The sequence below is a fragment of the Drosophila montana genome, unplaced genomic scaffold (genome assembly GCF_035044405.1).
Source record: "Drosophila montana isolate Dmon_TW-CO22-7 unplaced genomic scaffold, ASM3504440v1 contig_1_1, whole genome shotgun sequence".
NCBI lineage: Eukaryota > Metazoa > Arthropoda > Insecta > Diptera > Drosophilidae > Drosophila > Drosophila montana.
In genome coordinates this window covers 1,100,447-1,169,673 of record NW_026996920.1, presented here as the reverse complement: position 1 = coordinate 1,169,673, position 69,227 = coordinate 1,100,447, and the positions used below count along the sequence as shown (strand labels likewise).

Below are 69,227 nucleotides of genomic sequence, written 5' to 3'. Positions count from 1 at the left end.
ATAGGCTTTCGAAAGCATTCGAGCCTTGTTCTGACCACGCCCTTAAGCTGCTGCGGCAATTGTGACGCCATTGGGACCCTGCAGCAGTTACTTAAGCAAACATTGGCGACAGCTTTCGCAAAATCAATAAACTTAAATGCTTAGCCCAAAGACAATTTGAGCCTCGGCCCAGCAGTCAAGTGCTCCCAAGCCGGGGCATGACTCCCAAGCAAAAAGCGGTGTCAATTTGACGGCAGTTGGACTAAGTGCGCTCCAATTGGAGATTGAGCTTGAAAGATGAATTTAGACTGAGAATTTTGAGACCTTTTTGTGTGAAGCTGAAAGAAGGGATCATGAAATCTATCAAGCATGCAAATATTTCTTTACGTTTGCTAAAGTAAATATATTTGATAGATGGAAATGAAAAACCAAGACCACGCGGATTGGACTTACAACTTATTTTAAATGGATAAAGCAACAAACGCATCAATGGAAAAGTATATCACAAGTCGGTCTAGCTCACTTCCGTCCGTCTGTATGCCCCCACTATTTCATCGGACAAAGGGCCTAAAATCTAAGATCCCACATTTGCAACTCTGGTTTTCCGTCTTTAGGGAAATTCACTGAATATCCTCAATAATATGTATAACAAATATATAATATAAACAAGGTCTAAGGTAACAGAATATTTAATTTTGTTTTGTAAAACTCTCGCTTACATGTTCTCTTTTTGCACTCTAAGCACTTTCTCGTTCTCATTTGAGCACACATCAAATATTAATGCCACAAAAAAGTCCAAAGCAAGATGATTGCGCCCCTTACAAAAAGCTTGCTAGAAATAAAGAGCCATCTCAGAATTGGCACATTCGGTACGTGATGTTTTATTAATACTGCAAATCACAAGCTGAATAACGTTTTCCATAAAAAAGGCCAAACGGCCACTGAGAAAATATTGTAAGGAAAATGTGGAGAAAATGTGAGAATACTGTCATAAAAGCAGCAACAAAGGAGACAGCACAACGATTTATAGTCGTTGTGTACGCTTCAAGTGGGCAGTGCATCTACGAGATACTTCTTTTTAGTAGCAGCACACGCAGATACACGCACTCACATACGCACACGCATGCATTTTACTGTCGCATACATTTGCGCTCAACTACAACAATATTTGACATTTTGCCAGCGCTGCTTTTGTGCTTTTGGCTGCGTGCTCGCTCTCCTTCTCTTTCTGATTCTCTCGCTCTCTTTCTGGCATTAAGCACACGGGTCAGCTAGGTGTGCATGTGCTTGTGTGTATTTTTTATGATGTGCCTGGTGCCCATTTGTCTGGCATAGTCGAGTAAAAAACGAAAAACTACGCAGTTTTAACTGCGAAACGAGTGCCGTAAACAATAATCTAGGTGTTGCTTTTGTTTATATAAATTGGTTTTTATTATGTGACCAGCTTTTTCTTTAATTGTGTTTTATTTTACGTTTTTATCACACAAACACATTAAAGAGCCCAGTAGAGTTAGCCTGGTAAAACTAGTTGGGAACTACAAAGACATAAACTGCTTGCTCATTTAAGTCAAAGTTTGTTTGTTTGTTATGTTTAAAGTTAGAGCTGAAACTGCATGGGAATTGTAATTATAATATTCTTGATTTTATTTTAGCTTTTTTAAAGGCTTCGACTCCTTTTTCGTACACATTGTGACCTTTCATATTATAAGCTGGGGCACTCGCTGGCCCAGCTGCATTGCACCTGAGATATAGAAGCGCAAAAAAGGCTAAAAATAGCAACAACTGGTTGTCATTTAGATTAGGGGCAAATTAATTTAACGATAAGATAAATTGACTTCATAAAACATGCAGCAGCGAGATACATGAACAAAGCAGCCGAAACTGTTGTTGTTACCCCAGTGACAGGCACTCAAATTGCAGGTCAACGTCAAGAACTGACAATCAGGCTGTCAAAACAAATTAAGCTCTGGCCCAGACGCACGGCACTGCCAAATATTCCACCTGCGAATACAGCAACAAACATGACGCTGGCATGTAATAGAAATAGAATTAAGTGTTTTTTTTCTTTTTGAGTAGGCGAGGAAAACAGGAAGGCGACCCTCAGTGAAGCTCAGCCATTAATTGTTAAGCTTCTTCATTCCCTGATAGTCGTTGAGCAGGAAACGGTTAAACTTTTGGCGAGAGAGCGCGCCAGAGAGAGAGAAAGAGAGAGAGACATGTGTTTTGCCTTGCCTCTCTCCAGGTCTTTCGCTCTCCCTCTCTCTTTCTTTCACTGCGTTTCCTGCGCACATAACCCAGAGAAGGCAACAATATAAGTTAAAAGCCGTGGGTAGAGTAGCGCGAAAAAGAAACCCAGACGAACGGCTAACCAAGTTAAGGTTGCTGAGGCGACAGTCTCCCAGAGGCGATGATGATGATGATGATGACGATGGCAAAAAGAAAACTAATTTTCCACATCATTATGCTTTTCGCTTTCATTGCTATCAATACTCTGTTATTCAGCTGCAATCTTAAAAGCTGCATTCGCACACACACATTTCCCACGTTTATTGTATCAGGGTCCGTTTGGAAAATATATTTGGCATGGGCGTAAGGGGTCAAAAGTACGCACAAACTCTATAAGGCAGGCCAGTGTGTGCGTGTGTATTTATATATAAGTGCCACTCTTTGTTAGTGTGTGTGTGTGTTTGCTTTGGAAGCAGCGTCGACTTGATTATTGGCAATTATGTGCGGTTTGTATATGTTCTACCAAAAGAACCTCACACATAATTCGTGCTAATAAAAAAAAACGCTTATAGCGTTCAACATCTTCTGCTTCTTGCCTTGATTTTCTTAATTTTGTCTTTTATTTTACGTACATATTTTATGTTGATTTTTTGGCTCACAGCTCAGCTAATTAACAAAGAGCCGACAGGCAAAGAGCTGCTTAATTAGGTTCAGCTGGCCCTTATGCACAGTTGAAGGACACAGTCCCCGAGGCAGGTAGATTATCTCGAGCGAAGCTAGAAGCATAGATTAAAAGCAACTCAATTTGTCTGATAGACTTAATGTATTTAAGATGAGATGAATATAATATAATATATTATAAATCTTTTGATATTGAAGATATTCATAACTTTTCTTATCCCAGAAAACTGTCAACTTAGGCAAAAAAGTAAAATGAATATATATATTGTTAGATTGTTACCTTAATAGAATATTTGACTAAATAATAGATATCTTATTAACATCAAATGGGTATTAACTTAAGACTGATACTTAAGACAAAATGAATATGTATCTTATTATTTATGCCTAGTTATTATCTGCGGATTAGACTGTTCCTTAATAAATGCCCCAATAAGTATGCTATAAATTATCAATAGCTTTATTTGTACTTACCTTTTAGTAAGACAATGTTGCCAATGTATATAAAAGGCGCAGACCCAAATAGTTTATTGTTATTAGAAGTTAACGTAGTTTTCTGAGTTTTTTTATTTGTTTTGTTGGTTGTTCCTTGTTGGGCTTTGAGCAACGGTAAGCGAAGCGTAACGTTGGAACTTTGATCCGGCAGGAGGGCGGAAGGCTCAAGACGGTCTCAGGCTCGGGCTGCAGGCAGACGAATCATGTGAATGATGTGAGGGGGCTGAATGTGTGTTGTGCTGCTTGGCTAGTGAGGCCTCTGCTCAGCGCTAGTCTCACATGTAATTTGAACACTGTTGTTATCGATTTTCGATTATCGATTAGCGATTTACGATTGACGATTTGCAGGACGGTTGCGAATTTAATCGGAATGTTTTGTTGTTCAACGCGTGGTAAAATATATTTTTGTGTATATTATGCCAGACGTGGAAGCGCAATGCAAGCAGCAGAGAGAGAGAGAGAGAGAGAGAGAGGGAGAACAGAAAACAGAGCGTATACGTAATATTAAAAATACAATGGTATGCGTAAATATTGATAGAGCGAATCTCACTGCCCGTTATATGTCTGTATGCGTGTGTGAAAGTGTGTTTGCGTTTCTGTGTGTGTTGGTGTGGTTGAGGGGAAGGACAAATTCGCTTTTGCTGCTTCTGCTGCTGCACGAAGACGTTGTTGAAAGCAAACTCAGGATAGAGATTTTCTTACAGCCGTTTTTTTCTCTAGAGCTTTTCTCTTCTCACTAACATGTGTACACACTGTTTAGCTTGTACAATTTTGGGATTTATTTTGTCAAGTTATTAATAACAATTTTCCACTTTTGTCTTGATTTGCGAGCTCTAGCAATTTGATAAATTTTAAAATCAGCAGCTCAATTTTCTTAGTGGGTCACGATGCGTAAAATCATGTGGAAAAATCAATATTTAAGGCAGGCACATCACACGCGTTTTCACTTTCAATTAAATTTTCATTATATAGGCCACCGTTCATAATATTCTGGTTGCGTTTTTTCGAGACTCGAATAATTATTGCAAAAAATTTTCAACAAGCGCAAATAAATTTGCTTAGGCATTGCCAAAAATTCTGATATACAAAAAATGTTCTGCTTTTTAGCACAGCGCGTGCCATCACACGCACACACACAAACACCCACACAAATAGAGAGAAAGAGAGTAAGAGAGACACATACACACATACATGAGCACACGCACAACACTTTTCGGCCCTTCGTTTGGATTTTGCTTTATGTAATAGCTCAATTGGCATTAAATTATGATATTTTAACTATTTGAATTATTTTTTCAACACTTTTGCAAAGGGTTTTCTTGGAATTTTGTTGCTGTTGCTATTTGTCGTTTGGCTCTGCAAACATTTTACTTTTGTTGAATTTTTTCTTTTCATTCACCTTCTGTGCAGCGCTTTTCACTTGCAGTCAACTTCCACGGTCGATGTTCATTCGCGTTTTGGGCCACACAGTCAAGGAGCAGCAAGGAAAAAGCCCTCAGACAATTTTCAGTTGCCAGCGAAAAGAGCGAAACGGGTCAGGCATCGATTTTGCGTTGGTGGCCAGCGGGTGGGCGGGGCTTGGCCGTGTAGACCACAGCAGAGCTTTTGAAGAGATTGTAGACTTTGACATGAATTAGGCGAGCCAAGTTCGCAAAATCGTTAACTGTGATTTAAGTTCACGCTTATTTTAGATTAAGATGTAAGATGACAGATCGAAAGCTCTAAAGCTTTTTTTCATAATAATTTTATGTTTCTTTTAAGACTAACATCATTCAAATATATTTTTCTGATATTAAGAGATAATATAATTATTTAAATTGAATTCTAAAAGTTAATCTATAATTTAAGATTTATAAAAAATGATATCTGTCATATTAATAATACAAGTAGTAGTCATTTAGTTTAACTATAGTATGGTATCTTAGAATCTGTTTTCACTATGGTATCATAAAACAGATTTCAGTAACTATTTACTGTGCGAGTTTTACGCAAACTGCCGCAAAAGCTCATTCCTTCTCTCTCTCTCTCTCTCTCTCTCATTCATTGAAAACATCTGATGCGCAGCCACATGTTTCGGCAGTAAAGGTCCCCATAATGTGAAAAGTTTCGGTGCATGCGTACTGCCAAGAATATTTCTCAATGACAATGGAAATAGCTAAACGTATACGCGCATGTGGATGTCAGAGCTTTTGCAAGCAACCCGGCAAGGACATTGTCTGTGTGGGGGTAGCACAAAAGCTTTAATAGTAAAAAGCTGTGACAAGCTTTAAAGTGTAAGCTTAAGTGTGAATCTGCGTTACGGCTACTGTGCGACAGATGGCGCTTCACATTTTGTAGCTGGCGAAAATCAAACAATAAACTTCCAAAGTGCTGCGAAATGTGAAAATTCAAATGCATAGACAGCATCATTAATGGGGCAGCCGGCACTTCCGATGCGCAATTACGCATGGCAAACACAAATCAAAATCAAAATTCAAATGTGATATGAAAATCATGTCCTGGCAACAGCCCGAGAGCCAGACGCACGTGATCTACTGCAAGGATGAGCTACAATTATAAATTGTACCTAATCAAATAGATTTTCCCAATAATTTCACTTATTTATAAAGTCAAACCGACGGACACATTTGCTGTACACATTTTTGACATCAGGGGGACAAGGCAGCAGGACACATGCATATTTACATTTCGTGCTCAGGACATCAGCGCCCAGCAAACAAATGTTCAAAGCAAATAATCTATAAATGTGCCTGGGTCCTGACCGAGGTACTGACAAGGATCGGGCCTGCGTCCGACTTGAGCTGCGCCAAGAAATGTCCTTCTGCCTGATTGCTGTTTGCAGGAGTTCGTGCTGAAATCATTATCCTGTTACTTGTCATTAATTCAGCATATCAATTGTTGTTGTTGTTGTTATTGTTGTTGTTATTATTGCCACTCAGTGCGCCCAGCCGTTAAATTAGCAGCTTATAAATTATAAATTTGAATTTAATTGGCCAACTAAGAGCTCCAGGGAGTTATTGTTATGCCTCCATTCACAGTTTTAAGTTTAGTTTTCCTTGTTTGTTTTCTTTATGTTATACAAATTTAAAGCTTGTGATCTAGAACGAAAGCCTACGTTACGAATATGCTCTAAGAGATCGTCCTCATTGGTCTTTAATTCGATTATCTCAGTTCTTCTTTTACTTGATCTACAACCAGAAAAATCTGGAAAGGTTTTTGAATAATCATATTTAGATGAAGATTGGGGGCTTGGCAAATCGAAAAATAACTCAGAGAAATAACTCCGAAAATAATTTTAGCTGTTCTTATGTCTTTTCGGAGAAAAATACAAAGAATACATTTACCAGTCGGACAAATTCGACTAGAATACGTTTACGAGTATAATCGTTATTATTTTCTTCGCTATAACGTGCCTTTTTCGTGTTAGTCAATTAATGTTGATGTCCTTCATGGTAACTTTATTTCGAGTCCGACCCTAAACACTAAATACCCAATGCCAAAGGCAAAAAGTTAAGATAGAAAAAAATAAGTTGCATTTGTGGGTGGTTGTCATCAACGAAGAGTTGGGTAGTTCGTCACTCGTTATGTCCGGCAACAAAATGCCGACAGCCAGAAAGCAACAAACAATTTTGTCCGAAATTCTAGAACATTTAATGCTTTATTATGAACAGTAAAATACATAAAAATTGCTAAACGGGAAATGCGAGTTGGCCAACGATAACGATTATGGCCAACTGATTTATGCGGCTTTAGTTGCGGTTTGGTTTACGCTTTTATGGCGGACACTTTAAAGAAATCGCTGCAGCTATCGAAAGCACCCAAAAAATAGGCTTCAGTGTGGTCTGCCCGACTAGCAGATACCCTGAACCCAGCGTCGAGCGACTGTGTAAAGGACATATACTTTGCTTAAAAAATGGTTTATACAACGGCCATTCTTTGATGCTGAATTTTCACGAATTTGTACAAAATGAATATATCCTTTTTACGTGTTCTCAATGGGTTCAGGGTATAAAAATGCCCGTGACATCAGCTGCATTTCAGCATTGGCATCGAAATCATCATCGGAATGCGATGCAAATGACCACAGAAATGCATAAACCGCTTCAATTGTAATTAAACGATTTCATATATTGCCTCAAACGAGAAATTACAAATGCAACCAAAAACAACAACAGCAGGAGCACAACAATCACAATTGCAATAATCATAAAAGCAGGCAGCGCCGATCGGTCAGTGAGGATGCAATAATACCAACAATAACAACAATTAAATTAATGTTGAAAACAAAAAACAATTTATTTTGTAGAAAATGACGCACAGCACAATAAATGAAAGCGCCCGTTTGTTAACAAATATATCAAAGTGCTGGCAGGCAAATAATCAAATCACACAAATTTTAATTGCAGCCGCTAAAAAGGAAAAAAAACAAAACCTAAAGAAATGTAAGGTTTAAATATAAGCTATATTATATACCCTAAGCTCATTGAAAATAGGTATAATGGTTTCGTGCGAACGTACGTAACAGGCAGAAGGAAGCATCTCATCCCATGTTCATATATCGATATTGAAGCATGTAACTTCTTGTAGAGTGTATGCAGATAATGGATATTTTTCTGTATAATAGAACCTTGCGCTTTGGTATATACACATAGTTCGATGCTAAGATATCTCCTTGTCGGGCAAGAAACTATTATCGAAACTTGAATAATTTGCAATAATATTTACCCCCTTTCAAGCTCAGTATCTTTCATTGCAAAATAATATTAATAGAATATAGTTGGTTTAAGATACGCTTTTCCAATGACTTCCAGAGCAGATCTCTTTATATTTATTTTAGAATTCAACAGTTTAATCAATCACTTGCTGTGAACAACTACGATAAGGCACAAATCAGGCGAGCATCAACAATATTGATGCCTACCTAAAGTTCCATTGCGTAAATTGATAAATCCTTTAATGCTTCATACACACACGCACACAACAACTTTACGACAACAAAATGTTTATGTATAGTGAGGGGGGGTGGCAGCACGAAGAAGAAGCCAACTTTCGATTTTGGCAAAATAAATCCACTTTACAGATTGAGGCACAAGGACACGCAGCGGCAGGACCAGCAGCCCATGGGGGAATTTCAATTCCCGCTAAGCACAACGACAATAAACTCATTGAACGGCAGCAAAGACAAACACGTGCCCCGCGCGCGCACACGCCGAGGGAGATGGCGATAGGCTGGCGAACAGAGATGGCGAACATGTCGTGCTCGCATAATTGAATTCATCAAAGTTAACTCGCACAATTGTCGAACGGCTGGATGGTTTGAGGTGCCTACAGCTGGTGTCCCAACATTCGCCGGGTTAGTTTTCTAAAGTTGTTGCCTTTGATGATGGCGTTGGCGGCACTTGCCCAAAAGTATGACGCACAAAAAGATTTACGAATTGACAAAGTGCAAGTAGGGTTTTGGGGCACGGCACGAACCAACAGAGGTTGTGGATGAGCCTAAGCAGCGGAGCACAAGGCAGACGCTACATTGAGAGGACATCCGCAGGCAATGACACATACGACAAACAACTTGAAAATCCATGTCAGTGTCACGTAGCAGAGTGCCTTCCACAACAACAACAACTGTAAGAACAACAACAATATGAAGAAGAAGCTGAAGATGATGTAGGCAGTCTCCAACAACAACAATGGAAAAAATCACATATCCGATATATCGAAGCTCTGATACACTTGCCATGCAATTCAGACGCAAGTGAAATATCAAGTTTCAAGTTAATCGCAGAATGATAAGAAATGAAATGTCTCATCTGTACGGCTCAAGTTTTATTTTGGTTATGGTTTTATAAATAATTATTTGACTTTAATAAATTTGAATAATAATAAAACTTAAATAATAATATAATAGATAAAAGTCCTTAGATTAAAACAATAAGTTATTAGTACCAAAAATTGGCTTTTAATTCTAGAATTTCAAAGGCCTCTTCCCCTTTTCGAAGCTTGGACTTGTTGAGAATTGCAACTAGCTGTGTGGCAAAGTGAGGCGACTTTTCCTAGATTAGGTCATGTCATATCTGCTATATCTATAAAGATTCTACTGTTTTTCGTGTTTGCTTGTTTTTTTACCAGTGCTATTTTTGCTGCTGATTGGTGTCTTTGTTTTTCTTTTAGCTTTATTTGCCGCTGCTGCTATTGCTATTGTTGTTATTGTTGTTTATCATCATTGTCATCATCATCTAGTTCATCCGGATCGCTGTGTGCTTCATTGGCCTCGTCGTTGTGCTTGTCTGTGCGGACTCGTAAATGCGTGCGCTCGCATTGCGTATACGCCACGTGGCACGCACTTGATTAAGTCATTCGTTTTCAATGTTTAATCAATTATGCAATGCTTGCAAATTCGCAAGCTCGCCTTGATATACCCTATATCAGTCGATGGCTAAGTTATTACGCTAATCACTAAAGCTGGCGTCGATCCCTCTGAAAGGGAGTCGGTTCATTCATTCGGCTTACGGCTAACCAAGTGGTTTGGTAGCTGTCCATTTTGGACAACTGCTTCGACACGCTGCAGGTCATTTTTCATTCGGATGAAAATATTGATTTTGGCGCCAGTGGGGGCTATGTTGATGTCTGTTTGTCAGTCTAACGATTTCTTACTGCGGTCGCTCATCCGCCCAGGTAGAGTCCTGGCCAAATAACTTTCGTCTGGCTGGCCAAGCAGAGATTTATGAGTTTATGCGACTCAAATGAAATATCGCCGAGTGGGCGAGCAAATATTTGCTCCGCATTCGATTGAGCGGGCGGAAGGCGCTGGTGGTGGGGAGGAGGGCAGGAGGAGCAGCTCCAGCAAATCAGTGACCAATTCCATGACAAGTTGGAGCTGCAGCTGGTCGCTGTTTAAATATTAAAACCACGGACACCTCACGGCGTTGGAGGCGACAAGTTAAGCGTAATAAGGTCATCAGCAAGCAACGGGCAGTATTCGATGCGGTTAGTTGGCTGATTTATGAAGTAATGCGTGCGGTGTGTGTGTGAAAGAGAGAGGGAGAGAGAGAGAGACAGAGAGAGAGAAAGGATGAGGCAGAGACAGAGACAGAGAGAGGAATAGCAGCTACTAGCCCTGATAACTCAATTGAGGACAACAAGCATACGCCACATTGTGCCCCACCTTTGGGCCAGTCTCAGGCTGCGCTTTGTGCTTTTCATTCGCTTTTCTTTTTCCCTTCTTTTTTTTTTCGTACTTTCGGCCAAGCGATTTATAAACGTTACAAGCATAAATAAACAAGCAGCTGTTGAAAAATTCAGAAAAAGAGAGACCGACAGACAGGGCGAGAAAGAGAGCGCACTTTGTGGCTGACTGGTAACATATGCTGCGTTGGTTGCTTCGGTCGTCGTATATTTATTTACTTTTGCTCTTTTATAAAATATTTTTTAATGCAGCCCACAGAGTGTTGCCAATTTGTGCAGATTTATAGAGCCAACGAGCAGCGAGCGAGCGACCCCATCCCCTTAGAGCAGACAGCGCAAAAACTGCGCTGTTGACAATCGCCACAGGAACTGGCTGGCCAAAAGGGGAAACCTTGTTGCACTGACTTTGTTGTTGCTGCTGCTGCTGTTGCTGTTGCTGGGTCATAACTGATTGCTGCAAGCACTTACGCCTGAGGGGGTTGGGGGTTTTTGTTTGCCAGGATAGACATGGTAGCTCAGTGCGTTGTGGCTGGCCGCGTTGCAGCTATTAGGGATATTCACGATTACTGAGCATCGAAAACTTAGATATGAGTATGGCTAATTTTGACGGCGATTTCTATGAGGAATATTTTAAACTTATTTAATACCATTAATTAATGTTTAATATCAACGAGGATGCATTGGCTTAAAATACTTGTTTGTAATTGGTAGCAGGGTACACATCTGACCCTATAATGTGAAAAGTTTCTTCTTCTTGGACATTATCAAAATTTGATAACAAAACTCAAGTTTTGGAAGCCAAAGATTAAAAAAACTCGTTAACTAATCTGTAAATGAGCTCAGACTTTGTAGATTGGGCTGAACCTTATGAGCTGAGTCAACAAATCTTTGGACTTATAAAGAAACTTTGCTAGGAAGCCAACTATTCCTATAGAAATATTACCTAGTTAAGAAGTGATATGGTTGGCTCCGTAAAATATACTAGCATCATTCATTTCACATTAATCACATCTCGTTCAAATACCCTTGTTGAATTATGACTTACGGCGTTTCAGATATGTGAGGAGAATTAACTGCTGAGTTTGGCAAGAATTTCTTGAAAATAAAAAGGCCTTTTTCCCCTCAAAACCATTGTTTTTTAAATCGATTCCTTTTATTGAGATATATGGTAAACTAGTCCGATATTGATAAGATATATACTACATAAAAGCAGCATACTTTAACTAATAATAATATATGTCGAACGTGGTCAATTTATTTTAAAAACCAAAAAAGTTTTTCATGAAATTAAAGAACGAACAAAAAATTGAGTACCCCTAATTGAAGCCATATGATTATGGGAGAGGGGAAATAAATAATCGAGTTTTGTCAATTTGACAGGATAATAGATTTTGTGTGTTTACAAGTCTGTGGCTGCCTCTGTTTTCAGTTGCAGTTTCACGTCTCCCTCTTTGCTGCTTTTTTATACCCTGTATCCATTGCAAATGGATAAAAATGGGTATATTGGTTGTGCAAGCAGGCAGATTAATTTCCGACATTTCAATAAACTATATATATTCCTCATCAGGACGACACTCTGAGTTGATCTCGGAATTTCCCTTCGTCTATCTGCCTGTCTGTCCAATCGCCAGTGTGAACCCGTGGACTCCATAAACTTTACTCGAGGATTGTACATAAGTTTAGCTAAGTAAAGGTTATCTCCTCATGGGAAACTCCCGACCTGAGTACTCCTAGTTGTTATTGTTGGTGTGCCGTCAAGAATGCAATTGCTGAATTAAATTGCGTTCACTCCCAGACAGGATGTGGTGCAATTGGAACTGTTTGTTGCTCCTGTTGCTGCTCCTATTGCAGCCGCAGCTGCTGCTGTGTAAATGGGCGTGACCGTCTGCCAAATATGAGCACCGGAAATTAGCACACATCGTCAACACCCATTCCCCTAAGAAGGGGCGCAAATTGAATGGACACTAGCCGAGCGCTGCAACCAAGCCGTGTAATTACTTTCGTCCCAGGGCTCAAATTTGTGCGCATTTGCTTTTAGGGCAAAGGTCGAAATGCTGCCGGTCACCAGTCGCCGGTCTAAATTAACAAAAGGCCGCCCAATTAAAGACTAATCAGCCAATTGACCATTTGGTCTGACCGCACCGCTTGAGTGCCCACTGCGAGATTGGAGGCTGGCAAATGGATTTGTGATGCAATCACCAACAACACACGGAGTACTTGAAACTTCTCACATGCTTCTCGCCTCATGACGATCTACAAAACGTGGCCCTAATTGAAACTCAAGCAAATTCTGCTTCAAACATAAAACTGATTCAGTTTTTATGCATGCCGCTTTGCAAGTGAACGGGTATTATAACTATGTGGTATTGCTTGCCAAAAGGAAAACGGAGAATAAAATTTTTACACTAAAAAATTTAAAACAAAAATTTTCCGTCTTTGGGTCGCAGCTTCAGGGTACTTTATATGTTATATACCACAACAATATGTACTTTGATCAAAGGTCAATTATTATTTTATATAACTATACAGCATTTAACAAATAAACTTATTTGTAATAATCAATTTAATAAGTCTCCAGGATATAAAGTCGACCTCTCTTTTCTAAACGTATCGATCATACAACTCACGTTTGAATCAGAATAATATATAAAGAGAAAAACTGAAAGTTAAACATAGTTTCAAATAATTATGTTTGTTTTTTGGGTCCTAAATTAAATTACGTATCTAAAGTAATTTAAATTATTTTAAATATTTCCATTTTATTTTTTTAATTTTCCATGGAAATGAGTTATATTTGATTTCTAAACTACAAGAAATGGATTCATTTTATAGCTATTTTTACATAAATTTACCAACTTAAAATTATGATTCCCACTTATTTTTTTATTGTGGATACAAATTTTTAATACCCAGATGCGGTGCTCAACTAGTTTGTTTTATTTATGTAAGAAAAAAATTATTCGGTACAGCTGCAAAAGGGCTTACGTATTTCGATGTGGCAAAAAGGTTTTGAATCAGTTTTTTCTTGCCTCGGCGTAAAAAAAAACCCCGTTGTGGTTGCATAAAGTTTTGCACAAACGTTGCGCAAATCAAGCGAGTGGAGCACCAGAAGAAAAGGAGAACAACCGGGCAAAAGCTAGGCAACTTTGCTTGCTTTTGTGTTGCATACTTTTGCGCGCAGCAGCTGCAACTTCGTTTGCACCCATTTGAAATTCATAAATGCGGGTGGGCGTGTGTGTGTGTGTGCTGTGTGTGTGGCATATATTAGCCTGGCTTGTGGTGCATACGTTTAGGCGCACAATTGCTTATGAAATTGAGCAAACGAAATGGAAATTCAAATGGCAGCTAATGAGCCGCCACTCCAAAACGGAAAGCCTTGCCAGGCCAAGTTTGTATGTGTTAATTAGAAGTTGGCCAGAACTAAAATATCATGTTAACCAACGCAAACTCATCAAGTGGGCAACAGCCCAGTCAATCAGTCAGCAGCTCGAGCCACAAAACAAGCCATTAAAAAGCTGTTTAAAGTGGCCAAAAGGGAGGCGTCCTGCCAACTGAAAAGTGAGCTCGCAGCTTTACCGATAAACAACGATGCGGCAGAGAACAACAGCAAGCTGCAGCACAACTGCCAAACAAGCTGAGAGTATAAAAAACGGACAGCAAAATTGAAGGCGTTTTGGGCGAGTCGAAAAAAAACAGGAGAAAAGGTGTCCCTGGGGCGCTTTTGGCTGGGTGAAGAGCAGCGGGCGTGCCCTTGCGTCCTTCTTTAAACGCATCCCTCGCACCTGTCAGAAACCACGTGTAAAATGCTGCCAACGGCAATTTGACCCCCGACATGAGTGTGTGTGTGCGAGTATGTGTGTGTGAGTATCTGTGTCGACTTCTTGTTGTATGTGTAAGCGTATGTCCTTTTGTGCTCGCATGTAAATTGAAATGGGTCCAAAATGTCATTAAGAGTGCTGGGCAAGGCAACTGAACGAGCTCCCCAGTTTATGTGCATTAAATTAAAAATTAACTGTCACTGGGGATATATCGAGCCGAGCAACAGGCAATTAAGTAGGTTAAATTAACTTTAACTAGATGTGCTACACTTGAACATGGGGTAGATCAGGAAAAGAACAGAAACAGGCACCATCCAAACACAGTATCCTCTTTTAGTAGCAATTCTGTGTGTTAGAGACAAAATCCGATGCATCTCTGACCATGTCAATAGCATTCGAAACATTAGTGTTTCCATTTTCAACAAAGATATTTTTAGCGTGTTAAACACTTCGTTCTTCTTTTCGATGTTTCGATTTAAAACGGTCACCTTTAGGAGAGCCTCTTAGTTTCTGGACAGGGCTAAGTCCGTTTGCTCAAAAGTAAAGTCTGCTGAGTACAACAGCAGATATAAAAAGATTGCTCCTGTGCATATGTGGAATACTTGTCCCCAATTATTATACAATAGCAGCAAAGTATTTGATAGTTTTTTGGGTCTTCCCCGACAACCAAAAGGGTTATTGCCTAAGTATTACTTAGTAAAATAGTTTTGTTTGCTTTTTATATGCCTTTTTTTGCTGGCGCAGGTAAAAACGGAAAGGCCTTCTTGGTAGATTGGGATAATAAGACAATAATCTGATTTTTTTTGAATACTAAATTTAATTATTATATTATTGCTTACTTTCTTTGGACTAACTTCAAACATGTAATCATAACTTTTGTAAATCTCTACCGATATAAATAGTGTCGATTTTGACCCAAATCGACCAAAAAGCAAGGCGTTACATCAAGTTTTTTGGCAAAATCGGTGTCGGGTCGAAAACTAAAACTTTTTTGATGGTTTTGCTGGAATATCTTGGGTAAATACTGTCTGATTTTGAAATGTTATACCTTTTTGAATTCGTACGGATCCCTTGTATCAATTAGCATTCAGACAAATTGAAAATCGATGGGTTAAAAACATTTGTTGACCAAATACCGATTCGTTTGTAAAGTCAACCTTTTTTGATGATTTTTTGGAATACCTAAATTAATGTTCGATTTTGGAATTTTATCCATTTTGGATACGTAAGGATCAGTACTATCGATAGGCATCAAAAAATTGAAAATCTAAATTTTCACCGAAATTGAGCAAAATGGCAAGGGGTTACATCACGTTATTTTGCAAAATCGAGGTCGGATCGAAAAACCAATTTTTTTTGATGGTTTTTCTTGAATATCTTGGGTAAATACTGTCTGATTTTAAATGTTATACCTTTTATAATAGTACGGATCCGTACTATCAAAAAGCATTCGAAGAAATTGAAAATCGATGGGTTAAAAAATTTTGATGATTTTTTGGAATACCTCGGCCAAATAATGTTCGATTTTGGAATTTTATACCATTTTGGACACGTAAGGATCAGTACTATCGATTGGCATCAAAAAATTGAAATTGTAAATTTTCACCCAAATTGACCAAAATGGCAAGGAGTTGCATCACGTTTTCTTTCAAAATCGGGGTCGGATCGAAAATCAAAACTTTTTGTTTTCTTGAATATCTTGGGTAAATACTGTCTGATTTTGATATATTATACCTTTTTGAATTCGTTCGGATTCCTAGTATCAATGATAATTCAAACACATTGAAAATCGATGGGTTAACAAAATTTTTTGACAAAAAACCGATTCGTTTGTAAAGTCAACCTTTTTTGATGATTTTTTGGAATACCTCGGCCAAATAATGTTCGATTTTGGAATTTTATACCATTTTGGACACGTAAGGATCAGTACTATCGATTGGCATCAAAAAATTGAAATTGTAAATTTTCACCCAAATTGACCAAAATGGCAAGGGGTTACATCACGTTATTTTTCAAAATCGAGTTCGGATCGAAAATCAAAACTTTTTTGATGGTTTTTCTTGAATATCTTGGGTAAATACTGTCTGATTTTGATATATTATACCTTTTTGAATTCGTTCGGATTCCTAGTATCAATGATAATTCAAACACATTGAAAATCGATGGGTTAACAAAATTTTTTGACAAAAATCGATTCGTTGGTAAAGTCAACCTTTTTTGATGATTTTTTGGAATACCTCGGCCAAATAATGTTTGATTTTGGAATTTTATACCATTTTGGACACGTAAGGATCAGTACTATCGATTGGCATCAAAAAATTGAAAATCTACATTTTCACCCAAATTGACCAAAATGGCAAGGAGTTGCATCACGTTTTCTTTCAAAATCGGGGTCGGATCGAAAATCAAAACTTTTTTGATGGTTTTTCTTGAATATCTTGGGTAAATACTGTCTGATTTTGATATATTATACCTTTTTGAATTCGTTCGGATTCCTAGTATCAATTATAATTCAAACAAATTGAAAATCGATGGGTTAAAAAAATTTGTTGACCAAAAACCGATTCGTTTGTAAAGTCAACCTTTTTTGATGATTTTTTGGAATACCTGGCCAAATAATGTTCGATTTGGATTTTATACCATTTTGGACTCGTAAGGATCAGTACTATCGATTGGCATCAAAAAATTGAATCTAAATTTTCACCCAAATTGACCAAAATGGCAATGGCATCACGTTTTTTTTCAAAATCGAGGTCGGTCGAAAATCAAAACTTTTTTGATGGTTTTTCTTGAATATCTTGGGTAAATACTGTCTGATTTTGATATATTATACCTTTTTGAATTCGTATGGATTCCTAGTATCAATTATAATTCAAACAATAAGAAAATCGATGGGTTAAAAAAATTTGTTGACCAAAAACCGATTCGTTTGTAAAGTCAACCTTTTTTGATGATTTTTTGGAATACCTCGGCCAAATAATGTTCGATTTTGGACTTTTATACCATTTTGGACACGTAAGGATCAGTACTATCGATTGGCATCAAAAAATTGAAAATCTAAATTTTCACCCAAATTGACCAAAATGGCAAGGGGTTACATCACGTTTTTTTTCAAAATCGAGTTCGGATCGAAAATCAAAACTTTTTTGATGGTTTTTCTTGAATATCTTGGGTAAATACTGTCTGATTTTGATATGATATACCTTTTTGAATTCGTACGGATCCCTAGTATCAATTATAATTCAAACAAATTGAAAATCGATGGGTTAAAAAAATTTGTTGACCAATAACCGATTCGTTTGTAAAGTCAACCTTTTTTGATGATTTTTTGGAATACCTCGGCCAAATAATGTTCGATTTTGGAATTTTATACCATTTTGGACACGTAAGGATCAGTACTATCGATTGGCATCAAAAAATTGAAAATCTAAATTTTCACCCAAATTGACCAAAATGGCAAGGGGTTACATCACGCTTTTTTTCAAAATCGAGTTCGGATCGAAAATCAAAACTTTTTTGATGGTTTTTCTTGAATATCTTGGGTAAATACAGTCTGATTTTGATATATTATACCTTTTTGAATTCGTATGGATTCCTAGTATCAATTATAATTCAAACAAATTAAAAATCGATGGGTTAAAAAAATTTGTTGACCAATAACCGATTCGTTTGTAAAGTCAACCTTTTTGATGATTTTTTGGAATACCTCGGCCAAATAATGTTCGATTTTGGAATTTTATACCATTTTGGATACGTAAGGATCAGTACTATCGATTGGCATAACAAAATTGAAAATCTAAATTTTCACCCAAATTGACCAAAATGGCAAGGAGTTACATCACGCTTTTTTTCAAAATCGCGGTCGGATCGAAAATCAAAACTTTTTTGATGGTTTTTCCTGAATATCTTGGGTAAATACTGTCTGATTTTGAAATGTTATACCTTTTTGAATTTGTACGGATCCCTAGTATCAATTATAATTCAAACAAATTGAAAATCGATGGGTTAAAAAAATTTGTTGACCAAAAACCGATTCGTTTGAAGAGTCAACCTTTTTTGATGATTTTTTGGAATACCTCGGCCAAATAATGTTCGATTTTGGAATTTTATACCCTTTTGGATATGTAAGGATCAGTACTATCGATTGGCATAACAAAATTGAAAATCTAAATTTTCACCCAAATTGACCAAAATGGCAAGGAGTTACATCACGCTTTTTTTCAAAATCGCGGTCGGATCGAAAATCAAAACTTTTTTGATGGTTTTTCCTGAATATCTTGGGTAAATACTGTCTGATTTTGAAATGTTATACCTTTTTGAATTCGTACGGATCCCTAGTATCAATTATAATTCAAACAAATTGAAAATCGATGGGTTAAAAAAATTTGTTGACCAAAAACCGATTCGTTTGAAGAGTCAACCTTTTTTGATGATTTTTTGGAATACCTCGGCCAAATAATGTTCGATTTTGGAATTTTATACCATTTTGGACACGTAAGGATCAGTACTATCGATTGGCATCGAAAAATTGAAAATCTAAATTTTCACCCAAATTGACCAAAATGGCATGTGGTTACATCACGTTTTTTTTCAAAATCGGGGTCGGAACGAAAATCAAAACTTTTTTGATGGTTTTTTTTGAATATCTTGGGTAAATACTGCCTGTTTTTGAAATGTTATACCTTTTTGAATTCGTACGGATACCTAGTATCAATTAGCATTCAAACAAATTGAAAATCGATGGGTTAAAAAAATTTGTTGACAAAAAACCGATTCGTTTGAAGAGTCAACCTTTTTTGATAATTTTTTGGAATACCTCGGCCAAATAATGTTCGATTTTGGAATTTTATACCATTTTGGATACGTAAGGATCAGTACTATCGATTGGCATAACAAAATTGAAAATCTAAATTTTCACCCAAATTGACCAAAATGGCAAGGAGTTACATCACGCTTTTTTTCAAAATCGCGGTCGGATCGAAAATCAAAACTTTTTTGATGGTTTTTCCTGAATATCTTGGGTAAATACTGTCTGATTTTGAAATGTTATACCTTTTTGAATTCGTACGGATCCCTAGTATCAATTATAATTCAAACAAATTGAAAATCGATGGGTTAAAAAAATTTGTTGACCAAAAACCGATTCGTTTGTAAAGTCAACCCCTTTTGATGATTTTTTGGAATACCTCGGCCAAATAATGTTCGATTTTGGAATTTTATACCATTTTGGACACGTAAGGATCAGTACTATCGATTGGCATCAAAAAATTGAAAATCTAAATTTCCCCCCAAATTGACCAAAACTCACGTTTTTTTTTTCAAAATCGAGGTCGAATTGAAAATCAAAACTTTGTTGATATTTTTTCTTGAATATCTTGGGTAAATACTGTCTGATTTTGAAATGTTATACCTTTTTGAATTCGTACGGATCCCTAGTATCAATTACCGATTCGTTTGTAAAGTCAACCTTTTTTGATGATTTTTTGGAATACCTCTTTTTTGATAATTTTTTTATTGAATTTCTTGGGTAAATAATGTCTGATTTCGAAATGTTATAGCTTTTTGAATTCGTACGGATCCCTACTATCAATTAGCATTCATTGATCATCGATTGATCTAGAGGCCAAACCATGAACAAAGACTCAATTGAGTTTTACCATGTTATCGGAAGTGGAAACTTCGACTTATGGCTATATAGGATAATAGCGGGTATACCCAGGCATTCCCCGTGGCACTTTTAAAATAAATTCTCTTAAAGATCTTGGAGAATTAGATTTAAATCGATTGGATGATTAACAAAAAACTTTCATACTGACGTTTTCCGCCAAACAAACAAAACTTATTATATAATTTTGCATTAACGTATTTATTGATTTTTTTTAAAATTGTGTTATTGCCATTGGTGGATTAGTTTTCTTCAATTTCTTCAATAGCCTTTTCAGATACATTGGACATTTCTGTACGATTATTGCACTTGTACATGTTATTGAGGCGCAATATGTCGGCGTCGCTCATACGATTTCTTTGTCCCATTCGTCTACCATTTAATGGTTGTAAAGGCAAAATCGTGTCCAAGCCAGCATTCTTTTTGAAGGCAGATACGGAGTAGTGCATAATGCTGCCATAGTCATACGCAGCACCAAAGTTACCCACCCTGGACGAATTGTGCTTTAGAAAATTTGATACATTATCCGGTTGGATGTTATCCCAAGCGATTTGCACGTAATCATCGCGGTCCGGCGAGCTTTGTTGGTGAAGAAATCCCAGAGTATGGAGAAATTCGTGCTGTATGGTGCCCAGCCTAAAACAACCCTCCTCCACGCCTGCGTCTGGCAACGACAACAACTGTTTGCCCCCGGTGAAACCAACATTAGACCAACAGCCAGATAAGGAAACTTTCACCTCTACGAAATTTTTGGTATTTTCATCTGCAGGCAGAAATCGTACGCAGGACACGTTTTGAATAATTTGCATGGCCAGTTTTATGTGGTCAACTTGTACAGGTTCTATAAGATCGTCGTTATTTCGGGTAAGGATTGCATGCCATATGTTTGAAACTTACTGAACTGCTCATCTATCTTATAAAAGACTTCGCCATTGGGCCAGTGCTCATCTGGTGATAGTAATCCATTTCGTTTGAAGCCCACAGCCATGTCACCTTGGTAGAGCCCAAGAGAAATATCCGGATTAATCGGCACCGCAAAAGCGGTCCAGCTCAGGCAACCCAGCAACAAATATCCGATCGTTGTCCTCATAGCGAACATTTCCATCTGATAAGTTTCAGATTCACATGGTATTTTTTGCGCTCATTTTAGTGTGACAGATCTTTTTATACGGTCACGGCTACGTTATGGTGCTTGACTTATTTTTTAGAAACATGTTTCGTTTCGGTGCAGAGTTTATTCGAGTAAAAATACCATCTGTAACCTTTCACTTTCAGCTCAAATTTCGCGTAGATGACCTTTGAGTTTGGTTTAAAATAAACTCGTATTGCTCAGGCATTACGTGGATCAATGATCGACGCGTCTATACGTACGGACAGACACATCAAGAACAAGATTAGATATTCCATATCTGGTTGGAGATGCTTTCTTCTTTCAATGAGTTCAGAATCAGGTCTTTTAAAAGATTGCCCGTTCTAGCCAAAGCTTCTCAAGACGTTGTCCACGCCCATGTCAAGTTTTTACTTTTGACATATTTACAATAAATTATTGCAGATGTAGTGCCGGGGGGCAAAAATACCGAAAAAAATGATGATCTCTGTAATTAATATAAATATTTTAATCAGATAGACGAAGAGAGAGTTATAATAGCACTTGCTGTAAATAGACTTTAACAGAATTTGACACGAAAGAAAAGTTTACAATAACAAACTTAAAGTGCATTTAGTGAAAAATTAAAATTGTATTCCCCTAGGGCTTAGCTCCTTTCGTCGAATCGTTTTCAGGTGCTTGCTTGCAAACGCTTGTGCCCCTTGGTTGCAGGTTTCACTTACATTTGATTTGTTGTTAAGAGTTAAATGCCACATGGCCATATGCCAACACTTTTGCCCAAGCAGCAGAGTAAATAAATTTAATTCTTACTTCCGATTGGGGTATGGGATACCGGGGGGTTGCTTACTGTAAAACCCAAAAGTTTCAGCATGTCCTAGCTGCTCCCGACTTGGGCAGTCGGCTGTTGCCGCTGCCGTGTTGCAATAACAAACTCATGCTAATTGCTTTGCTAACAACTGGCAACGACAACTTGGGCTTCCACTAAGACCAATGCCAAAGCGCAGCAACAACTATAAATATTGCTAAAATGTAGCAACAACAAGCAGCTGCAGCAGGAGCACGCGCCCAAGTCCTGGCCTGGCCCAGGGCAATCTTTAATTACGGCAGCAGGACACCGCAATGCTCAACTAGTTGCACACACACACACACATATGGCAAAGCTGGTCAGTGGATACACAACGATTGACCTTTACAGCTTTGGATGTTGCCACAGGTGCGACTCTTGCGAAGGCGACTCCGTCGACAGGTGCGAGGTGCTGCCGACCAGCTGGAGCTTATAAATTCGAACACGAACCAGCGGTAATTGCTGGGAAATGAAATAAAAATGCAATTAAAGTCGACAGCGACGACGTTGGCAACTCTGGCAGAGTCCTCTTTGAAATGAGCATTCAATTAAGAACGAAGCAGCGCCGAGAGCTGAGTATTCTAGAATATCCTGGCCCAGGACCCGCCTGTCAGGGGCATACACTTGATGGCAACGTCGCCAATGCCATCGTCGGCATTTATAAAATGATTTTTATCTTTATCAAATTAGAAAACGACAACAGCAACAGCAACATCAGAAGCAGCAGGAAATCTGCCCCCACCTGCCTAGTCTGACCAATTTCCAGCTCCAGTCAGCCGTATCTGCAGTGTCACAGCAATTAAAACTGTGCTGTGGCATTGTGTAGATTACATCGCAGGGGGAGCATGGGCGGGTCGATAGGGCACACTGCGTGGGTCACTGCTGGTCAGTGAACAACTGTTAAATGCTTTGAAGTTTATTTCCCGATTTGCAAGACTGCTCTCTGAATATATGAATGAGAAATGAACGTTAGTTGTGAGGGCTGTCCGAAGGCTGAGGTTGTGTTCCAGCAGCCATTCGAAGTGCTTATGGCTCAATGTGGCAGTAAAAGTTAATTTTAGTCTGTATTAAAAGATTTGTTAAATTCAAATCGTTTAGCCCCGAGTATTGCAACAAGCAAAATCTTTGAATGCTTCAAGCTTGAAGACTTTAAGCTGAACAAGAATTTGATCAGCCTAATAGAATTATTTTAGCTTAAAGCATTCAATATAGTGCTTTGATCCCTACTCCCTCATTACTTTGCCGGAAGCTTTAAATTAGCTTCAATGATACTTTGAGTATCTTATGATTTTTTGTTGAAAGATCTCTTTTCCCAATTTTAGGAAATAAATTTTTGTGTAGACTTCGACCTTTTATAAGCTCGCCAAACTGGTCAGAGAATAAAACATACATATAGTTTACAGCTTTGGTCGGGCTCTAGTTTATAGCTCCAAACACTATTTCATCTATTTTTCACCTGTGAGTAATATAATTTGATTTGCAAAGATATTTCAAAACGATACCTGGATTTTTTGCCTATGATTTTTTTTTAGAACTCAATTTGTTTTACTAAACGCTGGGATCGATCAGTATCTTCTGTTCTCTACCAAGCGAAAGACTTCGATGTAAAGTATACTAAAAATGTTTGTTAGCTTAAATGGAATTAAAATTGTTTGTGTTTAGATGTGTGTTTAGATAATTCACCTCGTAGCTAGGTCGCAGGGGTGTAAACTTTGGAGACGCCTCTCTGTGATGGGATGCCGCAGCAGCTCATCGGCGTAGCGGCTGCTTAAGAAGTTGATCTCATCTCCGGCCTTTGTTAGGCTGAGATCGCGTTCGATGGAAGCCGGATACTCAACATCACATAAGGTAACTACGGTAGATATTTCAGCTTTCTAGCTCTCACGATTTGGTAATAATAAGAACAAATAATTTAATGTACATAGATTCGTGTCTTATAGAGCTAATTTTAGATTTATGCTCAGTCAGCCTAGTTGTATTTAAAATCTAGCTTGGGCATATTTTATAACCAGCTTTTCCATGGCGCACTCCAAGCTATCGGTTGCTTCTGGCATAACCTTCAAAGTCTTTTAAGCCGCTTGGCCTTCAATCCTTAAAACTCACAGCCGCATACCAAACTGCCATTTGAATAGCTTACCCATTGAATTTGAATCTCTTTTGCAGACTTTTTTTTTTGAGGTTTTGGTTCTTTGGCGGTAAGTATTTTACTTGGCTGAGTTTTGCCAGTGTCTATAGCCGATGGCATTGGCTGGATTCTCTAGATTTTTCGGTGGCTTTGGTCTCCCTAACCCCAATCCCAATTCCAGCCGTTTGCGCCGCCTCTCTCGAGCTCCGGCATCACCATCAACGGCATCCGCTGCTCCCATCGTCAGCGACATGGATTATGCAAAAAGTTTTTCATTAATGTTGGATTTAGATATTTTTTCACGCTTTGCAACATTCGCTCTTCCCGCTGGTAGCCGTTTTTATGCCCGGTTGCGTTCACTTTTTGCATTCGCTTGTTGACAACGCAACTTTGGGTCCCAGGATACGTTAACTTTTGTGCACTGCTATGCAGCGCAGTGCTGGGAAAGCTGCCACAAACAGCGACATCCAGACAAACATTCAACAGCAACACTGTGAATGAGAGAGAGAGGGAGAGAGCGAGAGGGGGGCAGAGCTGCCACGTGAAGCAAGGTTGCAACAAATTCGGCAACGAAAACTTTTTTGGTTGCAATAGAAATGAGTTCTCGCGCATTAAGATAATTTTAGATTGATCTAGATAGCCAGATTCCGCGTTGTTCCCAAACATATAGCTAGGTGATTCAGAATGAATATTAGTTTTGTATTCCCCGGGGTCGTTTTTGGTTCTATTTAAGATTTGCCTCGATTCTCTTTTATATGCTGAAATGCTCATCCTTCAAATATATGGAACAACCGTGGGTTATGCACTTATTTTTATAGTGCCTGGACCAGCGTGACAGTTATTTAAAAGCCTAGCACGAAACTTCCATAAACACGTTTAAATCTTTTTTTGTGGATTCACTTCACTTTTTTGGATTTTGCTTAATATGTGAGTGAAGCGTCTCTTTAAATTATTTGCGAAATTTCGATATGGCCCAATATTTCAGTTAAGTTTTTACGAGGTTGTGTCCGAGCCCAAACGAAACTCAATTTCGCAGTCTGAGCCCATCTCTAAATCCCAACATTTCGGTTTAAATAAACAATTTGTTGTACATTTGCAGTTCTGTAACCTGTAAGTTTTGCTTATAAAAACAATTGTATTTACGATTTATAAAAAACTTCTTTTTACTTGTAGCATAAATATCGAAGTCCTTATTTAAGTCGCTTCAAAATTATTTCAATACTGAATCTTTCAGTGTGCTTAAAAATACATAAGTATTCGAAACTCTTTTTTTGCTAGAACACTTTTTATCTTCTACATTCCTTGTGCCCATTGAAAGGGGAAGCAGGGTATAATCGTTTTGTAAGAATGTTTTTAATACGCAAAAGGAAGCTTCTCCGACGCCAAAAAGTTTATATTCTTGGTCAGCATTAACAGCCAAGAGAATATTTCACTTTTGTTAGCATTCCTGTAGATAACAAACAAAACGTTAGGGTATAGCCCTGGAATTAGGAAAATAAACTCTTTTCTATGAAGTTTTCAAGGCTTGAAAAATGTTTAAAGATCGTTCTACATGCTCCGAAGTTATTTAAGAGTGCATTTCCAAAAGCGTGAGGTTAAGGGAAGAATACATATAACACACATATAAAAAATATGTGTGTGTGTGCTTAAAACGAAGTTCAAAGGTTAGCCTCTGCGATGTATACAGGGTGTCGTCTAGTTGGCTGCTCTCAAGTAGAGGACTCTTACGTGTTTTATGGTTTGGCTGGGTTAGTTTTAGTGGTTGATTCTTTTGAGACACTTTTGCTGCTTTGCAGCGCAAATTGTTTGGTTTTGCCCAGTTTTCGCTGGGGCTTCTTTTTTTGGGGTTTTATTTTCTTTTGTGGCGTTTTCGATTTGTCCTGCTACATCCGGTAGCCCGGCGACCCCTCGCTTCATTTCCTGTCCTCTCTCGCACACGCTTCACGCTTGCATTTATTTGAGTGTGTAAAGTTTTCTTTCTTGAACATTTTTTTTAAGGCTGGATGGGACGAGGTGGAGAAGATTTGGCTGTGGCAATTTCACAGTCTCTTCCTGTTCTCGTTGTATGCCAACTTTGATAGTTTTGTCAAAAGTTTTTATTGCGATTTGTTGCAGTCGTGTAAAAGTAATGCTACAAAAAAAGAGAGGAAAAAAGGGAATCCCCAATTGATATTTTGGTATAAAACAAAAAATGCTTTTGTAAACTATAAAGATGTTGCCTTAAGTCTTTCTTAAAGATTTATTAGATAATGCCTACTGCTTGGGTATTTAAGGGAGCTCGATTTGGCTCGATATCTATTTGTTATCACAATTATCGATGACCACCACATCCCCGTAATTGGGTGGAGGCGTCTCCGGTCGAGCTGCTCCAGCTTCCACAATATCTGTGTAGAATCTTGCAGTTGCAGCGGGCGGAGTTTCCGGACTACTTGGCTCCCGATCGCGAGTGCTGAAAAGATTACTGCGACTCAGGCGTCTAATTAGCGTCGCCGTATTCTGGTTTATGGTGCGATAGTACTGACGCCTCGCCGGGCGTCCAAATAGGCGCGAGACAAAGTTATCATCGGGTCCATACGGCTGCCGTACCAGGGCGCGAGAGGGAGCGTTGCGTGAACGCTGCGGATTAGAACGACGGGGATTACGAATTGTCGAAGGGGACCAGGTATGAATCGTGGGCAGCTGCTGTTGCGCGGAGTCCAACGTGGCTATAAAAGAACAGGTAGATGATTACTAACGGATGGCCAACCATTAGAAATATAAAAAATCTCACGAATAAGAGATAAATTGAGTTATTATTAAATAACGTCCGTCCCACCTGTCCGTTTCCTATTTTTTTGTATCTAAATTAGACTCTCAGTTTAGATATATTCTCATAAAACGTTTGAAGGTTAGCCTTTTTGTTGTAGCCAGTAAATATGAATAAGTCAGCTGGAATGGACAACTATATCATATCATCATAATATCATATCATATAAGTGAGAGGTAGAAAATAAGGTTCTCGTTTGTAACAGTTTTCTAAGATATTTTGTCCGAATATGAAAAATAGTATTTTCACAATGCTCTTTACAAACACATTTTAACGTAGGATTACAACTTCATATAGCTCACATAGGGAGGAGTTCTTGTATGAATAGCTTTTCTGCTTCTATGTGTTACATTTAGCTAACTGCTAAATTCTTATATTTAACCATTTGTTATAGAAAAAAGGATTCAGCCAATTCCATATTATCTTCATAGACCTGCCTGGGCTTCGAGCGCGGATTCATTTTCATCAGTTGGCGGAATAACTGGGTGAATAAGACAACCCTTCTTATAAAAAACATAATGACTCTGATCTGAAAGCTCGGCTAACTACTTATAAACATTTGTTTGCCTGTTATACGCACCTGTTCCATTTAACAGGATGTTCTGATGCCGAAGCTTGGCTTTAAAATAACTTTGCTACTCACTTGTCTCGCCGTCTGCTGGTTGACGACGCTTCCTTCTCAGTTCGCAGCCGCTTTTTATGCAAAGAGCAAAGCTGATTATGAAAATGACCATGCAGATGCCAGTGGCGCCACCCACTGCAAAGGCCAGCTTCACATCGTCCTCGTCGAAGATGTGCGTGCTTTTCACCTGGTCTGGTGGCTGAGCGGCGCTGCCGGCGAGCAGCTCGTGACTGACCCGCTCCAGGCAGTTGCGATAGCGCAGGCAAAGCTGTTCGCGATTCCCCTCACAAACATCGATAAGTGTTGAAAGCTCCTCCTCCGGCTCCTGCTCCTGCTGCTGCTCCTCTGAAGAATCAGGTAGCTCGCGCCAGACTGCCACCACAGACTTGGGGTCGTCAGAGCTGCTACTGCTGCTATCCAGATTCTCCATACGCTCCAGTTTGGGTGGCTCATCAAGTGCCCCGTCCACTTGCTCATCCAGTGGATGGGACGGCAGCCTCTCCTCCAGGCAATCGGTCATGCTGACGGCGACACCTCGCAAACTGAGCCAAGTGACGACCTTAATTAAAGCGCGGTCGCAGTTGAGTGGATTCTCGTCCAGGTTGACCGAGGCCAAGTAACGCGGCGCATGGAAAACATTAATGTTGAGTGTGAGCAGCATATTCTGGGCCAGGTCCAGCTGGCGCAGCTGTGGCAAGGCGCTAAGCGATTCCGGGCCCAGCTGATTGATCTGTGCATTGCGTAAATTAAGTGTACGCAGCGAAGTGCTTCGCAGTAGTGGAAAATCGCCCAGCGTGGCCAGCTTATTGCCCGCCAGACTAACATGCATTAGCTGTGAATTAGTTTCCAGCAGATGCTCATCAATCTGCTCCAGCCGATTGTAGGAGAGGTCCAGCGAGCGCAGCCGACGCAGCTCCCCAAAGGCGTTCACGTGCAGCGTGTGGATGGCATTGTGGGCCAGCGTCAGATTCACAAGATGCACTGTGCTCTGTGTGGGACATTGCATAGATAGTAATGAATGCACCTAGTCACGTTTCGAACTCACCTCAAAACAATCGTCATCAATGGTAGTGATATCATTGTAGCTCAAATCCAAAAGCTCCACAGTTTTGGGCATGTCAAGGCTGGCACTTATCAAGCGTTTGGCGCTGCGCAAATAGATATTAAAAGAAAAGGTAAAGGTAAAAGTTTCTCTGCCTGGACAGACTCCGGGATTCACCTGCATATGGCTCGATTGCGCTCTGCATAGAGATCACAATGACAGACGCTGGGACAGTTTAGCTGCAGTTGGGTCTTGCTGCGGCACACCTGGAGCACCACACACAGCAGCAGACCCACATAGAGTAATATTTGCTTGAGGCCCAACCACATTTTTGGCTGGATCACGCATTGTAGTGCCATCGATGGTGGGGGCTGGGCTGTTGTTGTAATTCACTTAATCAATGGACATTTTGTAATATGCCCTCGTTTGTTCGTTTTTAGTTTTATCTATTCTTTAGTTAATTTCTGTTTCGGAAACGCCTTTCGATTCTCGACTAACAACTGAATGAATGAATAACTTGCTCTGCACTCCCGTAACATGACTAAGTGCGGCGCTGCTTCCAATTAGCTGGCCTTATGTGTGGACTACGTTCAGTTCCAGTTTCACCTGGTAATTACAGATTACAGATTCAAGCAGGTGACAGATACGCTCGACTGTTGACTGTAGCGCACACTTTCCAGTGCGATAAGATAAACGAATTGAGGCTTATCAGTACAGCTGGCCGAACTGCAAGCAAGTGCCTGGAGAACAGCTGCGCGTTTCTTAGCTTGTCTCTAATCTGGAAGAGTAAGTGTTGTAACTATTGTTCCACAACTGAGCGACTGGAAACCTACTGGGCTGCTGTTCACTTGGAAATGACTTTTGTTCTTAAGACTTGTTGGCTTCATGTATACGATAGTTAATTACTGTTAGAAATGACACTCTTTTTGATAGAGTTGTGTTAGTTCAGACCAAGTCATTAATATGAGCTGCCGAACTTACTCAGTGATTAGTTAACTAAATCAGTCGTTTATTTACGTAGTCGGTTGACCGATCTACGATGTATTCTGTACCGGTCAGTCATTCGGTCATAAATGATTCATTCTGCTTAGTAATTCGTTTATTTAGCTGTGCATAAACGATAAATTCTATTTAGCCTCTTATATATAACAATAAATATTTCAGTAGTATATATTATTATGTGTCGATTTTAATTTTTTATTTATTAATTATTGGTCAACAAAACGAATGTCAACCAGTACCTGTTAAGGCAAAAATGAAAAGCTAGAATCTACAGCTGATGAGAAGGGTGTTGGTAGGAAAATAAGTATTAAGCACATTAGGATTAAATATAAAATAAAAAGAATAAAGCGAAATATAATTAGATAAAAAAGAAATGAAAAGAGAGAAAAAACTATTAAAAAGCAAATAAATAAGATAGCTAAAACGTTAAATGATTCAACAATCCTCAGTATGGGTTAGAGGTCTTTCATTAAAATGAGTTCCAGCTTAATTTTGAATTCTTTCATCAAAATAGCTGTGCGAGCCACGACGATTACGTTAAAATTGTCAAGGAAATCGTTAGTAAGAGGAAAATCCTCAATTTTCAGATGTATACTGAGGATCGTTTTGGAAACTTCGGAGCACCCTATGATTATGAGCGTATTATGCACAACCCTTCCAACACCTTCACAAAGAATGGATAGGAACCAATTATCGCACGTCAGCCAGATGTTCAGTCGAAAATGGGGTAAAGGGACAATCTGAGCTCTGCTGATGTGACTTGTCTCAATAACTTGTGTAATTATCCAAAGCTAAAACTTACGAATAATTCAGAAACGTTAAATAAGACATGCGCTTTTAACTATAAGAACTTAGGCAGATTGTTTCTTCTACGACAATTAAATTAACTTCCGAACAAGTATTTAAATATCTGAATGCATATTCATTTATGCATTTGTCATGGATATACCATTAATTGATCTCTAAATTGCTGAAAATTATTGTAGGGTGAGCAATACAAACCCAAAATAGCCAGAGCCCCCTATCCCACTGACACCAATAAAGTAATACAAGTAATACTACAAGTAAAGTTATACAAGTACAAGACATAGTTCTTATTGCTTCCGTAACTGAACCCGAATCCGTTAGCATTTAGATTATATAAGCAAATCTAAAAACCTTAAATGAATCAATTATTCATAGTATGGCATTAAGGTTTTATTTAAATGTGCTCTAGCCTAATGTTAATCTCTCACGGATCATTTGAAATTGTTTGCAATGTGGACGCAGTTTAACGTTCTGTTGCTCGCTTCTATGTGTTTGGGCGTTGTTGGAGCCCCGATTAATGGAGAACGCAACCTGGGAGTTCATCTGGAGCTCAATGCTGGCTATTTCGAGGGTGACATGGATATAAAGCATACGCCGGATGGAAAGCTACAGCCGACTCAACGTTGGCCCCTTGCCACAGTCTACTACAAAATAGATAAAAAAAAATTCAGTAGGTTTCTAACTTGCGACATGAAATTCTCACCTTTAATTCACCAACGTTCCCACAGCTGCTCACCAAGAGAAGTTTATTCAACTGGGAATGTGGAATATTGAAACTGTGTCCTGCATAACCTTTGAGCCTGCCCCTAAGGAAATCCGTAACTTTTTGTGGGTCACCGATTCCAAAACTGGTTGCAGTTCCACAGTTGGTTACTCCAAACAGCATATGGTAGTTAGGTTGGTACCTAACTCTATAGGCAATGGTTGCTTTAGCTTGGGCACTATACAGCATCAACTGCTCCACACTTTGGGATTCTTTCATCAACATAATTATCCAGACCGCGATGATTACGTAAAAATTGCCAAGGAAAACATTATTACGGGGAAACTCGTAAATTTTCAGAAGTATGCTGCGGATGGTTTGGGAAACTTCGGAGCACCCTACGATTATGAGAGTATTATGCACTACCCTTCCAACGCCTTTACAAAGGACGGAGGAGAAACAATTATCGCACGTCAGCCAGATGGTCAGTCGAAAATGGGGCAAAGGGGCGCTCTGAGCTCCGCTGATGTGACTCGTCTCAACAACATGTACAATTGTCCAATGCTAAAACCAGAAACTGAATAATGTTAATCAATGTTTTTTTAACGCTTAGAACTCAGACAGATTGTTTTTTATAGGGCATATAAATTTAATGACACATAACTTTGTACATTTATGTGTTACATATCTCTTTGATTTTAAGTATGCATTTATCAATGGTTATAGCATACACCTATCCTGAAAATTACAGTAAGAATCAATCAGTCTAGCAATTGGAATCTTGAAGCCGAAAAATAAACAATCTTTCAGACAACCTGTGATCCACAGCTCTATCAGAGATGTATGGATTTTGCAAATAATGCGGAAATCTATAATAAATTTTCACAAAGATCTTTGGATATGAGTTGAAACCCGAATCGCAACCTACCTAACAGCATTCAATTAAACCACGTCTGAAGTTATATATAACAAACGATCGGTAAAAAATTGAGTCATATTTTGAATAACTGTTTTGTGTACCAAATCAGGCCTTAACTGATTAATAAGTATGGCATGGCTCTTAAAGGAAAACAGTAAGCTTTCTCTGAGCAACAAGGTGCTGCTGTATAATACCCTACTGGCCCCAGTTTGGCGCTATGCAAGTCAAATGTTCGGCTCTGCGGCAAAATCTCATTGGAGGAAAATTAGTGTCTTCCAATCCAAGGTGCTGAGACTAAGTACTGGGGCCCCCTGGTACATCCGCAACCGGTTCCCTTAGTGAGTGACCTTTTAAGACAGCAGTCCACCAGCTACATGGCCCGTCTTTCTGCCCACCCCAACATATTGGCAAGAAGGCTTTGCAGAAGAAAGCGAAGGAGACTTAGCAGGATCCACCCCATCGAACTCCCAAATCAAATAATTTAAAACTGAATAGATAATAATAAAATTAAGTAAGTTAATAAAATTATTGTAAAGCTAGGTTAAGATGCTCAAGAATAGTATCAGTAAATTTGCTAATAAATAGAGAGAAAAAAAGGCATTAACTAATTTAACTATTCGCTTTTATGTGCGCTAAATCTTATCAAGATTGCAGAACTATATTATATAGCTCTATGGGAAGAATTCTGATTCCCAAGATATTTTAATCAATCTAAGCATTTACGAGCTTCACTATTCTGGCTTTGTTATTGGTGACGGGTGAGGCATATAAAGCTTAAGCTTTATATGCTACAAATCTGTTTATATGACAGACGCAGTCGGTACTATGAAACTGTTCCTTTTTTGGATTGTTAAATTTGGCGACTTAAGCTTAAGAGACATAAATTTGTTGATTTTTGATGTTTTGCCGCTCCTTGGATACAGAGTAACAATTATATACAATTTGATATGCTTATTTAAGTATAGTCGGAGTTTTTTGTTTACTTCCGGGACCAAGTTTTTAGCCAAATCAACATTTGTTACAAATCAAATTAATCAACGTTAACTGAATAAATTAACTATAGCACGCGTTCAAGGTGGCGTCGCTGAGTTCCCTTTGAATTCAAGCAATAGCTTTCGACCAACTCACATTAAATCAACACATTATTAGCCTTAAAATAACAATAAAACATGTTTACGTCGGGAGTTTCCGACTATCAGATATCCAGAATACAGCGCATAGGCCTACACATATTCTAGCTTACTTGATTTGTACCGACTATGGTTTTGCTTCCCACACATGCCAATTCCTATGTCAACTCGAACAACAACGAGACTTTTAATTTTTGAGAGAGGTATCTAATATGTACAATTTCCTGGATGTTTTAGCCTATTCCAGACTCTTATATTATTCGACATATGTTGAAAATGAGGATACCAATATTTTTGTTTCGATTATATGGAAGCGGGGCGCTTTAAAAATGTCATGCCTTGAGCTCTTATAACTTCAGAGATTGACGCGGACATAAACTTGAACAGACAGATAAAGCTAAACAGAATTTGAGAAATCTTCTGTCTGTCACATACATTTGAATTAAACCAAGATACCCGATTATCTGTTTTCAATGGAAATAAATAGGTATAAAAGACAAGAAGCATTTCGGTTCCTGATTACGAAACCTTTATCAAACATAAGCTATTTTCATGATAAGCAAGCAAATAATTAAAGTCCAATTAGCTAAATGTGAAACTCAAACGGATTAGTTGGAAATTCCTGCGATGTGGTCTCGGTTTGACATTCTGTTGCTCGCTTGCCTGTGCTTTGGCGCCAGTGGAGCACCGCTTAAAGGGGACGAGTATGGGACAATTGATCCAGAGCTAGCTGGTGACTACTTCCAGGGTGATATGGATGTGGACTTCACGCGTAATGGAGAACTAGCAGTGACTCGACACTGGCCTAATGCCACAGTCTACTACAAGATAGATGAGGAGTTCAGTAGGTTTTGTACTTGTTGCATGCGATTCTCTCCTTTAATTCAGCAACTTTTACGTAGGTGCTGCACAAATGCAACATATTGAGTTGGGAATGCGGCGTATTGAACTGGTCTCTTGCATACGTTTCCTGCCCGCCAGTGAGGATACCGTGGACTATGTATTGGTCACCGTTTCCACAACTGGCTGCAGCTCTAAGGTTGGCTACATTGGCAGCGAACAGACGGTCAAGTTAAAGCCCAACGAATTGGACATTGGTTGCTTCCGACTAGGCACCATACAGCATGAGCTGCTCCACACTTTGGGATTCCATCATCAGCAAAGTTCTTCGGACCGCGACGATTACGTGAAAATTGTGGAAGAAAACATTACTGAGGGAAAAGAGCACAATTTTCAGAAGTATGAAGCGGACCGGGTGGAAAACTTCGATGCACCCTATGATTATGGTAGCATTCTGCACTACAGCTCCACAGCCTTCACAAAGAATGGAGAAGAAACAATTATCGCTCTACAACCAGATGGTCAGTCCCAAATGGGGCAAAGGCTCGCTCTGAGCTCCGCCGATGTGAGTCGCCTCAATACCATGTATAAATGTCCGATGCAGGTGTAAATAAAATTGAGAACATCTATTAATAATTCAGAAATCGCAATGTAAATCAATGTGTTTTCTTAGCTGTGATTGCGTAATTATACCATAAAACTTGAGCTTTGGGAAATTTAAAGTGAAGAACGGCATTCTTTAATTTATTAAAAATTGAAGACCCTTGTGGAATTATGGCTTAGACAGGGTTGAGAGTATGTGAGTAGAATAGTTAAGCTTGAATTGCTGAGTTCGTGTAAAGACATCTGAATAAACAGAAAATATATTTTTAAAGACCTATATAATAAAGAAGAATGTTGCTGATAAGCTTTTGTTTGTCGGGAGCAAGGTGAAACCAATATATGACAAGTTTTTATGCAAGAACCTACTTTTCGATCTACATTCCTATTTCTGCAGCAGACTGACTTGGGAAGACTTAGATTTAAAACTGAAGAGACAAGTTTGCATATCAGACAGAGGGACAGACGGATATAGCTATATCGACTCGGTTGTTGATTCTGATCAAGAATATATATACTTTGCATGTTCGGAGATGTATGCTTATATCCGTTACTCAGTTCACGGCAAAAATATAATACTCTCTACAAGGGTATAAAAAACCGTTCGCGTGTCTTTAAAGCTACCATATCTATAAGGAACTTAGAATACTGCTGGTCGATTACGCATTGTGGCAGGACTTCATGAACTTGCAATGTAAATTTCTCTTCGTCTGTATGTAAATTAGTGACTACGAAGTACGAACAGGGAATTTCGCAGTCAAGCAATCTCAGCTAGAGCACTTTTGCTTGCTCAAAGATGAATATTCAAGTCACATGCTATGGTAACATGTCTCAGAATCGCCACAGCAAAAGTCCTTTCGACTACACAGACACAGTGGCAGGGAGAGAGTGTGAGAGAGGGCGAGAGTGTGAGAGAGAGAGAGAGTTTGATGTAGTCGCTGGTGGAATGAAACACTTCCATCCGCTGCATCTACTACATCCAGCATCGGTGGCTCTTGTCCACTGGCCAAACAGAGTTGACGAAGAAAAAACTTCAAGTCCGGCCTGGGGCCAGTTGTTACGAGTTGATCGTTAGCCAGGACGGCGACTGGCTGACTCGAGGCTACTTAACAGCACAGCTTGCGATTCCGCACTGCTTCAAACCGAAGTCGAGGCTCTGTGCAAGTCCCAGGCCGACGTGGTCCAAGATGTAATGGCCACAAATCCACTTGTCTGCGCCGCACCGCGCCTCCCTCTTTGCATTCTCCGCTTGTCCGCTTGCGGCTTGCTTCCGCACTCGGTTTGTTGCCTTTAATTTATGACCATGACCTGACGCGCCTCAGTGTGGTGGAGGCGCAGCGGCGGCGCCTCTTGTCAGTCGTGGGGCGCGACCAGTGCTTGCCACATCCGCTGTTTGTTTGAGCCATGTGACGTCCCCTCCCGTTCCCTCTACAGCCACTGTGATCGGCACAATGAATGCAACAAGAAAAAAATAAAATAAAATGAAAAAGAACAAACTTTTTACACACATTCAGTTTTCGCAGTTTTCGTCGGAAATAGTTAACTTTTATATGCATTTCAAATCAGAAACTTTTACATTCAAACTTTATTAAAATTACGTTTGATGCTCGTCCAATTGCGCAGCCATTCCTCACCCCTCCCTCCCAGCAACCCATTGCGTTGCAAGTTGACTTTTGCAATTCCTATTTGGAGTATTGTTAGCCAAAATGTTGGTCGCCATCGCCCAAGTTCGTTTAGTAGCTCTTTGTTTGGCTGTATTTATTAAGACTCTTCAATTGGGCATACCCACTGTCTCGTTGATCTCATACAGGCAGCTGAAAATAATTTTTGATCGATTCTTAGCTAACATTTTCGTGTTATAAAGGTTGCAGTAAATGGACAATTTTTTCGTTTTTATTTTGGATCTTCAATCTTTAATAATTTTATACAACAATGTATTGCATTGTCTTACGATACATCAGGAAAAAGTCTCAAACTACAAAGTCTTAAGCTCTCTCAATATAATACATGCAAAAAAATATTAATTTTTCAAGCATCGATATCAAAAATATTCAATTAATTATAAAGTGTCGGTTAAAATTCAAGAGATGTTGGGACTTGAATTAAATGTTCTGCAATGTTAAATTAAAATGAATTTAATGCATATAATCGAGCCAATTTTACTGCTTCAAATTTAATTAATACATATAAAGCGTATTTCAAGTTCGTAGCCACCAGAAGAGTTATTCTGCGGGCTTGGTTGAACTGAACATTTGCGTTATTGTTTTGACTGCTGGAGCTTTTTTGTGGTATCTTCTCTGACTGGCAGCCGCAGCAGTTGCAGTGGCACCACCCACTGCTGAACCCACACCCGTGCCGCCCCTCCTTTCCCTTCTTACTAATGACCGACATTGCTTCCTAATTACAAAAGTTTTGCATGCACTCGCTGCACTCATCGGGATATCGGTGGCAAAGGGCAGGGCACTGTTGGCCGAAAAACTTCACAGTTTATTTGGTTTGCTTTATTTAATGTTTGAGTGCTTTAAGTTGGGCATTTTATTTGGACTTTAGAATGACACCAACTAACTAACGGCTCCATTAACTGGAAGCTGCAGCTACATGAAGATTGGACCGCGCTACACATGTTGGGCCAGTTGGTAAAAAGAGCCGCCAGCACGCACACTCATGTGACACATGTGTCATGTGACACATGTGGCACCAAGTCGGCAAGGGCAGGCACCAGTCCAAAGCATAGACACTCAACTGGCAGACAAATGGACGAACAGACGGCCGGACGGACGGACGGAGGGCCACACTTAATGATAAACAATGCTTGCGGTCAGTTTAACATGCCGCGCTATTGCCCCAAACACTAAACTCCCCCATCAGCAGTTGCCTCGCACACCCACATAACGAGTGGACAATTTACACACATGCTGAAACTAGCCAACAGAGGGCGCTGCTGCAGCTGCATATACATTTAGTAAAAAAAATAGTAGAAAGAGAAGTAACACAATGAAGAGTGAATACGCTGCAAGCCTTCGCAATTATTTTCCATCAGAAAATTCGGAAAGAAACACACCAATTAGAGTATACACTTGCTTTAGTTACTCGCTGTAGCGCGAATAAGTCGTTCTGTGTTTACTATTAGTAATTGAACCCAATAGGGCACATTATCCAAATACAATGAAAGGTAACATAAAACTCTTAGTCAGTTAAGATTTACACCAATTTGTTATCATAAGTCCCCTGCCTCTTGTTTATTTACGTCCTAATAATGTTTTTTTAGGTATTTAGAGATGACTCTATTAATGTGTTGCAGAATTGATGAATAACGTCAAATACCCGTCCATTGGTAAGTGCATTTCAAGCTGACAAGCAAAGCAGAGAAAAAGCGACAAAAACAACGTGCTTAAAAGAGCAGTAAATGAGAATTTATCCACTTGCTGACCAACGCACACACACACACACACACACAAACACACTTCCATTTACACTCACATACACAAACACTTACACCGCCCACACACATACACGCACGGACGACTGGGATACACGCACATCGTAAAGTTTTAATCGGATGTTGTCCAGCTTTACATGACGCCATCTACTGGCTTAGAGTGCAATATCCTGTGGCACGCGATAGCATCGCATACAATGAGAAGAGGGGCTGCCATTGCTACACATACACACACATGCACACAGATACACTCACACTTGTGCGTTGTTTATGCCGCCGTTTTGGTTGCCTGGACAAACGCTTTTGGCCCTTTGCCGTTTGATGGCATTCGGCATCGCTATGAACTCGAACCACGCGATGCCACAAGGCAAAACAAAGCGCACAGCCAGACGGACTAGTCACAGTTTCAGCGCCGACTCCCCTCCCGCTGCTGCCTGAAGAGCAGCCTGTGAAACAGCCGCCACAAAGGCTTGAAAAGCGCTCGAAAAAAAATAGAAAAAAGCAAAAAAAAAAAAAATAGTAGCTTGTGGATTATGTTGGCGCGGTCACAAGATGGGGCGAGGGGCGCGGCTTCCATTGTTGCTGCACGCACACTTGGCCTGACCAGCGTCCAGAGTGGAACATTCAACGTGCCGGGTCTGAGCAGCGCCAACGTCGTTGTCATTGTCGTGACAGGAAATTAAGATGAATGTGGCGAGCAAACTGCAGCTCCAACTGGACACTGGACAGTGGATCAGGGGTGCAAGGGGACTGGGGAGTCAGACTTAGGTTTTGTCTCTTTTTCCTGCTGTTTGCGCTGTTTGTCTCTGTTGCTTAACGGTCTCTTAAAATATTCATAACACAAACTGTTGCCACTATCTGCTGCTGCCAAGCCGCAAATGCGACGGACTGCTCTCAGCTGCAGCAGGGGCTGGGCCAGGGGAAAGGGTGTTGGGCGCTGGAGTAGTGCGAATAGAAGTGGCATCGTTGGGTGCAAAAGTTGCGCGTTGAAGCTAATTGATTTTTATGAATTACTTAAGTGACTTTTTTATGCAGCAGCAAATAACGAACGAACCGGGGCTTGTAATGGAGAGTAGCAATAGATGGTAAGACAGGGCATCTAAGATGAGTGCCAAATGCTAAGGAATGCGGTTAATGGCTAGAGTAAAACAACTTTGGTGCAGAAATACTGTGAAGATGAAATAACATCATAAATCAACTTAGTATTCGTTGATTACTGTGTGAAAAATATACTAAGTATCCTTCTTGATAAGACTTTGGTGCCTGTAACAGAAAGACGGAAGGATCTATGCAAAGTTTCGGGACGACAGCTATAAACTGGGATTGGTTATCATTGAAATGGATAGACAGACAGGCGGGCAGGAATTCATGGACTTAGCTTTCGATATTGATCAAGAATATATTATATTTCAAGCAAAAAGCCAAACCTCGTGAAAATTTGACCAAGCTATGAGGGTAGAAAATTTCGACCTATGTCTATACAGGATATTTGAGGGTAAAAAATTTACATGAATTTTCTTGTCCGTCTAAGGGATTGAAATATGAGCTATTTATTCTTTCGATTTTGAGACATGGCCCTACCTTCCGTATAGAATTCGAACTCGATACTCGTTGTCAATTAACTAAATGACCGAGTCGCTTTAACAGCTCACTTACCAAAAATTGCAATTGAAATTACATTTTCCTATTGGCTATTCATTTGACTTCTCAATATATCGCCTGCTGACATTTGAAACGATGCCTGGGTAAGTGTGCTGGCCAAGTTTAGAATCTACTCAAATATTTGAGGACATAGCGATTACATAGTAAATGAGCCAAAATTGTCGTCAAAGTTTGAACTGTTTCCGTTGCTCTGTTTTGGGCTAATAACTTAATTGAGCCATTGCACGCATGGGAGGGCTCATTAAAAAGTTGCCAACTGTCTCCTGCACAGTCCCCAAAGTGGATAGCTTTGTTTTAGGTGTGTGAATAGATAGATGAATGGGCTTCTCGTATATAAGCAAGCATCTACTAAAAGTCACTTACAGTCTTGATTATGGTTCGTTACGTGCCTCGGATGGCTGATGGCCAACGGGTGAAGCTCTCCTGGCCACTGGCGCTGTATCGCCTCAATCACATCTTCTGGCCAATCGATGCCAGCACCTCATCCAACTGGCGGCGCTTGGATTTTGCGATTGCTTTGCTAGGCTGTCTGATCTTCATGCTGCATAATGACGCGGAACTTCGTTATTTGCGCTTTCACAGAAGCAACCTCGACACCCTGTTGACCGGGATGCCCACCTACGTGATCCTCGTCGAGGCCCAGCTGCGTGCTTTAGATATTCTGTGGCACAGAAATCAGCTGCGACAGCTGCTGCAGAGATACTTCAGCTCCATTTATGTGGATCGTGATGCGGAACCGCAACTCTTTCGCCAAATCGAGCTTAAGCTAATACCAAATCGAGTGGTTGCCTCCTTATATCTGATTGCCGTCTCCGGGTATGCAATTGCGCCTATTGCGATGCTGATAACTGGACGAAAGGACTACGTGTTTCCCATGATCCCATCTTTCGATGCCCAGCCACTGTACTTATTTGTGCCGCTGGTGCTGAGCAGCGTCTGGGTGGCTCTGTCCATTGACACGATGGAGTTTGGTGAGACGACGCTGCTCTGCGAACTGGTCGCCCATCTGAAGGGTCGGTATGAGCTGTTGCAGCGTGACATGGAGTCGTCTATAGAGCGCATACTGGCAGCCCAACAGCGTCCCCATATGGCGCAGCAATTGCGCGAGCTGCTTGTCCAAACATTACACCGCAATGTGGCTCTCAATCGGTTTGGGGAGCAGCTTGAGGAACATTTCTCGGTTCGAATATTCATAATGTTCGCCTGCAGTGCTATATTGTTGTGCACCTTGGGATTTAAGACCTATGTGGTATGTGATTGATTGATTAATTTATCGAAACTTGAAACTATTGTTTTGCAGAGTCCAACGGGCACCTACATATATCCCATGTGGTTTGGAGCCAAAACTGTGGAATTGCTTTCATTGGGTCAGCTGGGCTCCGAATTGGCTTATATGGTAACAGTCAGTTTAATTTTATTTGTTGATTTTTGTTCATGTTGCGCCAATGTTCTGGTTTTAAACACTTCAGTATACATTTTTTTATCAGTCTGAATATTTTAAATATTGATTTATATTATATATATTTATCTAATCATATTTGGTATTTGTCCATTTTAATAATAATATTTTTTCATTAATCTTATGAAAAAGTATGATAGAAAAATTCAGATCACAAATAGTACCTAAAGACAGAGGGTTAGTTTAAGTCATAAGCCGAACCACTGATAATCTTTTTTAAGGTTTATTGCTGAGGTTTATTCACACTTGCACCTCTGAACCAAAAAATTGTATAATTTTCTTCATTTAATCCGTATTTTTTCATCCACACCCAAAGCTTAGTTTTTTCTTGTTTGCTCATGCATTTTCTTAAACTATCTTCGATTGCAGTCTTTACTCGCCAATTAATATCTGTCGTTTTTTAGACGGACTCTCTGAGTACGATGTACTATCAATCAAGTTGGGAGCAGGTGCTCTACTACTCAACCAATCCTCACGAGAATCTGCGACTGTTGAAGGTCGTAGTAATAGCCATTGAGATGAACAGTAAGCCTTACTATATGATGGGCTTGAAGTACTTTCGAGTCAGCCTGCAGGCTGTTCTAAAGGTGACATAAAGATCTCCTGTCTCATATTCACGCACTAACTCTCGCTCTTACAGATACTACAAGGAGCCTTCTCTTACTTCACGTTTCTCACCTCGATTCGCTGAGCTTCGGGCTTCAATTGGAGCCCTTACCGTCTGCACAATTTAATAAATCGTAATTTGTTAATGATGCATAATTGGGAATTTCAGAATTGCGGATTTTGTTGCGGAGCTATCGCATCGTACTCTCATACAAATGATTGCATATTAAAAGTCAATTATTGGCGAATTTATTTTAATTAAATTTTAATGATTGAAGGCGGTGTTGGCGCATCGCTGCCAGCCGATATTTATGAGTGTGTGTGTGTGTGTATGAGAGCGTGTTTGTGCTTGTGCATCGGCCCAAAAACAGGCAATAAAATTTTCACGATTTCTGCCGCTGGCACAGAGCTCTGCGGAGTGCAGGAACTTGTCACAAAGTTCAGAAAACTTTCGCCTTTGGCACTTTAAGCTGAAATTAGAAGCGCTCAAAAACAGCTGATCATCAGGACTGTCATAAATCTTAAAAAATTTTCTCCCATTCTCTTCGTTTCTCTTGTTCTTTATCACTTTTGCTATACTTTTAGTTTCAATTTCCTGCTTTACGAACGTTTTGCTAAATTAATCTATTTAAGTTTTTCCCATGAAATGAACAAAAGTTTTCCCATAAAAGTATGTCTCTATCTGTCTCTCTTTCTCGCGCGGATAGATTCTAAAGGTCGTATATTTGGTGGTGCTCGTTGGGTTAATGGCGTGGTTCAGACCACGACATGCGTCACCCTCACTGATAATTAGGCGTAACGCTCCATCGGCTCACCCTTTGAGCCAATTTGCACTTAATTTGCGGCCCGTCATGTATGAAAATGAGACAGCAGAGAGGAACCGGAAATCGGCAGCCGACACAGAGTTCTTCTGCGGACATTGGCGCTAGAATTGGTCTGACCTGAAGTGGTTTTCAGGTAACCAAATGGATTTTTAATTGCGATGGCGCGTTGAGGATGCGTTGCAGTTGCTAGACACGACATAAATAATTTATATACTCGCAATCTATTCGGGTTGAACAAGACCTAGTTCGTTCAAATATAACTTTAGAAACACTTTCAACTTAACACAAAATGATTAAATTTTAAAATAATTAGGGATTACATATTCAAGAACATGTGACTACATTTCGCATTAGTTCTTATACGCTTGCAGAGTACTTTTATGTTCTTATAAAGCGTGTTAGATGAATTGAGAGAACGTTGAAAACTCTGCTGCCTTGAGTTATAATAGGATTTGCCTCATATAAAATAAAGGCACATAAAGATGGGATTGAAGAAAATCGTTACGAAAATTTATTTAATTATGGCAGATTGCTCTTCTCAAAATTCTATGACAAGATTGGAAAATGTGGTTAACAGCTCAATTTCTGCTCAATCAGATTTTAAATAGTCTTTAATGTTCTATTGTTTTAATATTAAAATTTTAAAATTTTTGATCAGATAGTATATGTTATCAGTCAAAGTCGGGCAATACCCATTATTTCATTTGTATATTTTCACGTAGTGTACTTTCATATTTTTAAAAATTCTCTAGAAATGCTCACATTTTGCTTAACTTTTGCACAAGCCACTGAAAAATTTCATATTTATGCTTTGGTGTTGCCGACTGAAGTTGAAAAACAAACAAACACAAAAGCAGAAACACCCACAAGTGTGTGTGTGTGTTTGTGTGTGTGCGTGTGTTTTAGCGTTGCGAGGGGGAAGTACAAGCAAATGTAGCAAAAGTTTTAGCTTGTAATTATCATTAGCGATATTGTGTCTAAAGTTTTTGAAGCCGCGTATTAAGCGGCCTGCGAGCCACAGAATGCCAAATGGATGGTAGATAGTGTGTTTATATGTCTGTGTGTGGGTGTATGTGTGTGTATGGACCCATAGAGCACACAGCAATGCTTCAAAAACGCGCACACACAAATAGCAACTTTTGGCTTCATTTAACTTGGCATTTTGATTTGATTGCAGAGACACCATGAGAGAGTCCAAATGGAAGAGCGAGCGAGAGACTCAGGCACAGGCGTTAAATCAAATTAAGCGCGCCAAATAAACGCCGGGTCGGGCGGATAAAAGTTTTAATGGCGAACGCCATAGTTTTAAAATGTTATTATTCATTTCGTTTTTATATTTTTGTTTTCGCAGTATATTTAGTTCCTTTAAGATTGGAAAAATTATAGTTTTGATCGAAAATAGTTGAAATAGACATTTCTGACACTCTCACGTACGTTATCTATGTCTATAATAAACTGTGTAAATCAGTCTTCTGCCTTAAAGCCGGCTTAATGCAACTTGGCCTAATTTGTTTTAAGAATATGTTGAAAAAAACTAATCATTCTAATCAATTCTAATTCTAATCATTCATTTCCTTAAATTTTTGATATACAACAAATATTTATTTATTTTCATCGAAAAATTAGCTCTGATAGAATTCAATTCAATTTAAATAAACAGATTTCGATCGGGAGCATTTATAGGGTATTTAGTCTTCGGCATTGCTTAGCTAGCAGCTCTTTCATGTTTCACGTTTAGCTGCATGGCTTGCGAGTTGCAACACGTCGTATGCTTAATTAATTTTAAATGTACTTTTAATAGTTGCTTTGCGCAAAGTTTGCAAACGAATTCCATTAAATGACTAACTCACTAAGTCTGGAAACGCTTGGCTGGGAACCGCGACTACTTTGTGACACCTTTAAGGCCGTCGTTAATTTAACTTTCGCTTGAACTAAAAACCTGCAGCAACAAATAAATCGCAAAAAGATAGAAAGCACAAATGTAACCAGCCGGCAGGCATCCCCATTCATATGCGACTGCATTTGTCAGGCTCTTTCTCAATCCCCTCTCTGTCTCTCTCCTTTTATGTCCCTCTGTCTGTCTCTGTGTAATTATGTCTGAGATTATGCCCACAGTCATGGATGTACCGTCTGTGCGACTTTAATGCGCCGCTGCCTTGCCCGCTTCTTGTCCTTGTGGTTTTCCACAACGTCAAAAGTTTCTGCGGCTTACTCGGGTGTGAATCTCTGAGAGTTTCTCGCTCCCGACGTGTTAATGTGCTGATTTCTTGGCATTTGCTTTAGTTTTTGAGCCAATGACATTAGCTGAAAGCGAACGTTGCTCCAGTGTAAACTGCTGGAGCTTCCGTAGCAATAAAAGGCATTAAATAAATATCTTTAGATGTGCATTCTAAATTTAAGTGAGAAGCTTCTTTTAAAACTGTTCCTTCAATTAAAGCTTTCAAGTTGATTATTATATAAAATAAATAATATTTCGGCTTAAAAAAAAATTATGAAGCAAAGGCTCAAGTATCAGAGTAAGTTTTAGGGATAACAGAGCAGAGCTTCCATGCAATTCTTCGCTTAAAGCTTGAACGTGCTTAAAAAGCATTATCATAAATGATTGGTTCGTTTATTCCAGTTTATTCCAATATTAAGATTTTGCTTATGTAAACATTGTCGGCTCGTGTCATTGAGATGCTTGTTCGCTGAGTGCTTTAAGTGTGGTCCTAAGATATTTTGTTCATATGAGGCGCTCTCCGACTTAAGTATTCACATTTCCCTTTAGCTGCTGCCGCTGCTGTTGTTGTTGTGATTGTAGTTGCTGCTGCTTGTGCTGCTGGGTTTTGGCTTTTGCTTGCCTCGTAAAGTCGCAGGAAGTTATTATCCTAAAAACTTTACCCCTGAGGGCAATACAAACAAAGGCGTAGCACAGCAACAAAGCGCAGCATTCATGTCTGACTATGAAATGGCAGTGCCTGCACTTTCCCGCACACACACACACACACACACACACACACAGCCACAGTTTGCTTTGCCTATGCATGAAAATAGAATGTCATAAAATTAGAACGATCATAAGCAGCGCAGTAGCCAACGAATCGTCTCGAGTAAAAGCCAGCACACAAAAACTTGGCCAACGCGCAGACTTTTTTACTGCTCTTGGGGAATAGTTGATGGCCAGGCGTTCTGCTATCCGCCTTAACCCATTAAATTCCTTCTATATTATTCTCACAAAATATATTTAAAATACAAAAATTACCCATCCTGGATGTTGCATTAAAAGCTGAATTGTGGTTTGCAAGTGCTCGTATCTTAAATCCAAATTCCATTTTCTGGCTATGAAGAGCTTAAATAGTTCACTTCCACAAAATTTGAAGAAATTTTAACTTTCCTCTGCCTTGCCTCTCGGTTTTCATGCAAAAATCCATTTCTATTATTCTTTGGAATGTATTGCACGCATTTTTCATTTACGAATGAACAAGTAATGTTTAACATCTTAAGCATATTAAAATTATTTTTATTAAATGGGTTTTTCAATTAGAATGTAGGCTGTTTTATTTTTAAAAACAATTTCGATTTTTTTGCATATCAACATTTTTGTTTGCTAAGTATTTTAAAGTATTGAGTTTATTTAAAATGTATTGATTTATTAAATGGTGATGCCCACAAAAAACCCTTTTTAATTTTTAATGCGCAATCAAAGCAAGCTGAAGAGTAAAATGGCAAAATTGGATTAAGAAATCTCTTATCCAAAAATGTATTTCAATTAAATTTGGAAATTTTTTTACGATATTAATACGATAATATATGACCCAGAGTGCAAATTTAAGAAAATGTTGCAGCTTTAAAATTCTTGATATTAATCTCCTATACCCAATAAATTTGAAAAAGAAATGAAAAAATGGTTTTATGAAAAGGTTGAAGTCTTCATGAGCAGAGTTAACAGGGAAGTCCGTCTCTTTTTGTGTCCGTATGAACGCATCGATTCCGGATATTAGAATAGCGAGAATGTTTGGAATGTTAGCTCTCGTATGTTTAGTTTATTTTAACTAAGTTTATTTAAATTATCTATAGCTTCCCAGATGCGTAGCTGCGGAAAGGAGAAGCACAGCCACTGTATTAAGTGAGAGATCGCATGTTAATATGTGTGTTTGTGGTACTTAAAATGTATGCCATGATAACTTGGAGCTGCGTACATGGCATTTTTTATTCGGAGACAATCTTTTCCATACTATTTGTAATCTATAATTTGAATACAATCAATGCTGTTATCAATTATGTATATTCATGCGAGTAGCTAGCACTGTGGTACTCTACTTCAACTTATTCCAGGACGACCACCATAAAAGTCAAAACCATTTGGAAAAGATCACTGCCCAGAGTTGGCATGATTAAAGATCATCCGATTTCTATGTGGCATTTATCTGTGGTCTGAGTGTATCCATTAGAATATCAGAACTTGTAAATGTAGCTGAATGAATCAAAGAGCTTGTATCTCTGTCGGCTTGCACTGTGCCTTTACAGCTTTCCTGTTGGCCATCTTTAGCTGTAACTAAAAACGCAAATGCATTGCCTGCATAAATTAAATGCTTACGACATCCGTTTTGTGTATGTGTGTGTGTGTGTGTCTGCTGCAGGTGGAGCAGGTACCTTAACTAGTTGCAGGTTGGCATTAAAAAGCCAAATATACTTGTATATACGACTCAGTAGCAAACACACCCAAACATTCAGCAGGACACGCTCACTGGCACACTGAGACAAAACTTACTGATAACTAGCTGCAGTTGGGATTATTACCATGGGCATTGTTCGTGGCTCTGGCTGAAGAGCGACTTTGCTGCTGGTGCGCTAATTTTTAATTACGACCACTAAATATTCAATTTTTAGTGTCAGGAGCAGAGGCAAATGCGAACATTTCCTTTACCGGTTGTACCGGAGCTCTTTGTTTTGTAGATTACCAACCAGGAAAGGGAGGGAAATATAGTCTGGCACAAAGGGCAAAGGAGACACTTGATTCCTGTCGCTTGGAATTGCAAATGTCGTGTTTGGGTATTTAAAGACCACAAACTAAGAATGTTACTCATTAAATCGGGCTGTGTTCTTTCTTGTACTCTATCTGTAATAAGTCAAATAAGTATAATAGTTGTGCAAAATAATGTAACAGGCAGAAGGAAGGCATCTCGACACAAAGTATATATACTGAACCTAAACAGCCAAGTCGATCTTGACTGTCAGACCGTGTGTTCAATCGAGTCGATCTGAGAATCTATAAGAGATTAAGACTTGAAATTTTAAAAAATAAATTTATATAAAATTAATAAAAATGATATCAGAATTCTGTTTTTGAGCTCTCAGAACTTCCAGACGTTTCCCCCGGAATAGTGAAAAAAATGTTTAATGTGTGTGAGAGCTGGTACTCCTCTTTTGCATCAGGTCCAATCTATTCCCCCTTTATAAGGCGAGCTCTCCTCCTATTAACAGTTTACAGCTGTCAGTTACCCTTTGGCTCCTTTCCTTTCACATATCTCACTTCTTCTTCCACTTCCACATTATCAATTTTATAATCTCATATCAATTTATAAGATGTGAAGCATAAATTTAACCACGCATAGTGTATATAGTTTAAACTTATGAGTGTATACCTAACTTTATGATAATTGTTTACATACTGGAAATGTGCTTGATGCAGATTATACAAAAATGAAACTGTGTGGGGTTGAAGATGAAATAATTCGTGTTGGATATGTGCACGGATTAAATCTTTCATATAAAAAACAAAAAAGTTGTATATCAAAGTTGAAAGCGTGAAAAACATAGTACGCTTTAGAGCAAGCCTCTCCATCGGAGATTTGGAAAATATACTGAGCTTTAATATATGGTTATTTTACTGATAGTTTAACTACCAATTAAGTGTGTACATAAATAATACACTAGGGTGTGGACAAAATCAATGTACTATATATAAAAAAACTCCGGTCAGAGAAGTAGTAATACGATATTACTAATTTTCTAAGAATATTTATAACGGATCGGTCAATTTGTAGCTCCGAGCTAATTATACATTCAGCAAACGAAAGTCTTACTATATAGTTGGAAAAATCTCAACTAGCCGTTGAAAACTGAAACTGGTATATTGGCGATTTTGAATTAATTTGAGACAGTAAAAATATAACTGTTTCGTTCATGTGCGTTTTATATTTCATAGTTGGAAATATATATATAGTCTTAGTATCGGTTAGCTTAGGCTGATTTGTTTTAATGTGGGTGCATGACTCAACAATTTACCAATTATTATATTATACTAATATAATTCATTCCCATGGGTGCTTAACCTGATTCGTGCAACCCATTACTTAAGTCGTCGGTATACTTTATCAATTGTATACCCTACAAATTTGTAGAGGTTCTGCAGCTATCTTACATTTACTTTTTTATTTCATATGAATTACATAATCTTTGCAGACTTCAAGTATCGTTTCAAGAATTACAGCTGCGAACAATATTTCTTATTATATTTCTTATCCACTTATGTTTTAGTCATATAAGGGTGTTTATGAGCGAGCGAGTTTCAAGGGGGATTCAAAATGCATAAAGCTCTTCTCGTGCTTTGACGAGCGTTCAGTTCGATTTCTTACGGAAGCCGAACAACAGCTCATAATGCTGGCATTACGAATTATAATAATATTTGTACTACTGCCCGGGGTGTTGCTGGCAAGTATTTGTTCTAGAACAGAATACGGAGTAGGGAAACAGAAACCGCATGTAAGTCATGAAATAATAAAAAAAAAAAGTTGAACTTATTGAATCATATTTAAGGTTGTCAAAGTGTGCTGCCGTGGCTATAGGTATGTTACGGATGAAACAAATAACTTTTCTTGCGAACCCATCTGCAATGAGCCGTGCAGCAACGGATCGTGCGTGAGCCCCAATACGTGCAGTTGCAATCAGGGCTATGAAAATCGGCTGCACATGCCATCCAAGGGGTGACTTAAGTTTTAAATAACCATCTGATCTTTAGCTAATTATATTTCACCAGCTGTGTGCCTCGCTGCTCGAACAAATGCTCGAACGGAAAGTGCATAGCCCCAGAGACATGCAGCTGCGACGCCGGCTACGAGCTGGACGAGCCGACTGGCCGCTGTGCTCCAATCTGCTCCACTGGCTGTCCAAATGGTTTCTGCGAGTCTCCGGGCAAGTGCAGCTGCCGTCAAGGCTACAGCCTGGCGAGTGACCAGACCTGTGTTCCCGTCTGCACCAATGAATGTGCCCAGGGCCGGGTATGCGTCGCCCCCAATACTTGCAGCTGCCATGAAAGACATATAGATATTGGACTTGAGTGCTTGCCAGCAACCACCGAATCCGACAGCTCCAGCTCTACCGAAACAACGCATCCGCCAGTGACCACAATGACTGATTGCGGGTTCGCCGACATTGTTCAAGTTAAATGTTTGCCTGAGTTCATAAAGAACTTGAAGATCACGCACTTAATGGCAATCGTCATGCTGCTAGCCCTGATAGTACTTTCTTGTTTGATGATGCTAAGACATCGCCGGATAACTTCCAAAGATGTCGAGAGGGGTGAGTCATGTCTGTACGATTTAATAAAAGTGGCGGTTGCGCACGCAATGCCATTCCCCCCGCTGTCGACGTCATATCTTGACATCGTACTTTTGTTCGAATGCATAACTGGTTTAGCGTCGTAATCTCGCTTTGGTATTTAAACAAGATAGCCCCATATACTTTCGATCAGTATGAGAATATTGAAAACTTCAAACATTAAAACCGAGTAAAACCGGGTGATATAATTGCAAATGTGTGATATAATTGCAAAGACTTCGACTTCCTATATATATGTATATATATATGTACATACCATATATATATTTTTGTATAATCTCTATATATAAAACTGTTTGTCCTGACTGACTGACTGACTGACTGACTGACTGATTGGTGATCAACGCACAGCCCAAACCGTAAGAGCTAGGAAGCTGAAATTTTCACTGTAGCTACCTTATGTGATGTAGGTGCACGTTAAGACGGGGTTTCGGGAAATTCCACTCGCAAGTGTGGAAAAATTGCGAAAAACGTTTGTATGTAACTTTTTTGTTTACCATCGGATTGGCCTCAAACTTATTTTCAAAGATCTTTGTTCATATTCATTTGAGGGGTGTTTCACACTTTTAGGAAAATCCGTTCTACTTGGTGGAAATAGAGGTCAAAGATTTGGTGGGTGACGTTTCGCACTCAAATTCATTTCCAGAGATCTATTAGAAAAATCATTTGATACGTGTTTCACACTTTTCGCAGAATTCAAACTTCTTCGGGGGGAATGCGATTTAAAGATTTTTTGGGCGAAGTTTTAAGTTGTGTCCGATTTGCTTCAAACTTATTTTCAAAGCTCTACATAAGAACTTAATAAATACGTATTTCAGCGATTTGGGAAATTCCACCCGCAACAGTGGTAAATTGGCGGAAAACGGTTGTATGAAAGTTTTTTGTTTACCATCCGATCGGCCCCAAACTTATTTTCAAAGATCTTTGTTCAAATTCATTTAAGGGGTGTTTCACACTTTTCGAAAAATCCGGTCCTCCTTGGTGCAAATGGGGGTCGAAGATTTGGTGCATGACGTTTTGTGTTCAAATTCGTTTCCAGAGATCTATAAGAAAAATCATTTGAGACGTGTTTCACACTTTTTGCAAAATCTAAACTCCTTCGGTGGAAAATGCATTTCAAAGATTTTTTTTGGTGCATTTTAAGAGTTTTCCGATTTGCATAAAAGTTGTTTGATTCCCGTCCGATCAGTTTTAAAATCATTTTCAAAGCTTTTTTGATTTTATAACATACGTGCCACGGGCAAGGCCGGGTTATACCCGCTAGTATATAATATTTCTGTGACAAACATATATATACATATAGACTTCGACTTCCTACATATATATATATATATATATATATATAATATACCATTTATAATATATATATAGATCCGAATCGGCAGCTAAGTCGAACCAAAGATATCCGTCCATTAGTAGGTCTGTATAAACACACGGTTCTGAGTTAAAAAAAAGTAGAATTCGAGATCAACTGAATTTAACATTTTGCATTATTAATTTTCGAAAACTGCTTTTCGGAACACTTCGGACTTCCTTCTTCAAGATCTAATAAATATCTCATCTGACTCCGACTGTCCTAATCGCATTTGCTCAATATGTCTATTGATCTATTGATGCTATGAAGCTGTCATTGTAAAAATTCTCTATTAAATTAGATACCTAACTCTAAGAAGGAGTACAAGTTTAAATAACTCTAACTGATACAACTCTTTTTTTAGGCGATTGATTAATAGTTTTTAAGAAATGATTAAATACTTATGTATGTTGTTGTGGTTCTAAATAATCAAATTTACATATGTTAATTCCATATTGCATAGAAAAGTATACCTAGTTTTTTTTTGCTTTAAATCTACGATTCGAATTGTGTACAGCTGTGGGTGAAATATCCAAAATTGCTGAAACACTTTTCGAATGAGTTTACGTTACGATCTTTGAAAATGAGATTGAGGCCGATTTGATGATGAACGAAAAAGTTTCATTCAACCGTTTTTCTCGCGTTTTCAATAATTGCGGGTGGAATTTCCTAAAAGCCTGCCTAAGCGTGCATCTATATCACATAGGGTAGCCACTGTAAGAATTTCAGCTTTTTAGCTCTAACTCTTTAAACATATAAATCGCAGATGAGTTAAATTACAGAACATTTTTAGACATATCTCGGATATAAGATAGGACCTGAATACACTCAATCTAGTAAAGTATACACATATCCATATATCCATACTATCCCTCCCACCGTTCCCAGAAAATTGATTTTCGTTGCTCTTACAATTATTTTTTGACTCTTTGACTCCCAATTGCTTGAGTAGATAAGGAGCAATATTTAATTTGTCAACACAGGATTAACTTAGTCTTCGTTTGGTATTTTGTTCTTTTAATTTCAGATAAAGAAATGAATGTTTGGGGCAGTAAAGTGCATATTATAAACTAACCATCAACCAAAAGTTATAATTAAACCTTTTATTATATTGGGAAATTGTAGACGTGTATACCCATGTTATATATATTGTTTTCAATTATGTTTTATTTTACGTGCTTGTCATAATAAATATTGCAGATAAAATTTAAATTTTTAAATTTTTTATTTAATGCTAGAATCTTTCGAGAGTTTATTTTTTTTAGTCTATGCAATCAACAGTATATGCGTTTCAGTTTTAAAATATCCTTGGGGCTAAGGCCGTTACGCTGACCAATGTTGACACCACTCTGTAAAGGAATTATGGTGCGTTTGCCGTTCTTCGAGAAGGCATAGGGTCCATAGTGCATTAGACTGAAATAATCATAGCCAAGTCCAAAGTCGCTGACATCCTTGGAGTTGTAGATGGCAAAGTTGTTCTCCCTGCCAGATTCGATGTTCTCAAAGGCGATCTTAACGAACTTGTTCCTATTGGGATCGCTCTGCATATGCAGCAGGGCGAGAGCATGGAGTAGCTCGTGCTGGATGATGCCTGTTGTCATACAACCCTTACCTAGATTTAAGTCCTGGCGCTTGCCTAGATAACCGACATAGGACCAACAGCCAGAATCCTTCCTTTGTATAACAACCTGCGGCTCATTCGGGTTATATGTGCGGCGGAAGCGCACACAGGTCTGGGATGAAATTCCTGACATGGCTCTCTCAATTAATCGTACGTCAGAGCCGGCTGTGGAGTATAAGACATTATAGTAATCACTTGACAGCTCTAATGATGCACCTACATAGCCCCTCGATGCTGTAGACTAGTTCCTTTTTGGGCCAGTAGTAGCCCGACCACAGCATCACGTTGCGCGACATTGCGTTGTCCTCCAAGTGCGCCAATTGCTCTGGCGTGAGACGCATATCGTCCTCGGACAGAGTCTCATGTTGAACTGTCGACAGCGCTTGGCTAATGTCCAAGGCGTAAAGCAGACAGACCAAATGTGAACATTTGTAAAAGTTCATTTTGACAATGAATTAACAAACTGAGGAGCACGAGATTTTTATACCTTCAGCTGGAAGAATAACTCAATAGATAAGTACAGATATCAACCAAATGTGGACAGCAGTAATTAAGTTTATGATATTGTAAGATAAGAGTTTGTTGACTTTAATACCGAATGGTCTCTCAGCAATGAAGGAGTATGCCATCAAAAAAATTATTTATTTGTTTCACCCTTAACTTAATCGTTCGAATTCGAGATAACCTTATATTCGGCTGTAAACAATTGGAAGCTGATGCTTAACTGTGACAGTTCTTAACGTACATTCGGCTTAATTATAATATTTTAAACGCCATATATTTTATATTATAAGAAATTTTTTGGTTCATAGCTTGCGATTTCTTTTAAAAACTGGAAATAGTTCAATGAATCCTAGTCTGATTGAATCAGACTCTAATGAGGCTCCAATGAAAAATCAATTAATATGCACATTTTTAATTTTGTAGCTTTTAATTTTATACTATCGAGAGTTTCTTTAATGGATAAGCTGTAAGTTGGGAACTATTAAAACCAGTATCAATAAGTTAAATACTGGAATTTAATTAAGATAATCTAGCTTGTATATTTGTATGTATATGTATTTGTATATATATGTATATATCTTTTATTTTGAATGCATTGAAAATTGATAAGGGCAATAACAATAATAATGGAAAAAAATAGTAAAAACTGTGGTAATCATAAAAGTACAAAATTACACGAATCGATAACCCGCAAAGTTTTGACTGAAATAGCTGCACGCCTGAATTAGTTAATTACTGGAATCGAAGCAAATGATTCCATTTAATTGACAAGCAGCTTTTGCGGTCTCCTCAGTTGCATGAAAGCACGTAGTCAGCGGATTCCAGTCGACAGAAAATCTCATTTATAACTATCCTAAATACAGCACTCTAATAAGCATTGTTGAGGCTTCGCTAATGTCTTTTATGGCTTTCATATAACACATATTCCCTAAAGCAATCTAAAGTTCTTTTCATATTTGCGCTTTTCCTTGCCAACTTAATGATGATAAATTCCATTGCCTTATTGTCATTTACTCTCTGCCTTTCCACTTTCCCATGCCATCTTCCGCATCGCCCGCCCAAATTTAATCAGTTTATTGTGTTGACAAATGTAATTAGGTAAACTCTACGTCGCTGTCATTTGTGTTAAGATTAATTTTGGCAGGCCTTCCGCCTTCGCAAGTATTCGCGAGTTCCGTAAGCGGTTGGGATTGTGATTTGGAAACCGACACGGCAGTTGACAAAAGGTGTCATAAAAGGTCACGATAGGAGCTTAAATAAAAAAAACAAGAGTAATCGGATATCTTCGGCCCACCGAAGATTAAATGCCCTTTTTGAAATGTAGCTTGTAAATGGTTTAATAAATTTTGGTGCGATTGTTCCGTATAAAAAAAAAAAAAATTTTCCAATCGATATTGAGTTGTATACATGATAGTCCTTTGTTAATAAAAACATGCTCATATGTAGTTTGGAAAGATATCTAAAAAAGTTTTTCATTTATCTCCTTCTATGGATTTTGTTCCAGTGTTACAAGGGTATAAAAATTAAGTGAAAAGTAGAATCGAATAATGAATTGAATTTCAAACAGCAGCTTAAAGTGTGCCATGCATTGATGATATAGATAAGAAGTAGTCTGTGGGACTCGCATTGTAACGGTTGCTTGGTTATTAGCAAAAAGATTAGATAAAGGGGTGTAAACTTTCATAGAATGCATCAGGTACATTTTGATGTCGATGCCAATAAGATACATTTTATTTGTCCAAATCTTTAGCTAAAGTAAAACCAATCAAGGACTGTAATCAGCAGGAATATTTAGTAGTTATTTTCATTGAGGCAATTTTTTTAATACGGAAACGAGCTAAGAGAATGAATATTTCTAACACATCTTTGAACCCATGAACAGCAGATTGCCAATATTGCAACGATTAGATAAGATCTAAAGCCTTATGCCGGTCAATTTCCCAAGCTGTAAATACTAGTTATAAATTTAAAATTACCTTGGGTCGTAAATAAGTTGCTATTCACGATGCTCTAAACCCACTTTGACGATATTCGGAATTGATATGGCGCACCAGTCGCAGCCAATCCATCCAGTCGTCAGCATGAGAGGCTTACCCCGAATTTTAATACTCCTTGTGTCGGCAAAGATATGCTTTGCAGCGCCTGCAACACGTGTGGAAACCGATCCCGAGCTAACTGCGGGCTATACAGAAGGTGACATGATTCTGGGGAACCAGGAGAGGAATGGTCTGATCAATGAAACTTATCGCTGGCCCAATCGAGTTGTCTATTACTTCATCAATAGCTACATTGGTGAGACTTGATAATTTACTATAAATTTGAGTACATAAAAACTTTGTGGTATCCGCTGTAGATCAGGAACATCGCAATCACATTATTCGTGGCATACGCATCCTCGAGGCGAACTCCTGCCTCATCTTTAAGGAAGCCACAAGCGATCAGGCGTACTATGTGAATGTCACCTCGGAAGCCGGCGGCTGCTACTCATATGTGGGCCACAGAAACGCTGTCCAACAGCTTAATCTGCAGACCTATCCACTGGACGAGGGCTGCTTCCGGCTGGGCACGATTGTGCATGAGTTCCTGCACGCCTTGGGGTTCTACCATCAGCAGAGCACCTGGAACCGCGATGACTACGTTCGGATTGCCGAGGAGAATATCACGGAGGGCATGGAGCACAACTTCAACAAGTACGACAATGAGACGGTGGACAATTACGGCGAGGACTACGACTATGGCAGCGTAATGCACTACACGCCCTATGCATTCTCCAAGAATGGAGAAATGACCATTGTGCCTTTGGTGGAGGGCGCGGAGGAGATAATGGGGCAGCGACTGCAAATGAGTGAAGCGGACATCAATAAGTTAAATACTATGTACAAGTGTCCTAGGAATGTTTGAAATATATCCCAATAACATACGCTGAACTGACCAAGAGTTTTTTTTTTGTTTTTCGAATATTGGGTGTGAATGGTTAAAAGAGAAATGGAAGGAATAGGTTGACCTGCTCGCACAAACGTCTGTCCCGAACACGTTTCAAGAGCCTTCTACTCGTCCTAAGCGAATTGACGGTTCGCTCGATTCAGCGATAAGATAAGATATAGCTCCAATTGATAGTATGCGGTCAATAAATGCACGTTGTAAATAAAGAACTGCAGTAATATCTGCTATAAAGATAAATAAATTGGTTATTAAATTCACTAGTAAACATTGGACATCGTAATCGAATTGAGTCAGCAATATACGCGGCCATTCCACAGTAGTCCGTTGAACGAAGAACATGAGGCAGTCATTAATAGTTGGCTTTATCCTTCTGTTAATAAATGATGTTTTTGGAGCACCAACAGCTCGCACGGAAGTCGATCCAGAGCTGACAGCCGGTTATACCGAAGGTGACATGGTGTTCAGCCCCGATCAGAGAAATGGACTACGCGATGAAAACTATCGCTGGCCAGATCGCATCGTCTATTACTACATCAACAGCAATATCGGTAGGTTGCATAGTATACTGACTCAGCTCTCGATATTAACTTGATATAAAAACAGACCAGGAACATCGCAATCACATACTTATCGGCCTTCGTAAAATCGAGCTAAGTTCCTGCCTAATCTTCAAGGAGGCTTCGAAGGATCAGAATTATTATGTAAACATAACCTCCGAACCAGGCGGCTGCTTCACAGCTGTCGGCTTCCAAAATCGGGTTCAACAAATGAATTTGCAAGAATATCCCCTGGACACGGGCTGTTACCGCATGGGCACAATTATGCACGAGATGCTACACGCCCTGGGCTTCTATCATCAACAGAGCTCTTCGGATCGTGATGATTATGTTCGAATAGTCTTGGAAAATATTCAGGAAGACAAGGAGCACAACTTCCAGAAATATGACGAGAATAGGGTTGATAACTTTGACCAGACCTATGACTATGGTAGCGTCATGCATTACACACCCTATGGCTTTTCCAAGAACGGCGAAATGACCATTGTGCCGTTGGAAGAGGGTGCCGAAAAGAAAATGGGGCAGCGACTGCAAATGAGTGAAGTGGATATCAACAGATTGAATGTTATGTACAAGTGTCCGAGGAATGTTTAAAATGTTAACTGTGCCTGATAACCCATCAAAGGTAAAGGAAAAAGGGATCCTTTACATAAGAGATGGCATTTCCTCCTCTATGAAATATTAAAAGAAATATTTGAAAATTCGAGACAATAGGACTGCGTGGATATCAGCGAGCAAGCATATTCGGTATTTAGAACCAGTATTTAATAGTTAATCACAAATATTTTAAAGACTAATTGCAAGAATTCATTTTATTTCTTACTGAGGTTTTCTGAATTCTTTGCAAATATATCTGTATATTTTAGCAAATATAATCACTCCTAAAAGAGTGCAACTATATTGCTTACTTGCTTTTTCTCAGGTGTCTACAGGGTGTTTCATTTCGAAACAAAATCCAAAAACGGCAATCACTGGCACGCCAAAGATAAAATACGCTTAAAGACACATGTCTTATGGATATGTGAGGAAAATTGTGCAGCGTGTAATTGACGTGCTTAAGGAAGATATCTTAGTAGACAGAATACTGGGCCATAAGAACTCGTGCTACGACCGATTCTTTCAATCAAAGGAAAAGAGTCTGCTCAAAATGTTCATTCCTGAATTTCATTTCCGACCGATCATCCGTATATGACATAGTATCTTATCCGGCCATTTCTGGCATATGTTCTGTCTGCAAAGCGGAAGAGACAAGTTTGCATATGACAACATTATAAAACCGTCTACAAGGTGTTATTTGTTAGAATGGTTTTTCATACATTCCATGACTTTGATTATGTATTATTATAACTTATATATGAGATACATATACTTTAACTTTGTGCTTTCTTTTAATGAGTTCTTGAGCCCGCGGTTTTCTCCATGTCCGCTCTGCTCAACAACACAAATCGGATTATCGATAATTCCTTATTACTAGTAATCAACATGTGTCTTATACTTCTATCCTATACTACTCGTCATCAGTCTTTTGACAAAGGGTACAATAACAAACTGCCATCAAATACATACTTTATGTTTTTATAATTGGACAATCACCTTGAGATACCGTCTAGAGAGCTTCCCACCCTGTTCAAGTTCCCCTCATTGGAGTGCGTATTTAACGAAAATCTCCGCCTTTCTCTGCCAAAACTGGCCAGAATTAATGCAGATAATAACAAATACTGACATAGCACTTTGCGGTGCTTAATCTATTTCTGTAGCGACACATGCCGTCATTTCTTATAATGTCGTCGGCTTTCGTTCGATAACAAAAGGTACTCTAAGAGGCTTAAGTGATTTTTTTTCGCTCGCTCTTTCTTTCTCTCTCTCTCGCTCACCTTGTAAATTTGACGATAAGTACCATCCAAGTCCGACAACTTGTTTAGTAGAGCTATTACTCGTGTTTTCATATCTGTAACTTATCGCCCAAGTTTAGGTGGCAATTACTCATCCTCTGTAGTGTTCGGGAAGTCGAACATAATTCGTGTATAGCTCGTTCAGCACTTGAGAATCCAATCACACCATATTATCACACCTGATAATAATGATAGCGTTTCAATTAAGCCATATAGCTATGATAGTGTCATTTGACATATGACGTATGCTCTGTAGAACTTTGAGACCAAAGTGTAAAAGGGAATTTGACAAGCATTCGATCTTTGTACTTGCAATGATGAGTTGGTGCCATTTTATTCAGCATGATCATCGCAAGCATAAGAGAAATTATAGCATTTAAATGAAAAGAACGAGGTCGACTCTCGACTTTGCGACTCTAGTAATCTGCTAGAAAGGATTTCCAAGTACTATATTTTTAAGTGTTGTTCTTGACTATGAGATGCCCTGTAATACGCTTTGAAACGATAAACCGGAAATGTATTTCCCCGGTATCATCTTTAGGTTAGCTCTAGCAAAGTAGTCTGCAGATACTTTCCTCCAGAAGGAACCTTATGTCGATTAGGCTGCGACTACTCCTCCAGGATATATGCCCCCTTGAGTGTGACCCACGAGGGGATACCCTCTACCAAGCTGACAGTCGCCCTCACAATTTAGTTAAACCTATTTTTATAGGCGTCCAACAGCATTATCTAAGCACAATCAATTGCTTGTATCTAATCTCCGGACTCAACTGGCGAGTGTCGCATATTTATGACCAGTGTTAACTACGCACATGCGTCAGTCAATTTTGAGCAACGTCGCGAGCAAGATGCATTCCTATCAAACTGTGGTGCTTATAATTGTGTCCATCCAATTGCTGCAGTGTGGAGCAGTACCTCTGTCCTGGAGCCCCAGCGCGGATCCCGAGGAAACAGCTGGGTTTGTGGAAGGCGACATGCAGCTGACAAAGGGTCAGCAGCTAGCATTAGCGCAGGGTCCCGTGGGTCGCAATGGTCTGATTGATACAACAAAACGTTGGCCCAACAATTTGCTCGTTTACAAAATATCCGATGACTTTGATGCCGCCCACAAGCAGGCCATTCTTCAGGGCATTCAGACACTGGAGGAGGCGACCTGCGTGCAGTTCAGAGAGGCCAACGAAAATGACGTTGCCTTTTTGAGCATAACAGCGGATTCCGGTGGCTGCTACACTGCCGTCGGCTATCAGGGCAAGCCGCAGCAAATGAACCTGGAGATATATCCCATAGGAGAGGGTTGCTTTAGACCCGGCACCGTACTGCATGAGCTTATGCATGCTCTGGGCTTCTACCATCAGCAGAGCTCAGCACTACGCGACGACTTCATCGAAGTGGTTGAGGAGAACATTGTGCCTGGCAAGGAGTTCAACTTCAAGAAGTATTCAGCGAACGTGGTCACCGATTTCGACATGGGCTACGATTACAACAGCTGCCTGCACTATCGACCTGGTGCTTTTTCCATAAATGGCAAGGACACGATTGTGCCGCTCGATGCAACAGCTGAGATCGGACAACGCACGGGCCTAAGCCAAAAGGATATTGCGAAGATCAACATTATGTACAAGTGCCCCATTTTAATTTGAGCGCCAACATGGTGGTTTCTACTCTGTATTATTGTTTTAGTATTAGTCCAATGTGATATTAATCTCCCCTGTCGCCATACTCTACACATTTTGTGATTCCTGACTTGGATGTATTTACAATTCGCATATTGCATTGCGTAAATTAAAGTTCATATTTAACGATAGCTGCTTTTAAGTATTTACTTCTGTTTTTCGCATGGCGATAAGAAATTGGACTCTTATCTCGAGTGGGGAACAATCGCAATCAAATGGAGCCATGGGACCATGCTTGTTTAGTGCTATGTCAGGGCCGCAAATCTGTGTCATCCATGTGTTCGGGATTCCCACTATAACCACCCACACGCCCACACACCCACACAGCACAGACACATGTGCATAATTTTACCTTCAATTAAGCGTGGAATCATGTTGTGCAGGAATCTAAAAGATGCACAGCTGCTTGTGCCTACCCGTAACCACGTGCAGCTCCATGTTTGAAACTCTGTAATTGTGAGCCCCTAATGCGATTTATATGCGAGATGCAAATGTCGAGCAGCAGCAGCAGCAGCAACTGGAGCAGATGGAGCTATGCATTTTTGGTTGCCTGCCCTGCTGTAGGACTCCCCTTTGAACCGACCCGCTGATTTTGCCCTGGCAGAGGCACTCAATTCTCGAATTTTGACAGCGCTTGTTAAGACCATAAATTTGATTTTCGTTTCGACGACATGTCGCCTCGGCATTGCCAACGTCTCCGCTTTCACATTGTTTCATTTAAAATTAAGAAAGGAGCCAACATGTGTGTGCATGTGTGTGGCTCTGGGTGTGTGCAGTTGGAACCAACATTAGCATAGCCCAGCAACGGCAGGAACATCAAATTTATCATGTGTGAAGTCTGTAGAATTAATTTGTCTGTGTGTTGCTTGCGTTGTAGATCATAGAATTTAAGGGGTACTTGGGCCCTGCCTTCTAGGCTTACAAATTCTTTCATCAATTAGAATTCCCCTGCGTGCGACAGACGTATTATCGGATACACTAAGCAATATTGATTAATTTGGGCGCACCTACAATTATTTTTCCTAGAAACGATTTGTATTCAATCACTCTCTAAATAACGCAGTTTGGCGTGACTGACACATACCCCAAAGAGTAAGAGGAAGCTGGATCTTTTTCTGTTAGCTTATGCTACCTTATTATCTTACAAACTTATGTGATATAACGCTAAGACCGGATTTTGGAAAATTATACCCTAAGTTTGGAAAAAGGCACGGAAAACAGTTGTGTACAATTTTTTGCTTCAGCCTCTAATATGTTTTCAAAGTACTTTGATCAAATTAATCTAAAAATCCACCACCTCATGTGTGAAACAAAGAAGATTTAAATTCCGATTAGTTGAGAAATTTTTTCAAAGCTGTACACAAAAGCGCAAAGCATAAATGTTTTATTGATTTCGAAAGTTCCGAGTACAATTTTAAGAAATTACCGGAAACGGTTTGTTTTTATACTTTTCACAACGTACATCGCTCTTGGAAAACGTGTGTGAAGGGTTTTCTTATCGAAAATTTATTTTCAACTCAAGAGGCTAAAATGAGCAAAAAGCGTTGATTTCAATTCTGGTTCTTCATTCGACGGACTCATTCTTAAACATTTTTATAAAACATAGCTCCAGAGGTGGAATTTATCTGTTTGGATAGATGTACATTTGCCAAGGGCGGGAAACGGGTGATAAATTGATACCTGAAATTAAATGCTTGGCCCGCGCAACGCTGGATAGCACCAGGTAATATATAATAGGTTAAATGCACTTTTTTTTAACAGTCTAGTGAAATAGACCGATATTACTTATTCTTCTGGCAAAAATTCCCAATTTGGTGTCGTAAAATGATCGATTATTTAGTTTTAATTGAGTAAATTGTTATCAAGCCAAGTGATTAGAGACTTTGCTGAAACTTTCAAAAAGGGGGGAAGCTATATAAATATATATTTATAATATATATTTATGTTTCTGATTTCTATAAATTATTTTGTGTTTTATTTTTGAAAGCATACCATCTTTGTACTTATTAAAAGAAAATTCACTAAATGCTTAGAATTTAAAAATGTTTTCTGCGTTCCATATAGGCGCAGAAATAAATATGCTCATAAATCGATAATGACTGTTATTTATGGGTGTTTAAAAATAGTATGCGATTTTTCAGATAATACTTGAGAGCGTTTCAAGTATAATTACCATTGCTCAAAAGTTAGACAGGTGATGTTAATCTATAAGTTTGGGTTGAGTACACGTTTGCACACTGCTTATTCCTCATGAAACCCACAAGCAAAGTTGTGAATTGAAAAAAATGGAAGCATATGTGACTCATGACTCATGACAAATAGTCTGATTTTAAATTACTTTTATGCTGGTTATATATTTTGGTTTGTCGCTTCTAAATAACTCAATCGAAACGTTATTTCTTGAGACCACAAAGAGAATTATATTTAAAATAGGGTTTGCCAAAGATAAGCAAGAATCACGGTTAAAATAACAAAGAACAGTAAATTGTTTTTTTTTTTATCGATTTAGTACCTTTTGTATTGAAATTTGAAAAGAGGAATGCATTTATAGAAGAAATATTATGGTGTTATAAGAACGGGCAGGTTAAATTAATTAAGCCTTGAACAGGATTCAAAATATTATTCCTATTCTCAACTCTAATGCATTTTATCAAATTTCAATTGTTGTTCTCTACTTTTGCTACATTTACATATTCGAGTCAACATGCTTCTCTCTTGCACACACTAAAAAAAAAAGAAGAAGTTTAGTCAAGTTAATGACAAAGCTGGGATCCATTCCATACGAGTACATTCATAGGCGTGCGTATTGCAGGCGCCAAATTTAGATAGAAGAACTTTCTCGGTAGCGATCTTTACTACTGACGGTCGCAATAATTGGTTGGTTGGCACAATTTATTCTTAGAAAAAAAAGTATGTACATTCTTTTTCTGGGTCGATCAACCCTTTTTCTTCTATATGTCCCCGTCGATGCAAAAGCTACAGATTTAGAATTTACAAAACATATGTAATTGTTCTCTTATAGTTGAAATGTTTGTATCTCTTAGTTTGGCTTTCCCGAATAAAGCACTATTGTTTTTTTTTCTGCAAAGTCCGCCTACCACAGTTTTAGAACTAGCCTGAGCTTCTCTAAGGATTGATTCAAATATATATTTGGCAGTTCCTATTGGGGTAGTGGAAAATCGAAGAGATCGATTTTCATAATAAAATTGGCAGTAGCATGTTTTAAGCTTGTGGTCGAACTGCGATCGAAATTTGGCAATATATTTATTTTGTAACTTACGAAATGCCTGGAATCGAAGTTGGAATCAAACCAAGGTTCACAGATATGAAAAACCTGGTTCAGGTTCACGTTAGACGCGTTAACTGAAATACATGCAAATTTTTGTTGTGTTAAGTTTCACGATTATAACAAAAATACACATTGCAATCGATCTAAATGGTATGCAACACATAAGTAGGAAAAACACGTCGCTTAATTGGTTCGCGCTGTAAAGTAAGCAACACGGATAGGATGCAATTGCAAGTGCAGTGATAAACCATAAAAAACCATTTGCTATGGCATTCTGTATGCAAATCAGGCATTTTCTTTGTGATATTTTCGTTTGGCTTTTCCAATGTGCCGGCGCGCCAATAATAATTCAAATATAAGTTTTGCAGACCGAGAAAAACTGGTGCGCGTGGTGAGAAAAACCGCAAAGTGGTAAATTTTTGCAACACAGAGTGTGGCAGCAACTCAAACAGCAGCGGCGGCAGAAGCAGCAGCAGCGGCAGCAGCAGCCACATGAAATATGAAACAAATTGTAGCAATTTCCCAAAGGCGGCGGACACGCAAATGTGACCAGCCAGCGCGAGTCCAGGGTCCGGGACATGACCTCAGCTCAGCTCCTTGCTGACTCCTCGGCAGCTGCTGCTGCTGCTGCTGCGATTTATTGCTGACGAATGTGTATTCAATTTTAAAGCATGGCATAAATGATTTATACATTTGATTTTATTTTTCACGCCAGCCCAGTTTTTGGTAGCTACAGCTCGCAGCTTAGCGCAAATGGGAAATCACTTGCTCAAGGACCAGGCGCTCGGATTTGGCTTGGCTTCCTTTCGATTCCATGCTTTGCACAATTTCGCATCGTTCATATTTATGGCTATGACGTCGTAAAAAATTATGCTTTAATTTGATTATGATGCTGAACAGTTGGCCCTCACACACACAGACACGCACACACACATGTGCATATATATTAAGCAGCCTTCTCTTGCGCCATACATTGCGTATACGCAACGCGTCTCCTTAAAAATTCGTTAAAAAGTTATTGACAAGCGCATCGCGAGGCGAATGATGCGTGCAGAGAGCTGCGCTGACTTTGCCCGACTCGGTACCAGGCACTTGGGCGATAAGCCACACAGCGAATCCTGACTTGCACTTAAATCTGACGGATAGGCAGCATGGGCAGATATCATTTTTCATATATTTATTCTCTTTGCTACAGTTGACTGTGTTGTTAATAACTGGATATTGAATCAAGAGTCTTGTTTTAAAAATCGAATGTATTCCAGAGCTTTTATATTCATATTCACCGTCGTCAAGCTTAATCGAATCTATATTTCCCTTATACTAACCAGTATTATCGATGCCTTCGCATCGCTCAGTTATCGTTAATAGCTGCACTTTTTAGGAAATTCTTAAATACTTTCACAATGGTTTTAAATTTTCATTATATGGTATCAAACCATAAGGAAGCCATCGCATTTATATTATAAATTAGTGCATCTTTTTGGCTGAATCTTTAGACGAGCTCATCATCAACGTTTCAAGTTTGGTCATTTTAGCTTTAAAACTTTAAAAAATATGGTTTATAACGATTTGACCGAAACGTTGATACGGGTAGACGGATATCAAGCAAAATAGACTTTCTACAATGACAATATATTGGTATTGTTTAATAAACGAATAAAAATACATATACAAGACTTCCCCGCTCAAGGCACATAGCTCCTCGATAAACACCCAAATTCGCGACAATATTTCCGAACAATATAATTAGATGATCATACAATATTGTCCTAGTAATGGCATCGTCATTAGGGATAGGCATTATTTTATTTCGCAATATAATATTTGCAGCACTATGCATATAGCCTGAAGTGCTTCGTCCAGATGATATGTCCCGGTTGGATATTACTGCTACAATTTTTAATGTGATTCCGAATTGTTGTCTTCGGAAAATAGGCTTAACATCCATTGCAGCACTCAAAATCCAAAGCTCCTCTTTTTGAGTTTTTCCTTAATTGACGTGAAACTATAAAAGTTCCTTCATTGTAAGAAGCATCTGTGTTATAAATGAAATCGCCTTTTTTCCGTAATGCATCAAGCAATTTCATTCTTTGCTGGCTGCCTTTTGGTAAACTGCTGATCTCTCTAACTTCTGGTTCCACTCTGCTGTGCATTAAAATATATATTGAAGCCAAGAGCATAACAAAAATTATAATGTGTTAAAAAATAAACTGAATAAAATGAAATTAGAAAAAGAACAATATAAAAATAATCGATGAAAAATTGAAGACAAAATATGTGCACAAAATCCATTCGTTTAAGACTCGAATTTTACTTAAGAGATTGAATTAATTGCGAGTTGTAGATAAACACATATATCCAATATCTGAGGAAAAACTCTTTTTCTTTCAAGTCTGAAGGCCTATTTAAGTTTGCTTTCAGACAGATTACCTGCTAATAACGCACAATTAATTAAAGTTAATTAGTCGTCTTTCCCACACACTTCAACATAACTTCATCTACACAACTTTGCCCTATGAAGCTGAACTCAGAACTTATTTAATTGCATGCAATATGAATAGTTTTCAGTTAAAGCGAAACCTCATAACACATTACTTCAAATCCAAAACATTCTTTAAGCTACTTAGCGGTAAGTTAATCATAAAGCTAACTAATTAATTTGCAATTAAATTTATTTTGCATTGTTGCCTCCCTCCTTGCGCCTGTCGCCGCTGTTAAAACGGACTCAGCTGCGTTTGCCTTTTATATGCGCATTAAAATCTTAATTTAAATATGTAACCGCTTGTCTATGCCACTATAATCACTATTATATCCATTTGGAGCCACGTGTGTGCGTGTGTGTGTGTGTGGATTTGTGTGTGTGTGCGTTGCGTGTCCAAATAGAAATATGATGAGGGAACGGTGGACGCGTCCGTGCTAGAGAGCATCATGTTAATTTTAAAAGGTAATTTTGGCGCTGAGCTTATTATGCTCATTAAGTCATCAGCAGCAGTGCTAGCAAAAACAATATGCGCCAGGACCCGTGTCCAGGACCACAGTACAGAATCACCATCTCCGCTCATATGCCCAGCACAACATTATAAAGTGCACAGCAGCAGACCGCAAACGTGTGCATTCATTTGCTGTTGTTGTTTAGCCCCAGTTGTTCCTGTTGTTGTTGTTGTTGTTTCTGTTGGTGGCACTTCACTTCATTCTGAATACCCTGTAGAGCTAAGTGAATTGAGTATTTTAGATCAGTTCACGTTCACGTGGCTTATTTACGTGGCTCATCTACTTCAACCCGAACCAAATCGGTTTGAGCCTGGCATTCCAAACAATTTATGACAATGCAGGCAATCTTTAACGAAAACCAGTTGACCAAAAACCCTTCAAGCATCAAGACTGTTTACACCAAGGCTATTAAACGAACCTTAAATCAGAAATATAGTTCAAACCGTAATCAAATCACAAACAATTTTGTTTTTTTTTGTTTTGGCAGTCTTACTTCAACCTTCGCTACCTCACAGCTAATCGAACATGCAAAGCGATCGGGCATTAGACTTCCGGATGGATCTACCTTATTTACTTATCTCAACTTGTTTCCTTCCTCGTCTAAGTACAGGGTATCTTTTAGTAAAACACGCATAGTTGGCAGATTTTTGAATTTTTATTTCTTGCACGCTGGCGCAACATCAGCAACTGGTCCACTACATCGAGCGTGAATTAATTTTTAATGATGTTGTGAACTCTGCTGCGACGCGAAAGCGACTCCTATTTTGTCTATCTCTGCCGTACTGGCAGCTGCAGTACGCGTGTGCGTTTGCGTGTATATCCGGTGGACAACGCCGGATGTAGGTCATTTCAAAAATTGTTTGCTTTAAATTGCAATTGCGTTCGCCACGTGATGACATCCCGCCAGAGCCACAAGTGTTTTTACGCACACCACGCACCACGAAACCGAGCACAAACCATGTCATCAAATGCGATGAGTGGGCGTGTGGGTAAGGGTTCCTTGGTAGTGGGGAGTGGGTGGTGGTGGTTAGTACACAGGCTGTGCTTGTTTAGCCATTAGTCAAGGATCGTTGCAAATATGCGCCGAGTGGGTCAACTGCCTAATTAAAAATGAAAATAATGTTCAGCGAAAATGCTAAGAAGAATGCAGCTGGGAAATTGCTTTCACTCAACAGAAATGAGCGCTCGCAAAACTCGCTTGTTTATTTAAAAACTATACATATATGAGAGTCATTTCCATTGTTGTACACTTTTGTAGAATTCCTTATACTTCCCAAGTATTTTAATAGCTAGCCCAGGTATTCATTATATCTGCTAAGCTTGGGTTGGTATTTGCCAAGGACTTTCAACCGACACAAACAATTTCGTCTATTATGTCCTCAATTTTGCCTCTTGATCAATTTTACATCTAAATCTGGGAACATTACTTTTGGTCAAAATTCATTTGAAAATGGTATCCTCAAATATCATAGTCCCAATCCCATTACTTGGTCAAATCTCATCCGATTTTTACGAGGTTCGGGTCTTTGTTCATAGCTTGGCCTCTATATAAATTTGGCATCTAAGTCTGGCAACATTATTCTCGTTTTAAGGTTTTGTGCGATTTGGTTCAAACTTATATTTAAAGCTCTACATACGAACTAAATGAATACGTGTTTCAGCGGTTTGGAAAATTTCGCCCGCAACAGTGGTAAATTGGCTCACCGTCTGCTCGGTTTCAAACTCATTTTCAAAGATCTTTGGGAGAGTTTATTTTAAACTTACCACGGGCAAGGCCGGTGAACTTATCTTATGAACTTATGAACTTATCTTCTTAGAAGCAAAACACTTTCTTATTTTAAAGTGCTCTTCTATACATGGAATTGGTATTGATATACCATACCTGTGGACCAATTCGATAGTTTAAACAACTTTACTTCATTTGAGCCGCACACCTTTTCAGCCCTGAGCTGTTTCTGGTGAATCAATTATCCGATTAATTTGCATACACTTTCATCAGCTCTTCCTTCTCGCTACTCTCTAACTCTCTCTCTCTCTCCTTCTTTCTCTGTCTATCCAATTTTGTCGTGCTCTCCTTATCCCTCCAGCATGACAAAAGAGTATAAATCAAAAGGAATTTTTATTGAGGACGCCGCTGGCGATTGCAAACAGTTCGTTGGCCATTTTATTGCCTGAGCCGTCGATTATTTGTATACCCTGAACCCATTGAAAATGGGTGAT

At 39.0% G+C, this 69,227-nt stretch overlaps 11 protein-coding genes across 14 annotated transcripts in view; 7 read left to right on the top strand and 4 right to left on the bottom strand.

The window, feature by feature from the left end:
• Syt1 (Synaptotagmin 1) overlaps window positions 1-4,843 on the bottom strand; it is a 24,976-nt gene extending 20,133 nt beyond the window's left edge. For all 4 annotated transcript variants that reach the window (XM_064679231.1, XM_064679233.1, XM_064679232.1 and 1 more), the window contains exons 1-2: window positions 4,781-4,843; window positions 3,361-3,674 (exon numbers count right to left, since the gene is read on the bottom strand). The gene's annotated coding sequence lies outside the window, so the exon portion shown is untranslated. The remainder of the gene's footprint in view (window positions 1-3,360; window positions 3,675-4,780) is intronic.
• Window positions 4,844-20,231: 15,388 nt separating this feature from the next.
• Window positions 20,232-21,144, bottom strand: LOC135426263 (seminal metalloprotease 1-like). The gene is made up of 2 exons (XM_064679295.1): window positions 20,944-21,144; window positions 20,232-20,887 (listed from the first exon to the last, which is right to left on the bottom strand). Exons 1-2 carry the CDS (start codon window positions 21,134-21,136, stop codon window positions 20,289-20,291), a joined length of 792 nt encoding a protein of 263 aa, XP_064535365.1. The 5' UTR covers window positions 21,137-21,144; the 3' UTR covers window positions 20,232-20,288.
• Window positions 21,145-26,338: 5,194 nt separating this feature from the next.
• Window positions 26,339-29,117, bottom strand: LOC135426288 (leucine-rich repeat-containing protein 24). Its single transcript, XM_064679326.1, has 4 exons — window positions 28,771-29,117; window positions 28,597-28,699; window positions 27,573-28,539; window positions 26,339-26,828 (listed from the first exon to the last, which is right to left on the bottom strand). The coding sequence occupies exons 1-4, from the start codon at window positions 28,950-28,952 to the stop codon at window positions 26,419-26,421; spliced, it is 1,662 nt and encodes a 553-aa protein (XP_064535396.1). The 5' UTR covers window positions 28,953-29,117; the 3' UTR covers window positions 26,339-26,418.
• Window positions 29,118-30,816: 1,699 nt separating this feature from the next.
• LOC135426253 (seminal metalloprotease 1-like) lies at window positions 30,817-31,807 on the top strand. The gene is made up of 2 exons (XM_064679284.1): window positions 30,817-31,072; window positions 31,131-31,807. Exons 1-2 carry the CDS (start codon window positions 30,853-30,855, stop codon window positions 31,688-31,690), a joined length of 780 nt encoding a protein of 259 aa, XP_064535354.1. The 5' UTR covers window positions 30,817-30,852; the 3' UTR covers window positions 31,691-31,807.
• A 1,964-nt stretch (window positions 31,808-33,771) lies between these two features.
• On the top strand, window positions 33,772-34,650 carry LOC135426254 (seminal metalloprotease 1-like). Its single transcript, XM_064679285.1, has 2 exons — window positions 33,772-33,998; window positions 34,057-34,650. Exons 1-2 carry the CDS (start codon window positions 33,782-33,784, stop codon window positions 34,602-34,604), a joined length of 765 nt encoding a protein of 254 aa, XP_064535355.1. The 5' UTR covers window positions 33,772-33,781; the 3' UTR covers window positions 34,605-34,650.
• A 5,418-nt stretch (window positions 34,651-40,068) lies between these two features.
• On the top strand, window positions 40,069-41,845 carry Or35a (Odorant receptor 35a). Its single transcript, XM_064679332.1, has 4 exons — window positions 40,069-40,944; window positions 40,996-41,091; window positions 41,559-41,741; window positions 41,795-41,845. Exons 1-4 carry the CDS (start codon window positions 40,069-40,071, stop codon window positions 41,843-41,845), a joined length of 1,206 nt encoding a protein of 401 aa, XP_064535402.1.
• A 7,355-nt stretch (window positions 41,846-49,200) lies between these two features.
• On the top strand, window positions 49,201-52,713 carry LOC135426245 (multiple epidermal growth factor-like domains protein 10). Its single transcript, XM_064679273.1, has 4 exons — window positions 49,201-49,328; window positions 49,383-49,549; window positions 49,603-50,144; window positions 52,565-52,713. Exons 1-4 carry the CDS (start codon window positions 49,224-49,226, stop codon window positions 52,609-52,611), a joined length of 861 nt encoding a protein of 286 aa, XP_064535343.1. The 5' UTR covers window positions 49,201-49,223; the 3' UTR covers window positions 52,612-52,713.
• On the bottom strand, window positions 52,687-53,624 carry LOC135426246 (zinc metalloproteinase nas-4). The gene is made up of 2 exons (XM_064679274.1): window positions 53,379-53,624; window positions 52,687-53,323 (listed from the first exon to the last, which is right to left on the bottom strand). The coding sequence occupies exons 1-2, from the start codon at window positions 53,599-53,601 to the stop codon at window positions 52,812-52,814; spliced, it is 735 nt and encodes a 244-aa protein (XP_064535344.1). The 5' UTR covers window positions 53,602-53,624; the 3' UTR covers window positions 52,687-52,811.
• A 2,065-nt stretch (window positions 53,625-55,689) lies between these two features.
• On the top strand, window positions 55,690-56,589 carry LOC135426257 (seminal metalloprotease 1-like). The gene is made up of 2 exons (XM_064679288.1): window positions 55,690-55,954; window positions 56,016-56,589. The coding sequence occupies exons 1-2, from the start codon at window positions 55,705-55,707 to the stop codon at window positions 56,561-56,563; spliced, it is 798 nt and encodes a 265-aa protein (XP_064535358.1). The 5' UTR covers window positions 55,690-55,704; the 3' UTR covers window positions 56,564-56,589.
• Window positions 56,590-56,910: 321 nt separating this feature from the next.
• LOC135426258 (seminal metalloprotease 1-like) lies at window positions 56,911-58,062 on the top strand. Its single transcript, XM_064679289.1, has 2 exons — window positions 56,911-57,153; window positions 57,209-58,062. Exons 1-2 carry the CDS (start codon window positions 56,943-56,945, stop codon window positions 57,754-57,756), a joined length of 759 nt encoding a protein of 252 aa, XP_064535359.1. The 5' UTR covers window positions 56,911-56,942; the 3' UTR covers window positions 57,757-58,062.
• Window positions 58,063-59,861: 1,799 nt separating this feature from the next.
• Window positions 59,862-60,858, top strand: LOC135426256 (seminal metalloprotease 1). The gene has a single exon (XM_064679287.1). It carries the CDS (start codon window positions 59,867-59,869, stop codon window positions 60,692-60,694), a length of 828 nt encoding a protein of 275 aa, XP_064535357.1. The 5' UTR covers window positions 59,862-59,866; the 3' UTR covers window positions 60,695-60,858.
• Window positions 60,859-69,227: the final 8,369 nt, after the last annotated feature.

Excerpts from the sequence above, each read along its gene's own strand:
- LOC135426256 (XM_064679287.1), top strand. The coding sequence starts at position 59,867 with ATGCGTCAGTCAATTTTGAGCAACGTCGCGAGCAAGATGCATTCCTAT.
- LOC135426254 (XM_064679285.1), top strand. The coding sequence starts at position 33,782 with ATGTGGTCTCGGTTTGACATTCTGTTGCTCGCTTGCCTGTGCTTTGGC. Across the intron at positions 33,999-34,056 it reads CAAGATAGATGAGGAGTTCA|GTGCTGCACAAATGCAACAT; the intron begins GTAGGTTTTGTA and ends ACTTTTACGTAG.
- LOC135426257 (XM_064679288.1), top strand. The coding sequence starts at position 55,705 with ATGGCGCACCAGTCGCAGCCAATCCATCCAGTCGTCAGCATGAGAGGC. Across the intron at positions 55,955-56,015 it reads CTTCATCAATAGCTACATTG|ATCAGGAACATCGCAATCAC; the intron begins GTGAGACTTGAT and ends TATCCGCTGTAG.
- LOC135426288 (XM_064679326.1), bottom strand. The coding sequence starts at position 28,952 with ATGGCACTACAATGCGTGATCCAGCCAAAAATGTGGTTGGGCCTCAAG. Across the intron at positions 28,540-28,596 it reads TTGATGACGATTGTTTTGAG|AGCACAGTGCATCTTGTGAA; the intron begins GTGAGTTCGAAA and ends TGTCCCACACAG. Across the intron at positions 26,829-27,572 it reads ACCAGCAGACGGCGAGACAA|CCACGTTGGACTCCGCGCAA; the intron begins GTGAGTAGCAAA and ends GTTCTTTTATAG.
- LOC135426253 (XM_064679284.1), top strand. The coding sequence starts at position 30,853 with ATGTGGACGCAGTTTAACGTTCTGTTGCTCGCTTCTATGTGTTTGGGC. Across the intron at positions 31,073-31,130 it reads AATAGATAAAAAAAAATTCA|CTGCTCACCAAGAGAAGTTT; the intron begins GTAGGTTTCTAA and ends ACGTTCCCACAG.
- LOC135426263 (XM_064679295.1), bottom strand. The coding sequence starts at position 21,136 with ATGAGGACAACGATCGGATATTTGTTGCTGGGTTGCCTGAGCTGGACC. Across the intron at positions 20,888-20,943 it reads TAAGATAGATGAGCAGTTCA|AACCTGTACAAGTTGACCAC; the intron begins GTAAGTTTCAAA and ends ACGATCTTATAG.
- Or35a (XM_064679332.1), top strand. The coding sequence starts at position 40,069 with ATGGTTCGTTACGTGCCTCGGATGGCTGATGGCCAACGGGTGAAGCTC. Across the intron at positions 40,945-40,995 it reads TGGGATTTAAGACCTATGTG|AGTCCAACGGGCACCTACAT; the intron begins GTATGTGATTGA and ends ATTGTTTTGCAG. Across the intron at positions 41,092-41,558 it reads GCTCCGAATTGGCTTATATG|ACGGACTCTCTGAGTACGAT; the intron begins GTAACAGTCAGT and ends GTCGTTTTTTAG.
- LOC135426246 (XM_064679274.1), bottom strand. The coding sequence starts at position 53,601 with ATGAACTTTTACAAATGTTCACATTTGGTCTGTCTGCTTTACGCCTTG. Across the intron at positions 53,324-53,378 it reads CTACAGCATCGAGGGGCTAT|CCGGCTCTGACGTACGATTA; the intron begins GTAGGTGCATCA and ends TATACTCCACAG.
- LOC135426245 (XM_064679273.1), top strand. The coding sequence starts at position 49,224 with ATGCTGGCATTACGAATTATAATAATATTTGTACTACTGCCCGGGGTG. Across the intron at positions 49,329-49,382 it reads TAGGGAAACAGAAACCGCAT|GTTGTCAAAGTGTGCTGCCG; the intron begins GTAAGTCATGAA and ends ATCATATTTAAG. Across the intron at positions 49,550-49,602 it reads CTGCACATGCCATCCAAGGG|CTGTGTGCCTCGCTGCTCGA; the intron begins GTGACTTAAGTT and ends ATATTTCACCAG.
- LOC135426258 (XM_064679289.1), top strand. The coding sequence starts at position 56,943 with ATGAGGCAGTCATTAATAGTTGGCTTTATCCTTCTGTTAATAAATGAT. Across the intron at positions 57,154-57,208 it reads CTACATCAACAGCAATATCG|ACCAGGAACATCGCAATCAC; the intron begins GTAGGTTGCATA and ends ATATAAAAACAG.